This window comes from Muscardinus avellanarius (assembly GCF_963383645.1).
Source record: "Muscardinus avellanarius genome assembly, chromosome: 16".
NCBI lineage: Eukaryota > Metazoa > Chordata > Mammalia > Rodentia > Gliridae > Muscardinus > Muscardinus avellanarius.
The window spans coordinates 36,819,053-36,880,000 of record NC_137802.1 but is presented as its reverse complement, the minus strand read 5'-3'; the positions used below and the strand labels follow the sequence as shown (position 1 = coordinate 36,880,000).

Here is a 60,948-nt window from a genome sequence, read left to right as displayed (position 1 = left end):
ACTGGGGGTAGAACCCAGAGGCTTTCTACCTCCGGGCTATACTCCCAGACATTTTTTATATATTATTTGGAAACAGGGTCTCACTAAATTGCTGAAAGCCTAAGTAGCTGAGGCTGGCCTCGAACCTGCGCGATCCTTCCGTCTCTGCCTCCCGAGCGCGGGGATTACAAGCGTGCGCCACCACGCCCGGCTTCCCCCCTATATTTTGGAGCGGTCCTTTCCACGGCCTCAACACCCCTTTGCAACTCTTTACCAGAAAATGTCCCTCCGGCCTCCCAGGTCGCGGGGCCCAGGCCCGTCCGCTCCTCCGGGTCGTTACCTACGCACTTTTCCAGCTCCCTCTGAAGCAGGGCTGCGGAGCACCAACGGCCCGGGAGCCTCGGCCTGCGACCGACAGACGCGCGCGGAGGCGTGGGTGGCGCGGACCGCGCGGCGCCGTCTGGCCCACAATCCCTCGCGAGGGCGGGAAAGTTGAGGGGGGCAGGCAAGGGGGACGGACGGCGCGGAGGGTCCAGGGACCGGAACCCTAGAGTGTGCACATAGATTAACTCTGTTCTTTCGATACTGGGAACTGAACCCAGGGGCATTCTACCTCTGAGTTACACCCCGGCCCTATTTTGATTAATTAATTAATTAACTTTTTTGTGGTACTGAGGATGAAACCCAGGGCCATTCAACCTCTGAGCTACACCCCCCCAGCCCTATTTTTTATTCTTTTTACTTTGAAACAGGGTCTCACTGAGTTACAAAGGGCCTCACTAAGTAGCTGAGGCTGTCCTCGAACCAAGATCCTCCTGTCTCAGCCTCCGAAATTCTGGGATTACTAAATGCACCAGAACATCTGGCTCAAATTAATCCGTACATGGCTTTTCACACTCCAAAAAAAAAAAAAAAAAAAAAAGGGTAACTGGCCGGTGTTTCTCTCTTCCTGCCACTGTCCCCACTCAAGGAGATCAAGGTGACTGAGGTCACCTAACAGGCCAGCACAGAGAGGAAATGTGGCTTGCAGGGTTCGGTGGGCCCGGCCCTCCATCCTGAGGTCTCCAGCAACTTTTTACTGTAAGGACGTATGTTTGATGGAGAAACCTTAAGTGGCATGTGGAGGAATTGCAACAGAACAGATAAGAAGTGTGAAAATGTGTGTTTTTAAATTTTTTTGTACTGGAGGCTGAACTGGGGGTGGGCATCCTACTGCCAGCCACAGCCCTTAGGCCCCCCCTTTTTTGGTGGTACTGGGGTTCCTGGAAACCCTTCTAACTCTCGGGTACACTCCCAGACACCTATTTTTTTATATTTTTATTTGGAAATAGGGTCCCTTAAGCCACAGCCCTTAGGCCCCCCCTTTTTTGGTGGTACTGGGGTTCCTGGAAACCCTTCTAACTCTCGGGTACACTCCCAGACACCTATTTTTTTATATTTTTATTTGGAAATAGGGTCCCTTAAGCCAGCGAGGCTGGCTTCGAACCTGCGCGATCCTATCTCCGCCTCCAAAGCGCGGGGATTACAAACCTGCGCCACCACGCCCCGCTCCCTAGCTCTTTTTATTTCTTATTCGAGTATTCGAGGCCGAACTTTGAATCTACGACCCTCCAGTGTGGGCCTCCCCAGTTCCGGGGGTGCAGGTGCCCGCTGAAAGAATGAATACCCTTCCCGCGGTGCAAAGCCAAAGCCGCGGGCGACCAGGCCCAGGCCCCGCCCCTTCCGCCTGGCGTCTGACGTCAGCGCCCGGCCCGCGCGCGCGGAGCTCGGGCTTCGCAGGGGGCTGTGCGCAAGTGGGAACGCAGAGGTCAGGCTTCGAGATGCAGCGGGATTTAGTGAGTTTCCCGCTGTCCCCCGCAGTGCGGGTGAAGCTCGCCTCTGCAGGTTTCCAGACCGCGGAGGAACTCCTAGAAGTGAAACCCTCCGAACTCAGCAAAGGTAACGCCTGCGGCCGCCAGTCTCCGCTGTCCCGCAGGCAGGCAGGCTGCGGTCCTGACTCCACCGCACTCAGCCGCCTCCCCGGCGCCCACACACCCTCAGACGTTCCCGCGCCGCGCTTAAAAGTCAACTGGGCCAGGCGCGGGGGCGCACGCCCGCAATCCCAATTCTGAGACCGGAAGATCGCAGTTTCGAGGACAGCCTTAGCAACCTAGCAAGACCCCGTTTCAAAAGTTTATAAAAGAGAAAAGAGAAAAGTCTGGGAGTCTGGAGGTGTAGCTCGAGGGAGAATATCCCGAGTTCAATCCGTTGTACCATTTAAAGAAAAAAGTTGACTGAATAAAGGGTTGAGAACTGATTGGGGATTGAACCTGAGGCATTCTACCTCCGAGCTACACCCCCTAGCCCCATTTTCTATTCTTTTTATTTTATTGTTTGCGGTCCCGGGGATGGAACCATGGTGCATTCTACCTTCGAGCTACACCACCAGCCCTATTTTTTATTTTGAAACAGGGTCTCACCGAGTTGTAAAGGGCCTCACTAAGTAGCTGAGGCTGTCTGTGAACTGCGATCCTCCTGTTTGAGCCTCCCGAATAGTAGGATTACAAGCGTGCACCACCAAGCCCTGCTATGACATTTTGTTTTTTATTTATTATTATTATTATTATTATTATTATTATTATTACTTTGCGATTCTGGGGATAGAACCCAGAGGCATTCTACCTCCGTGCTATACCCCCAGCCCTATTTTATAATTTATTTGGAAACAGGGTCTCACTAAGTTGCTGAGAGCCTCACTAAGTAGCTGAGGCTGGCTTTGAACCCGTACGATCCTCCTGTCGCAGTCTCTTATTTGGGATTACAAGCATGCACCACCATGCCCAGCTCGACATTTTATTTTTTAATTAATTTATTTATTTTGTCGACTGGGGATGGAACCCAGGGGCATTCTACCTCCGAGATCCACCCCCAGCCCCATTTTTTTATTTATTTTGAAATGGGGTCTCACTAAATCGCAGAAGGCCTAAGTAGCTGAGGCTGTCTGTGAACCTGCCATCCTCCTGTCTCAGCCTCCCAAGGACTGGGATTACATGCATGTGTCAGCCGGGCGTGAAACCTTTATTTTGAAACTGTCTCAGTGAGACCCTGTTTCAAAATAAAGAATAAAAAATAGGGCAGGGGGTGTAGCTCGGAGGTTTTTGAACAGGATAGACCCTGTTTCAAAATAAAGAAAAAAATAGGGCTGGGGGTGGATCTCGGAGGTAGAATGCCCCTGGGTTCCATCCCTAGACACGCAAAAACAAACAAGCATGTGTCACCACACCTGGCTTTGTGAAGACATTTTATTAATTGCTTTCTCTGCCAATGCCTCCTGAATGCTTTGAGGATCATCAATGCTCAACTGAACCCTCCCTCTAGGTTATTATATCCAACATATAGTTGAAGGAACTGATCTCTAATCTTAGGGAGGTTAAGTAACTTGTTTTGTGGTGCTGGGGATTAAACCCAGGGGCATTCTACCTCCAGGCTACATTTATTTATTTATTGTAGTACTGGAGATGGAACCCAGGGGCAGTCTACCACCAAGCTACACCTCCAGCCCCATTTTGTATTCTTAGCTCTGAAATAGGGTCTCACTGAGTTGGAAAGGTCTTCACTACATAGCTGAGGCTGTCTGCTAACTGTGATCTTCCTGTCTCAGCCTCCCAAATATTGACATTACAAGCATGTGCCACCACACCCGGCTTATTTTTTAAATTTTGAAACAGGTTCTCACTAAGTTTCAGAGGGCCTCAATAAGTAGCTGATGCTGGCCAGGAACATCCTCCTGTCTTAGCCTCCCAAGTACTGGGATTACAAGTGTGCACTGCCATACCTGGCTGATAAGTAACTTTTCATGATAACTGGGCTAGGAAGTAGTGGAACCAGAATTGGAAAGCAAAGCCAGGCGTGGTGGCACACACTTATAATCCCAGCGCTTGGGAGGCTGAGACAGGAGGATTGCACAGGCTCGAAGCCAGCCTCAACTACTTAGTGAGGCTCTCAGCAACTTAGTGAGACCCTGTTTCCAAATAAAATATAAAATAGGGCTGGGGGTATAGTCTGGTGGTAGAAAGCCCCTGGGTTCCACCCACAATACCATATACACACACAAAACAAATTAAAGCAGAATTGGGAAGCAAACAGACTGTCTTAATTTTAGCTATTCCAAAATACAGGGAATTGGGGATTTAAATTTCAGAAATGAAGGATTTGGATAGGACTAAAGACATTGAGGGAGAAAGGGAATAGAATATTTCTTTAGAAAAAATCAGCGCATTTAGGGTGATATGGCAGGAGACAGAATATTCCCTTTGAACAGAAAGCATCAGAAAGAAGACATCTCTTATATATTTAACTGAAAAATCTAAAACCTTGTTCTCTAGAGTACTGCAGGTTTTATGATGGTGTGAACCATTGCATATTTTATTATTTATTTATTTATTTATTTTGTAATACTGGGGTTAAAACTGAGTTCTTCTACCTCTTTCTTTCTTTCTTTTTTTTTTTTTTTAATTGGTGATACTGGGAATTGAACCCAGGGGCATTCTACCTCTGAGCTACACCCCCAGCCCTATTTTTTATTCTTTTTTTTTGTGTGTGTGTGGGGGGGGGTCTGGAGATAGAACCCAGGGGCACTCTACCTCCGAGCTACACCCCCTGCCCTATTTTTTATTCTTTATTTTGAAACGGTCTCACTAAGTTATGGAGGGCCTCACTATGTAGCTGAAGCTGTCTTTGAACCACAATCCTCTGGTCTCAGCCTCCTTAATGCTGGGATATTCTTTATTTTGAAACAAGGTCTCACTGAGTTGCAAAGCCCCTCCTCACTAAGTAGCTGAGAGTAGCCATGAACTGTGATCCTTTTGTCTCAGCCTCCCAAATGCTGGGATTACAAGTGTGGGCCACTACGCCTGGCTCAACTTTTTCTTCTTCTTCTTCTTCTTTTTTTTTTTTTTTTTTTTTTTTTTTTTTTTGCAGTACTGGGGATGGAACCCAGGGGCCTTCCACCTCCAGGCTATACTCCCAGACCTATTTTATACTTTATTTGGAGACAGGGTCTCACTAAGTTACTGAGAGCCTCGCTAAGTAGCTGAGGCTGGCTTCGAACTTGCGTGACCCTCCTGTCTCAGCCTCCCAAGCGCTGGGATTACAAGCATGTGCCACCATGCCCAGGTCAACTTTTAAAATTTTAAAATCAATGTTTTCTTTTTCTTCTTTCACTTTCAGAAGTTGGAATATCTAAAGAGGAAGCCTTAGAAACTCTACAGATTATAAGAAGAGAATGTCTCACAAATAACCCAAGATACGCTGAGTCAGGCAAGAAGTGTACAGCACTGGAACTTCTTGAGCAGGAGCATACCCAAGCCTTCATAATCACCTTCTGTTCCGAATTAGATAATATTCTTGGGGGTGGAGTACCCTTAATGAAAACAACAGAAATTTGTGGTGCACCAGGTGTTGGAAAAACACAATTATGGTAAAATAATATGTTCCCTTAAGGGTGGGCTTCATAGCGTTTTATGTAAGTAATAGAATATTGTGTTGTTGGTTTGTAGTTCTGAGACCAAAACAGGTGTGTGTGTGTGTGTGTTTTGTACTGGAAATTGAACCAGAGGTGTTCTGTCTCTGGGATACATCCCCAATCCTTTTTATATTTTATTTATTTATTATTTTTTTGGTACTGGGAATGGAACCCGGGGGCATTCTACTTCCAAGCTACACCCCCAGCCCTATTTTATTTCTTTATTTTGAAACAGGTTCTAAGTTGTGGAGGGCCTCATTAAGTTGCTGGGGCAGGCATTGAACTGTGATCCTCCTGTTTCAGCCTCCCAAGTATGGGGATTACAAGCATGTGCCAACATGCCCAGCTTTTATATTTTATTTTGAAACAGCGTGTCACTAAGTTGCTGAGGCTTCCTGGAAACTGAGATACTTCTGTCTCATACTCCCAGGTACTGGGATTACAGAAGGGCACCACCATTCCTGCTGTGTGTGAGCTCTTAATTTTATGTGTATGCATCAAATTAAAATCAATTTACCAAGCCGGGTGTGGTGGTGCACCTCCAGGCTATACTCCCAGACCTTGTAATCCCAGTATTTGGGAGGCTGAGACGGGAGGATCGCAGTTCGCAGACAGCCTCAGCTACTTAGTGAGGTCCTTCGCAACTTAGTGAGACCCTGTTTCAAAATGAAGAATAAAAGCCGGGCGTGATGGCACATGCTTGTAATCCCTGCCCTTTGAAGGTTTGGGAGTGTAGCCTGGAGGTAGAAGGCCTCTGGGTTCCATCCCAGTAGCACCAAATAAATAAAAAAATAAAAATTCAAAATGAAGAATAAAAAATAGGGCAGGGGATGTAGCTCAGAGGTAGAATCCCTGGGTTCCATCCCCAGACCTGCAAAAAAAAAAAAAAAGAAGAAGAAAGAAAAAAATAGGGCTGGGGTGTAGGTCAGAGGTAGAATGCCTCTGGGTTCAATAATCCCCAGTTCTACACATACACACAAATGCATTTTCCAATATAGTGTCTCTAGGGTAAACAGGCAGTTTTCTACTGTGTGTGTGTGTGTGTGTGTGTGTGTGTGTGTGTGTGTGTGTGTGTGTAGTACCAGGGATTGAACCCAGGGCCGTTCTACTTCTGAGGTATCCTCCCAGCCCTATTTTATGTTTGTTTTTTTTAATTAAAAAAAATTTATTTTGGTGTGTGTGTGTGTGTTACTGGGAATGCATCCCAGGGGCTTTCTACCTCCAGGCTATACTTCCAGACTTATTTTATATTTTATTTGGAAACAGGGTCTCACTAGGTTGCTGAGAGCCTCACTAAGTAGCTGAGGCTGGCTTCGAACCCGTGCGATCCTCCTGTCTCAGCCTCCCAAGCTCGGGGATTACAAGCGTGTGCCACCACACCGCCTTATTGTACATGTTTCAATTTGGCAGCACATGTTGACCAGCTGTTAGACTTGTGGTACAGCATTTAGTTATAGGTCAAAGCTATAACTAGAAGTTATAGTTAAGATTTTTAAATATATTTTATATATTGTAACAAGCTCTTTTTATTATATATGTCTCAAAAATCTCTATTTATTGTATTTTTAAACATTGTAAAAAACCAAGTCTAACGTAACCAGGGAGCTTTGTATGGCCTCCTTTTCCAGTAAGTAAACATCTCTTAATTGTTATGTTTTTTTTTAAAACATTTATTAATAAACACGTTAGCCATAATGGTGAGAGACATGGGCCTTTTTTCTTCAGCCTCCTTCTTCTAACTGCTTAAGCTTTTTGTATGACAAAGTTTTCTAATGGGCTTTTAAAAAACATTTTTTATTGTTGTAATGTATCTACTAATGTGTTAAAATCCCCTTTTTCTTCTGTAGCCAATTTTATTATAGCTTAAAACAAGACAGGGGGTTTCTGAGGGCTCAAACATATTACCAAAAAATTTATCTTTTACAAAATCAGTTTCACCTGTTCCTACAGTCTTAATTCCGAGATCTTGTCCTGCGTCACCAAAACCATGTTTATAAAAAGTCAATAAAATCATTACTAAAAAAACAATAACTACCATCCAAAAACAAAGAGTACTCTGACCAAAAACCCCTCTTCCTCAGGACAGCTTCCTTAAAGCTTTTGCCATGTCATGTGTACAGGGTCACACAGACTCCAAGAGAAACAAGGTTGTGACAAACTGTGGTTTGTCTTCTCCCTAATCTAAGTATCAGTTAATTCACATGTGTCTAGAGCCCTGAAGTGTCAACCATTTCTGTTGCCTTGGGGAGTAAATTTGCATGTATAAAACTATTAGCGGGACTTGCCTGTCATTATTTGGAGTTTGAAAAACTGTTCTTTTGATTATCATGATAATGATTTGGTCATTTGATTTAATTCTTGGCAGTTTTCAATTGGCAGTTGATGTGCAGATACCAGAATGTTTTGGAGGAGTAGCAGGAGAAGCTGTTTTTATTGACACAGAGGGAAGTTTTATGGTTGATAGAGTGGTAGACCTTGCTACTGCCTGCATCCAGCACCTTCAGCTTATAGCAGGAACACACACAGGAGAGGGTGAGTTAACAAATTAGCCTATTTTTGTGTGTATAAAAAATTTGAGAGGAGCCGGGTATGGTGGCGCACACTTGTAATCCCAGCGTTTGGGAGGCTGAGACAGGAGAATCACATAGGTTCAAAGCCAACTTAGTAGTTGGCTACTTAGTGAAGTAGTTCAGCTACATAATGAAGCTCTCAGCAACTTAGTGAGACCCTGTTTCCAAATAAAGTATAAAAGTAGGTCTAGGCCGGGCTTGGTGGCGCACGCTTGTAATCCCCGCGCTTGGGAGGCGGAGACAGGAGGATCACGCAGGTTCAAAGCCAGCCACGCTGGCTTAAGAGACCCTGTTTACAAATAAAAAGTATAAAATAGGTCTGGGAGTGTAGCCTGGAGGTAGAAGGGTTTCTAGGAACCCCCATACCACAAAATAAAAATAAATAAATAAATAAATAATTAAATGAAAGTATGTCTGGGAGTATAGCCTGGAGGAAGAAAAGCCTCTGGGTTCTACCCCCAGTACCACACACACAAAAAAATCTTTTTGAGAGATTTCTTTGGTACTTGTTAGGGTGAAATAATTGGTTTTAAACAGTTTTGTTTTGTTTTGTACTGGGAATTAAACCCAGGGTCATTCTACACCCTTAGCGCTTTTTTATGTCTTTGTAACTATCTATTTACTTTTTTTTAGATTTGAAAGTTTGAAACAATTCTTTTTTTCTTTTAAATTTTTTATTGGTACATTATATTCAAACATCATATTGGGGTAAAAAACTTGTGTCTATTTACTTTTGGAACTGGGAATTGAACCAAGGGGCATTCTACACCCTTAGCGCTTTTTTATGTCTTTGTAACTATCTATTTACTTTTTTTTTAGATTTGAAAGTTTGAAACAATTCTTTTTTTCTTTTAAATTTTTTATTGGTACATTATATTCAAACATCATATTGGGGTAAAAAACTTGTGTCTATTTACTTTTGGAACTGGGAATTGAACCCAGGGGCATTTTACCTCTGAGCTATCCCCCAGCCCTTTTTATTTATTATTTTATTCTGAGGTAGGGTCTTGCTAAGTTGCTGAGGGTCTTGCTAAATGTCTGAGTTTGGCCTCAAACCTGTAATCCTCCTGATTTAGCCTACTAAGCACTGGGATTACAGGCCACCACTACAATCTGCTCCCCCCCCCCCCCCCCCGTACTGAGGATGGAACCCAGGGATGTTATACCCCAGAGCTACACCCCCAACCCTATTTTTTTATTCTTTATTTTGAAACATGGTCTCACTGAGTTGCAAAGGGCCTCACTTAGTAGCTAAGGCTGTCCATAAACCACTATCCTCCTATCTCAGTCTCTCAAATGCTGGGATTACAAGCGTGTGCCACCAAGCTGGCTTTTTATTCGTTATTTTGAAACAGGGTCTCACTAAGTAGCTGAGACTGGCCGCAAACCTGAGATTCTTATGTCTTAGTCTCACAAGTACTGGGATTACAAGTGCGCTGCAATCTGCTTTTATTTTTTATTTTGAAATAAGGTTTCATTAATTTACCAAGACTGGCCTCCCACTCATGATACTCCTGTCTCAGCCTACCAAGTACTAGGATTACAGGTATGTGCCATGCCTGGCTCTAAAACAGTTTTTTTTTTTTTTTAAACATAATTTAGTAAGGCATGGTTACGAATGCATGTAATCTCGGTACTTGGGAGGCTGAGACAAGAGGATCATAGGTCCATGGCCAGCCTCAGCTACCTTTTTATTTTTTCAGTACTGAGAATGGAACCCAGAAACATTCTACCTCCGAGCTACACTCCCAAACCTATTTTTTATTCTTTATTTTGAAATAGGGTCTCACTGAGTTGCAAAGGACCTAAATAGCTGAGTCTGGCCACGAATCGCGATCCTCCTGTCTCAGCCTCCCAAATGCTGGGATTACAAGTGTGCGCCACCACCCCTGGCAGCCTCAGCTACTTAAGTGAGGTCCTCTGCAACTTAGTTAGACCCTGTTTTAAAATAAAAATGGCCGGGCGTGGTGGCGCACGCTTGTAATCCCCGCGCTTGGGAGGCGGAGACATGCAGGTTCGAAGCCAGCCTCGCTGGCTTAAGAGACCCTGTTTCGAAATAAAAGTATAAAAAATAGGTCTGGGAGTGTAGCCCGGAGGTAGAAGGGCTTCCAGGAACCCCAGAACCACCAAAAGAAAAAAAAAGAAAAGAAAAATAAAATAAAAATGAAGAGTGCAGGGCGTGGTGGCGCACACTTGTAATCCCCACGCTTGGGAGGCAGACAGGAGGATCACGCTGGTTCAAAGTCAACCTCGCTGGCCTGAGACCCTGTTTCCAAATAAAAATATAAAATAGGTCTAGGAGTGTAGCCCGGAGGTAGAAGGGTTTCCAGGAATCCCAGTACCACCAAAAATAAGTAAATAAATAAAATAAAAATAAAATGAGGAATTAAAAAATAGGGCCGAGGATGTATCTCAGAGGTAGAATATACTTGGATTCAATCCCTAGTACCACCCAAAAAAAAAAAAAAAAAAAAAAGCCAGGTGTGGTGGTGCATCCCTGTATTCCCTATACTCTGAGAGGCTGAGACAGGAGAATTACAGGTTCAAGGACAGCCTCAGGAAGTAGTGAGATCCTCATCAACCTAGTGAGACCCTGTTTCAAAATAAGAAATAAAATTGGGTTGGGGGTGAAGGTAGAATGCCCCTGGTTTCCATCCCCAGTACTGCAAAAAAATATTGTATGTGTATGTGTATGTATGACAATAAATATTATATGGCAATAAAAAATATATATATGGCATTTTGTTATTAAAACATACTATCTTTCAGCTGGGTAGGTGGTGCATGCCTGTAATTCTACTACTTGGAAGGCTGATATGTGAGGATTGCTAGTTTGAAGCTTAGTTTCAGCAATTTAGCAAAACCCTGGTTGTTTTTTTTTTTTGGTATTGGGGTTCCTGGAAACCCTTTTACCTCCAGGCTACACTCCCAGACCTATTTTTACATTTTTATCTGGAAACAGGGTCTCTTAAGCCAGTGAGCACGGCTGGCTTCGAACCTGCGCGATCCTCCTGTCTCCGCCTCCCGAGCGTACAAGCTGGTGCCACCATGCCCGGTCAAAACCCTGAGAGTGTAGCTCAGAGGTAGAATGCCCCTGAGTTTAATCTCCAGTACTAAAAACATGTAATTAAAAAAAAGCCGAGAGTATAACTCAGGTAGAATGCCCCTGTGTTTAAAAGCTCAGTGCCAAAAAAGGGGAAGTATTGTTTTTCTACAGTTGTCAGCATATCAAAACAAGTAAAATTTATTATTTTAAGATTGTTTGAGCCTGGTGTGGTAGTATATAAGTGTAATCCTAGTACTTGGGAAGCTGAGACAGGAGGATCATAGATTTGAGAACAGCCTTAGCAATTTAACAAGGCCCTCAGCAACTTAGTGAAACCTTGTCTCAAAATAAAAAGTAAGCCTGGCATAGTGGCACATGCGTTTGTCCTAGTACTTGGGAGGCTGAGACAGGAGGATTGCAGGTTGGTAGTCATCTCAGCTCTTTAGTGCGGACCTGTTTCCAAATAAAAAAATAGGGCTGGGAATGTAGCTTAGAAGTAAAATGCTCCTGGGTTCAATCCCTAGCACCAAATCAAACCAAACCAAACAAAATGAAATAAAAAAGATCTGAGGTGTGGTGGCACACGCCTGTAATCCTAGTACTTGGAAGATTGGGACAATAGGATTCCAGTTTCAAGAACAGCCTCAGCAAGTAGTAAGACTCTCATCAACCTAGTGAGACCCTGTTTCAAAATAAAAAATAAGCCGGGCATGGTGGTGCACACTTGTAATCCTAGTATTTGGGAGGCTGACACAGGAGGAAGGTGGTTCATGGACAGCCTCAGCTACTTAGCGAGGCCCTTTGCAACTTAGTGAGACCCTGTTTCAAAATAAAGAATAAAAAAATAGGGCTGGGGGTGAGGCTTGGAGGAAAAATGCCCTGGGTTCCATCTCTAGTACCACAAATAAATAAGTAAATAAATAAATAAGTAAATGTTGGGCAAAAGTATAGCTCAGAGATAAAATGCCCCTGGGTTCAATCTCCAGTAAAACTTAGTTAATTAATTTATTAATTAATAAAAATTATAAAGTTGCCGGGCGTGGTGGCGCACGCTTGTAATCCCCGCGCTTGGGAGGCGGAGACAGGAGGATCGCGCAGGTTCGAAGCCAGCCGCGCTGGCGTAAGAGACCCTGTTTCAAAAAATATAAAATAGGTCTGGGAGCGTAGCCCGGAGGTAGAAGGGCTTCCAGGAACCCTAGTACCACCAAAAAAAAAATAAATAAATTAAATAAATAAATAAATAAATAAATAAATAAATAAATAAAGTAAAACCGGGCTGGGGATATAACTTGGAGATAGAACATCCCTGGGTTTCATTCTAATACCATAAAGAAAGGATTGTTTTGTCTGTTTATTTTTTCAGAACACCAAAAAGCTCTGGAGAATTTTACTCTTGAAAATATTCTTTCCCATATTTATTATTTTCGCTGTCATGATTACACAGAACTACTGGCACAAGTTTACCTCCTTCCAGATTTTCTTTCAGATCACTCAAAGGTATGGTTTGAAGTAGTGAAATATAACTAATCAAATGTCTTTAAGTTTTTTTGATAAGCATAAAAAATAAATAGTACAGTAGCATAAAATTAAAATAAAAATTAATTAAAATATTTTTTAGGCTGGGCATGGTGGTACATGCCTGTAATCCCAGTACTTGAGAGGCTGAGACAGGAGAATTCTAGGTTTAAGGCTACTCTCAGCAACTTTGCAAGCCCTTCAGTAATAGAACAGGACCATGTTTCTAAATAAAAAATAAGCCGGGGTGGTGGCGCACGCTTGTAATTAGCGCTTGGGAGGCCGAGACAAGAGGATCACACAGGTTTGAAGCCAGCCTTAGCTACTTAGTGAGGCTCTCAGCAACTTAGCAAGACCTTGTTTCCAAATATAAATATAAAATAGGTCTGGGATAGCTGGGTGTGGTGGCGCACGCTTGTAATCCCCGCGCTTGGGAGGCTGAGACAGGAGGATCCCACAGGTTCGAAGCCAGCCTCAGATATTTAGTGAGGCTCTCAGCAACTTAGTGAGACCCTGTTTCCAAAAAAAAAAAAGTTCTGGGAGTATAGCCCAGAGGTAGAAAGCCTCTGGGTTCCACCCTCAGTACCACCAAAAAAAACCAACCAACAAACAAAACTAAAAAGACTAAAAAATAGGGCTGGGGGTGTAGCTTGGAGGAATAATCCCTCTGGGTTCCACCCCAGTACTGCAAAATAAATAAATAATAAGTTTGGGAGTGTAACCCGGAGGTAGAAAGTCCCTGGGTTCCATCTCTACTACAGAAAAAAAAGAAGGAAAGAAAGAAAAGGAAGAAAGAAAGAAAGGAAGGAAGGAAGGAAGGAAGGAAGGAAGGAAGGAAGGAAGGAAGGGAGGGCTGGCCATCTCTAGTACAGGAAGGAAGGAAGGAAGGAAGGAAGGAAGGAAGGAAGGGAGGGAGGGAAGAAGGGGCGGGCTTGGGTATAGCTCAGAGGTACAATGCCCCTGGGTTCAATCCCTAGTACCGCAGAAAAAATAAATAAATAAAAAGGGCTGAAGGTATAGCTTGGTGGTAGAATGCCCGTGTTCAATCTCCAGTACCAAACAACAACAAAAAGGGCTGGGGGATATAGACCCAAGGCAGAATGCCACTTGATTCAATCCCTAGTAACACACACACACACACACACACACACACGGAAGAAATATCAGTAGACTTTATATGTGTGGGTTTAGTTTTGAGTTGATTTATTGATCTGTATATCTTTTTTTTTTTTTTTTTTTTTTTTGATGGTGGTACTGGGGATGGAACCCAGGGGCCTTCTACCTCCTGGCTACACTCCCAGACCTATTTTATATTTTATTTGGAAACAGGGTCTCTTAAACCAGCTGAGGCTGGCTTTGAACCTGGGTGATCCTCCTGTCTCAGCCTCCCAAGCGCGGGGATTACAAGCGTGCGCCACCACGCCCGGCTGATCTGTATATCTTTTTTATGTCAGTATCACACTATTTCTTTTTTTCTTTTCTTTCTTTCTTTTTCTTTTTTCCTTTGTTTTTTCTCTTTTTGGTGGTATTGGGGTCCCTGGAAGTCCTTCTACCTCCAGGCTACACTCCCAGACCTATTTTTATATTTTTATTTGGAAACAGGGTCTCTTAAGCCAGCAAGGCTGACTTTGAACCTGCGCAATCATCGTCTCCGCCTCCCAAGCACAGGGATTACAAGCCTGCGCCACCACGCCCGGCTCCCCCCCCCCACCTTTTAAATTTGGAAACAGGGTCTCACAAAGTTGCTAAGATCCTTGATAAGTTGCTGAGGCTGACTTCAAACCTTCGATCCTCTTGTCTCAGCCTTTCAGGTACTGGGATTACAGGTATAAACACCATGTCTGGACAAGTATTCTTTTTTTTTTTTTTTTTTTTTTTTTTGGTGGTACTGGGGGTAGAACCCAGAGGCTTTCTACCTCCGGGCTATACTCCCAGACCTATTTTATATTTTATTTGGAAACAGGGTCTCACTGAGTTGCTGAGAGCCTCACTAAGTAGCTGAGGCTGGCTTCGAACCTGCGCAATCCTCCTGTCTCAGCCTCCCAAATACAGGGATTACAAGCATGCGCCACCAAGCCCGGCTTTGGACAAGTATTCTTGTTTTTTGTTCCTGATCTTAGGGGTAAAGCTTTCAATCCGTCACCATTAAATAATTTGGTATTCATTACTTACAGATGATAAAATAGTGAATTTGCTTGCTGGCTAAAATTCATTTGTAACCTCCAAATGACTGCCAACAGCACCTTATAGTCATTTGCAGACATATTAGTTTAGGGTGCCATAACAGAAATACCATAGACTGGATGGCTTAAGCAACAGAAATTGTATTTTCTTAAAGTTTTTGAGACTAGAAGTCTAACATCAAGGTTCAGGCTTACTTGTTTTCTGGAAAGGGCTCTCTTTTTGGCTTGCAGAGAGCCACCTTTCTGCTTTTCTTCTTTGTCCTTACATGATAGAGGGAGAGAGAAGGGGCTGGGGAGAGAGAGAGAAAGAAAGCGAGACAGAGACTGAGCACATGCTCCATAGTGTCTCTTCTAAGAACACTAAATCTTTTGGATCAAGGCCGCACATTTTTTAGGTTCTGGCATCAGCTCTGAACTCTAATCAAAAGTCTCACCTTGGCCGGGCGTGGTGGCGCAGGCTTATAATCCCTGCATTTGGGACGTAGAGACAGGAGGATTATGCAGGTTCGAAGCCAGCCATGCTGGTTTAGGATACCTTGTTTTCAAATAAAAATACAAAATAGGTCTGGGAGTGTAGCCCGGAGGTAGAAGGGCTTCCAGGAATCCCAGTACCACCAAAAAAAAAAAAAAAAAAAGTCTCACCTAGCCGGGCATGGTGGCGCACGCTGGTAATCCCAGCATTCCAGAGGCAGAGACCTGAGGATTGTGGTTCAGTGGACAGTCTCAGCTACTTAGTGAGGCTCTTTACAACTCTGTGAGACCCTGTTTATAAAATAAAAAGACTAAAGCCGGGCATGGTGGTACATGCTTGTAATCCCTGCCCTTGGGAGGTGGAGACAGGAGGATTGCCAGGAGGACTGCACAAGTTCAAATAAAAAAATATGTAAAATAGGTCTGGGAGTGTAGCCTGGAGTTAGAAGGGTTTCCAGGAACCCCAGTACCACCCAAAAAATAAAAAAATCAAAAGACTAAAAAATAGGGTAGGAGGTGGAGCTCAGAGGTAGAATGTCTCTGTGTTCCATCCTTGCTACCACACACACACACAAAAAAAGTCTCACCAAAATGTTATCTGATCAAATATGGTGAAACTCTAGTTAAAATTCACCCTGAGGCAGAATTCCTCTCCACTATGAACCTGTGAAACCAGAAAGTTGTGTGCTTCCTGTTATGGGTTTGGGGGTGACTGTCCCCAGGACACAATTTTCCTCAAACCACAAAAAGATAAAAACAGTAAAAGATAAAAAGGGTGCGGGTTCTTGTCCTGCGTTAAGGATAAATACACATTAGCCCGGACTCCTGCTGAAGATTTAAAGAAGTTTATTATTAAAAAGATAGAAATACAGAAGACATAGGCCGGGCGTGGTGGCACACGCTTGTAATCCCCGTGCTTGGGAGGCTGAGACAGGAGGATCACACAGGTTCGAAGCCAGCCTCAGCTACTTAGTGAGGCTCTCAGCAACTTAGTGAGACCCTGTTTTCAAATAAAATATAAAATAGGTCTGGGAGTACAGCCCAGAGGTAGAAAGCCTCTGGGTTCCTCCCCCAATACCACCAAAAAAAAAATAAAAAAAAAATACAGAAGACAGTTACAGCCCCATTCCATTCAAGAGTGGCATGGTGGGGTGATTCTAAGGAATTCACCAAAGATACAACATGTGGACCAGACTTTTTATACACATGACCTCCATCTTGTTCACGTAATTCTGACTAGTAAACGACCCTGTAAGGTTCCTCCCCTTACTTTCCCTCCAAGGTGTACTTTCCCCACCTAGGTGTCTTTCTCGAAGGTCATGGCCAAGGTCAACCCCCTCTTCCCATCCTGGCTAGATTATCCAATTATTATGTAAACCTGTCTTTAGAATGAGGACGAGGAAGTCCTAGTTCCCTTCTCCTACAGGCTTGCTAATTACCTTTAGCTAGGTTAATTTACATTGGCATAGTTGCCTGCTTTTTTTTGGCAGAAACCAAGTCCTTTCACCAATTTTTGAAATATAATAATCAGAGCCTTCTCAAATCTTCCTAGGCCATTCCCAATACTGGTACACTTCCAAAATACAGTAGTGGGTGCTGGGAATGGTAGCTGTAATTCCCTTACTTGGGAGGCTAAGACAGGAGAATTGCAAGTTTGAGGCCAGCCTTGGCAACTTAGGGAGGCACTCAGCACTTAGCAAGATCCTGTTTCCAAAAAAACGTTAAAAAGGACTAGCTAGGGTTGCAGCTCAGAGGTACAACTCCCCTGAGTCCAATTCCCAGTACCCCCCTATACACACTACAGTGGTGGGACAGGCATCAGATATTTCCAATACAAAAGGAATAAATAAAAAGGAAGAAAGGGATAATGGTTTCTAAGTAAGTCCCAAATATAGCAAGGCAAATTTTATTAGATCCTAAGGCCCAAGAATATTCCTGTGAGCTTTGATGCTCTTCCTTCCAGACCTACTGGGGTTGCAGAGTCACCTTCTGATCTGTAGGGGTCCCACCCCATTAGCTCTTAGGAGGGTTCTCACTCTCTAAAACCACGTTGGAATAGCCTGGTCCCTAGGACTGCTGGTAAGAGTTGGACCCTTGATCTGTGATCTTTGGCATCATTATTCTCTTTTTCTTCAGAAATAGTGCACATTGAGCTGGGCGTGGTGGCCCATGCCTGTAATCCCTGTACTTGGGAGGCTGAGACAGAAGGATCACAGGTTCGAGGATAGCCTCAGCAAGTAGTGAGATTCTCATTGACCTAGCGAGACCCTGTTTCCAAATAAGAAATAAAATTGGGCTGGGACTGTAGCCCAAAGGTAGGATGCCTCTGGGTTGAAGCCTCAGTACCACCAAAAAAAAAAAAAAAATTAGTGCATATTTTGCATATTTACAGTTCATGTAGCTCTGTGATACTGTCTTGTGGAGTCCAAGAAGTCTAACAGTCTTCTTTCATTCTGTCCTGCTTTTTCTGTCCCATTTAATTTATTTATTTATTTATTTATTTTTGGGTGGTACTAAGGGTGGAACCCAGGGGCTTTCTACCTCCAGGCTATACTTCCACACCTATTTTCTATTTTATTTGGAAACAGGGTCTCACTAAGTTGCTGAGAGCCTCACTAAGTAGCTGAGGCTGGCTTCGAACCTGCGCGATCCTCCTGTCTCAGCCTCCCAAGTGCGGGGATTACAAGCGTGCGCCACCACGCCCGGCTTCTGTCCCATTTAATTTAAACTAGTACTGTATGTCTAAATTGAATTTCTGTTCTGCTGAAAAGGCTGAGGATATCAAGATATGAATTTTTTTTATCCAGCGACACCCTTGGTTTCCTCTCTTTAATAGGTTTCCTCATTTTTAGGAATATAGGTAGGCTGAATATTTTTCGGATCTTAAGGTTATGATTATTTTTTGTTTCCTAATTCCTTCTTCAACTCATCTGTGTCCTCTTACATTTTACTTTAAGCAGCCAGAAGAAACCAAGCCATTCTTTCCACACTTTGCTTAGAAATCTCAGTTAAATAGCCAGTTTTTCAGTTTTCTTGTCTCTTGCTCCCATCCTACCTCCCTCCATTTTTTAATTTTTCTTTTTCTTTCTTCTTCTCTTCTCTTCTCTTCTCTTCTCTTTTCTTTCTTTCTTTCTTTTTTTTTTTTTTTTAAGTACCAGGCTGCATCCCTAGCCCTATTTTGTATTCTTTTTTTTTTTTGCAGATCTGGGAATGGAACCCAGGGGCATTCAACCTCCGAGCTACACCCCCTGCCCTATTTTATTTATTTATTTATTTATTTATTTATTTATTTATTTATTTATTTATTTTTATGGTAGTACTGGGGTTTCTGGAAACCCTTCTACCTCAGGGCTACACTTCCAGATCTAGTTTTTTTTTTTTTAAATATTTTTTATTTGGAAACAGGGTCTCTTAAGCCAGCGAGACTGGCTTTGAACCTGCGCGATCCTCCTGTCTCTGCCTCCCAAGTGCAGGGATTACAAGCGTGTGCCACCACGCCCAGCATTATTCTTTATTTTGAAACAGGGTCTCACTAAGTTGCGGAGAGCCTCACTAAGTAGCTGAGGCTGTCTGCAAACCATGATCCTCCAGTCTCAGCCTCCCGAATGCTGGGATTACAAGCGTGTGCCACTATGCCTGGCTGGTATTTTTTATTTTATTTATTTATTTATTTATTTATTTATTTATTTATTTATTTATTTATCTGTGAGTCTGGGGATGAAACCCAGGGGCATTCAACCTCCGAGCCATACCCCCTGCTCTGTTTTTTATTCTTTATTTTGAAACAGGGTCTCACTAAGTTACGGAAGGCCTCACTATGTAGCTGAGGCTGTCTGCAAACCGTGATTCTCCAGTCTCAGCCTCCCGAATGCTGGGATTACAAGCATGCACCACCACGCCCGGCTTGAATTCTTTATTTTGAAGCAGGGCCTCACTAAGTTACAGATGGCCTAAGTAGCTGAGGCTGGCCGTGAACCTGAGATCTTCCTGTCTCAGCCTCCCAGGGGCATTCTACCTCTGAGTGACACCCTCAGCCCTATTTTTTATTCTTTATTTTGAAAGAGGGTCTCACTGAGTTGCAGAGGGCCTTACTAAGTAGCTGGTATTACAACCATGCCTGGGTCCCTGCCCTATTTTTTATTCTTTAATTTGAAACAGGGTCTCAATAAGTTAATGAGGGCCTCAGCTGGGGCTGTTTGTGAACCTTGATCCTCAGGTCTCAGCCTCAGCCTCAGGAATGCTGGGATGACAAACCTGCGCCACCGCATCCTTCTGGCTTCCAGAAGCCTTTCTTTTTTTGGTGGTACTGGGGTTCCTGGAAGCCCTTCTATCTCCGGGCTACACTCCCAGACCTATTTTTACATTTTTATTTGGAAACAGGGTCTCCTAAGCCAGCGCGCGCGGCTGGCTTCGAACCTGCGCGATCCTCCTGTCTCTGCCTCCCAAGCACGGGGATTACAAGCGTGCGCCACCACGCCCGGTTTAGCCTTTCTTTTTGTAATTCCAGCATTTGGGAGGCTGAGACAGGAGGATCGCAGTTCGTGGACAGCCTCAGCTACTTAGTGAGGTCCTTCCTCTGCAAGTTAGTGAGACCCTGTTTCAAAATAAAGAATAAAAAATAGGGCAGGGGGTGTAGCTCGGAGGTTGAATGCTCCTGGGTTCCATCCCCAGACCCGCAAAAAATAAAAAATAAAAATAAAAAAATAAAAACAAAGAAAGTTGGAAATAAGCCAGGAGTGGTGGCACAGGCTTGTCATCCCAGCATTTGGGAGTCTGAGACAGGAGGATTGGGCTTCATGGCCAGCCTCAGCTACTTAGTAAGGTCCTCCATAACTTAGTGAGACCCTGTTTCAAAATAAAGAATAAAAATTAGGGATGGAGGGTGTACCTCGGAGGTAGAATGCTCCTGGGTTTCATTCCCAGTACTGCAAAAAAGAAAAAAAAAAAGAAATTTGGAAGTAAATAAATACATCCCTGGATTTTAAGTGCTCTCTCTCTCTCTCTCTCTCTCTCTCTTTCTTTCTATTTTCCTTTCTTTCTTTCTGCAGTACTGGGGATAAAACCTAGGGGCATTCTACCTTCGAGCTACACCCCCAGCCCTATTTTTTATTCTTTATTTTGAAACAGGGTCTCATTGAATCGCAAATGACTTAAATAGCTGAGGCCGGCCGAGAACTAGTCTCCCAAATGCTGGGATTTGCAAGCATGTGCCACCATGCCTGGTGTGTTTTTACTTTCTTCTTAAATGGAATATGCTTTTTGAATGCCAATTTTATTATTTTACTATCAAATAATATAATTATCTCTTCTGTATTTAGGTTCGACTAGTGATTGTGGATGGCATTGCTTTTCCTTTCCGTCATGACCTGGATGATCTATCCCTTCGTACTCGATTATTGAATGGCCTAGCCCAGCAAATGATCAGCCTTGCAAATAATCACAGATTAGCTGTAAGTATTACTGGTCAAGAGGGTTTTATAGCTGGTGTGGTGGGGCACGCTTGTAATCCCAGCATTTGAGTGGCTGAGATAGGAGGATCACAGTTCCTGGATAGCCTCAGCTGCTTAGTGAGGCCCTTTGCAACTCAGTGAGATCCTGTTTCAAAATAAAGAATAGAAAATAGAGCTGGAGGTGTAGCTAGGAGATAGAATGCCCCTGGATTCCATCCCTAGACCTTCATAAAAAAAAAAAAAATTGTAGTCTTGCTTTTATTATAAAACACCTGGCTCAACTATACAAAATATTAACATCTACCTAGAGTAAAGTAGGTTTTGCCTGACTAAAAAGAATTAATATGGGCATGAAGATTTGTAGGTAGTTTTGGCTTGGTTTGTAAAAAGTGTTAATTCTAGAGCCGGTCGTGGTGGCGTATGCTTGTAATCCCAGCATTCTGGAGGCTGAAACCAGAGGATTGCGATTTGCGGATAGCTTCAGCTCCAAAGTGAGGCCCTCTGCAAGTCAGTGAGACCGGGTTTCAAAATAAAGAATAAAAATAGGGCAGGGGGTGTGGCTCGGAGGTCAAATGCCCCTGGGTTCCATCCCCAGACCCGCAAAAAAAAGTGTTAATTCTAGTTATAATGATTTGCTATGAAATAACAAGCATAATCAACATGTCATATGTGTATTCATGTGTGTATGTATATGATATATGTGTTTTACTGGGGATTGAACACAAGGCCTTCTACTTCTGAGCTATTTCTTTGCAGTTTTAGTTTTTGTATTTTTCTGCTATATTCTGAAAAGCACAATGCTCTGTGTTTGAATGATTTCTGACTTTTAATTGTAATTTAGCATTGTTATTACCTGTATCAAGGAAGATCCCCCAGCAGAGGGCACTAAAGACTAGTGGGTTACATAGATTCTTTGGCTTGTTTCTGTTTTTTTTTTTGTTTGTTTTTTGTTTTTTTTGTTTTTGTTTTTGAGACTGGTTTTCCACTGTGTTGCTCAGGCCAGACTGGAACTGCCTCAGTAAATAGACTACATGCATGTCCCACCATACCCAGCGTGCTTTGTTTTAACAAATAGCTTCATTTATTATTTTTTCTTTTTTTCTTTTTTTTTTTTTATAGTATTGAGGATTGAACCCAGGAGCATTCTACCTCTGAGCTATACCCCTAGCTCTATTATTTATTTATTATTTATTTATTTATTTATTTTTGGTGGTACTGGGGGTGGAACCCAGAGGCTTTCTACCTCCGGGCTATACTCCCAGACCTTTTTTTTTTTTAATTTTATTTGGAAATAGGGTCTCACTAAGTTGTTGAGAGCCTCACTAAGTAGCTGAGGTTGGCTTTAAGCCTGTGCGATCCTCCTGTCTCACCCTCCCAAGTGCTGGGATTATAAGCATGTACCACCATGCCTGGCTAAGATTTTTTTTTTTTTTTTTTTTTTGGTGGTACTGGGGGTGGAACCCAGGGGCTTTCTACCTCCAGGCTATACTCCCAGACCTTTTTTATATTTTATTTGGAAACAGGGTCTCACTAAGTTGCTGAAAGCCTCACTAAGTAGCTGAGGCTGCTTCAAACCCGTGCAATCCTCCTGTTTCAGCCTCCCAAGCGTGGGGATTACAAGCGTGGGCCACCACACCCAGCTTATTCTTTATTTTGAAACAGGGTCTCACTAAGTTGCAGAAGTCCTCACAAGTAGCTGAGGCTGGCTTCAAACCTGTGATCCTCCAGTCTCTGCCTCTAAAGTATTGGGTTTAGAGGTTGTGCCACCACACTCAGCTGCATTCCTCATACATTATGAGGCCAAAATGGATCTTACTGGATCATCACCTCCAATCTTGCAGAATTGTAGCCATCCATACATTTAACCTGTCACCTAAAACAACCTGAATACCTCCTTTCTCTGTAATCTCGAGCACTGAGATTACAGGCTTGGGCCACATCATTTCTGGCTAAAAATTATGATTGGAGGCTGAAGCAGGAGGATTTTAAGTTTCTGTTTTGTTTTGTTTTGTTTTGCGGTACTGGGGATGGAACCCAGGGGCATTCTACCTCTCAGCAACACCCCCCAGCCCTATTTTTAATTCTTTATTTTGAAACAGGGTCTCACTGAGTTGCAAAGGACCTCACTAAGTAGTTGAGGCTGGCTTCGAACCTACACAATCCTCCTGTCTCAGCCTCCCAAATGCTGGGATTACAAGCATGTGCCACCATGCCCAGCTAGGAGGATTGTAAGTTTGAGTCCAGCCTGGACAACTCAACAAAACCCTGTCTCAAAATAAAATTTTGAGCCAGGCCTGGTGGCGCACACTTGTAATCCCAGCATTTGGGAGGCTGAGACAGGAGAATCACAGTTAACAGACAGCCTCAGCTACTTAGTGAGGCCTTCTGCAACTTAGTGAGACCTTGTTTCAAAATAAGGAATAAAAAAAATAGAGCCGGGCGTGGTGGCGCACGCTTGTAATCCCTGCGCTTGGGAGGCTGAGACAGGAGGATCGCGCTGGTTCAAAGCCAGCCTCAGCTACTTAGTGAGGCTCTCAGCAACTTAGTGAGACCCTGTTTCCAAATAAAATATAAAATAGGTCTGGGAGTGTAGCCCGGAGGTAGAAAGCCTCTGGGTTCCACCTCCAGTACCACAAAAAAAAAAAAAAAAAAAAAAAAAAAATAGGACTGGGGGTGCCAGGTGTGGTGGCGAACGCTTGTAATCCGAGCATTGCAGAGGCTGAGACTGGAGGACCGTGGTTTACAGACAGCCTCAACTACTTAGTGAGGCCCTCCGCAACTTAGTGAGACTCTGTTTCAAAATAAAGAATAAAAACCAGGACAGAGGGTGTAGCTCGGAGGTAGAACGCCCCTGGGTTCCATCCCAGTACTGCAAAAATAAATAATAATAAACAAATAAAATAAAAATTTGACCAGGTGTGGTAACACACACTTGTAATCCCAGTACTTGGGAGGCTGAGACAGGAGGAGGATTGCAGATTCAAAGCTATCCTTGACATAGGTTTCAGCAACCTAGTTAGACCCTGTTTCCAAATTTAAAAATAAAATAGGTCTGAGGATATAGCTTGGAGATAGACTGTCTCTGGGTTCAATCCCTAGTACCAAAAAATAAAATAAAAATTTGAGGACAAGCATGGTGGCACACACTTGTAATCCTAGTACTCAGGAGGCTGAGACAGGAGGACTTCAGGTTCCCAGTCAGCTTTAGCTGCTTAGTAAGGACTTCTGCAACTTCGTGAGACCCTGTTTCAAAATAAAGAATAAAAACATAGGACTGGGCCGGGCGTGGTGGCGCACACTTGTAATCCCAGCATTCGGGAGGCTGAGACCTGGAGGATCATGATTCGTGGACAGCCTCAGCTACTTAGTGAGGCCCTCTGCAACTCAGTGAGACCCTGTTTCAAAATAAAGAATAAAAAGTAGGGCAGGGGGTGTAGCTCAGAGGTCAAATGCCCCAGGGTTCCATCCCCAGACCCGCAAAAAAAAAAAAGGACTGAGGATGTTGCTTAAAGGTAGAATGCCCCTGGGTTCAATCCCCAGTACCACCAAAAAAAATTTTTTTGAAAGGGCAGGATATGGAGTAGTGGTAGAATGCTTGCTGAGTATGTGCCGGGCCCTGGGTTCCATCCCTAGTACTGAAAAAAAATTTTTCCCCCTGGTCAATAGAATCATGTTTTCAGATAGCTATTTAACAGTTTTCTTTAACAAATATTATATTCAGGAATCACAGGACTATTGATAAATTTTGGAAATCACCTAACTTTCTAATATTTTGCTTTTTAGGTAATTTTAACCAATCAAATGACAACAAAGATTGATAAAAATCAGGCCTCGCTGGTTCCTGCACTAGGTGTGTAAACTAATAAGATGAATGTTTTAGTTTGGCATATTTTTCTGCTTTTTCATTTGACTCTTGAGTCCTGAAAATTCTGTGAAAACAGAGGTTGTATTTGCCCCATTCATTGATAAACCTTAGCATCAAGTACAGTTCCCTGAGATACTAATGTTTCACTTATTTAACTAACATTTATTGAGTAACTGCTATTGGGCAGGTACTTGAGGTATAAATATTGAAAGGATATCTCTGAGCCAGGATTGGTGGTACACACTTGTACCCCAGTACTTGGGAGGCTGAGACAGTGAGACAAGAGGACCACAGGTCTGAACCCAGTATCAGAAACTTAGCAAGGCCCTCTGCAACTTAGTGAGACCTTGTTTCCAAACAAGAAAAAAAAATTGGCTGAGAGTATACCTTGGAGGTAGAATGCTCTGGGTTCAATCTCCAGTATCAAAAAAAAAAAAAAAAAGAAGAAGAAGAAAAAAGAAAAGAAGAATGACTTTTGCCATCAAAACCTTATAGTCTTAGGAGAAAGGATGAATCCATTTAAATATACATTAATACTACATCAAATGTATTTATGAGCCCCTTCCTAACTTTATTTATGATTTTGTTAGAACACAATGCTTCAAGATTTATTTCTAAGTTGGGAGTGGTGGTACATGCCTGGATCCTAGTACTTGGGAAGTTAAGACAGGAAGATCACAGGTTTGAGGCCAGTATATAGTAATTTAGCAAGACTCTGTTTCAGCCGGGTGTGGTCGCGCACGCTTGTAATCCTAGCATTCGGGAGGCTGAAACCTGGAGGATCGCGGTTCGCGGACAGCCTCAGCTACTTAGTGAGGCCCTCTGCAACTCAGTGAGACCCAGTTTCAAAATAAAGAATAAAAACTAGGGAAGGGGGTGTGGCTCGGAGGTCGAATGCCCCTGGGTTCCATCCCCAGACCCGCAAAAAAAAAAAAAAAAAAAAAAAGACAAAAAAAGACTGTTTCAAAATAAAAACTAACATAGGAACTGGGTATGATGGTACATGCTTGTCATCACAGTACTTGGGAGGCTGAGACAAGAGGATCACAGGTTTGAGGCTAGCCTCAGCAAGTTAGTAAGCCCCTCCACAACTTACTGAGACCCTATTTCAAATTTAAAAAAATATAAAATAGGGCTTGGGGTGAGCTCAGAGGTAGAAGCCCCCTGGATTCCATTTCTAGTACCATAAAAAAAAAAAATCTGGATTAGGTGGTTTATGCTTGTAATCCCAGTACTTGGGAGGCTGAGAAAAGGGGATCACAGGTTCACAGCCAGTCTCAGCTACTTAGTGAGGCCCTCTGCAACTTAATGAGACCCTGTTTCTAAAATAAAGGATAAGCTGGGTGTGGTGGCGCACGCTTGTAATCCCTGTACTTGGGAGGCTGAGACAGGAGGATCGCACAGTTTCGAAGCCAGCCTCAGCTACTTAGTGAGGCTCTCAGCAACTTAATGAGACCCTGCTTCCAAAAAAAAAAAAAAAAAATATATATATATATATATATATATATATATATATATATATATATATATATATATAATAGGACTGGGAGTATAGCCCAGAGGTAGAAAGCCTCTGGGTTCTACCCCCATTACCACCAAAAATAAAAATAAATAAAATAAAGGATAAAAATAGGGCTTGGGGTATAGCTCAGAGGTAGAATGCCTCTGGCTTCAATCCCCAGTACAGTAGGTAGGTAGGTAGGTAGATATGTAGATATATATATATATATATATATATATATATAGATAGATAGATAGATAGATGGATACAGCAATCCTCCAGTCTCCACCTTCCAAATGCTGGAATTACAAGCATGTGCAACCACACCTGGCCAGCATGACAATATTTTAAAATAAAAAAATTCAAACTGGGTGTGGTGGCATACGCCTGTAATCCCAGTACTTAGGAGGCTGAGATGGGAGGATCACAGGTTCAAGGACAGTCTCAACAATTAGTGAGACTTGTAAACCTAGTGAGACTATTTCAAAATAAAAAAAGTAAGCCCGTCATGGTGGCGCACGCTTGTAATCCCAGCATTTGGGAGGCTGAGACAGGAGGATCGTGGTTCGTAGACATCCTCAGCTACTTAGTGAGGCTCTCCTCAATTTTGTGAGACCCTGTTTCAAAATAAAGAGTAAAAATAGGGCAGGGGGTGTAGCTCAGAGGCCAAATGCCCCTGGGTTCCATCCCCAGGAATTTTTACTTCTCTTCTGGAAGTCAGAAATATGTTAGTAGGTCTAATGAAATGAAAAACTGACAAATATACTGAATGATACTAACAAGTTCTCTAAAAGCTAATGATTTACGGTATTTTCCTCAAAAGTAAAACTCTTATATCATTTTAGGATGTTATTCATGTCCACGGTTTTTTGAAACCAAGTATACTTTATTTTGTAAAATAAGACTATATTTGGTCGAAGACATTTTTTTTTTTTTTTTTTTTTTGGTGGTACTGGGGTTCCTGGAAGCCCTTCTATCTCCGGGCTACACTCCCAGACCTATTTTTACATTTTTATTTGGAAACAGGGTCTCCTAAGCCAGCGCGCGCGGCTGGCTTCGAACCTGCGCGATCCTCCTGTCTCTGCCTCCCAAGCGTGGGGATTACAAGCGTGCGCCACCACGCCCGGCAAGGTCGAAGACATTTTAAAAAGTTTATAACCTAGTCAGTAAAGCAATATATACTTGTTATATTCTTTTCTTTCAGGGGAAAGTTGGGGACATGCTGCTACCATACGGCTAATTTTTCACTGGGACCAAAAGCAAAGGTCAGTATTAGAAACAAGTTAATAATTCTGAATATCAGGCTAATTGCAATGAACACTTAGCAGTTTCATAGAGCTAGCCTTAGATTAAGATTTGCAGTGACCCATAAACTAACACTTTTGTTGCCTGTCTGAAATCACTTAGAGCAAACATGGAAACATGTTGTTATCGTGCACATTTAGGGAATTCTTTAGAAGGTTTAAATGATGGGGTGTGTGCACCTGAAACTAGTAGGTGGCTAAGGAATGCCACCTTCTAAAGCTCTTTGAAATCATTTATTGGCCCTGTAGAAGGAGGTGGTACTCTGTGTTCCTGGAAGAGACTGAAAGAATAATAAAATCAGGACAAAAGGAAAACTTTTGAGGTTAGCTTTAGGACTAATTTATGTGAAAAATAGGATGGTTTTTCTTAGCTGCTTAATATAGTTCTTGTATGAAATTGTGTTTTCTTTTTCTTTTGTATTTTCCTATCCTGCTTTTTTATTACCCAGTTACTTACCTGCCTTTTCCAAGTATTGTTCTTTAAAATAAAGTCATGGCAGCATGAAGCCTTTGTGTTTGTTTTTAAAGTTGCTGAGCAATTGAATGAACCAGCTTTCCTTTTCTTTAAAATAGGCCATTGAAAGCTCTGAAGTCTTTTATTCTATACTTCAAAAAATGTCAGATTTATGCCAGCCTTTCTGCTTTGTGATTAATTGGTATAACCTACAGGACTTGGTACAGAAATGTTCTAATAAAGGAGGAAACTGAGGCAGTGTGGGACAACTAAAAGGGTCACCTAAATACATATTGGCCTTAATCAGTGATATTGGGATTTTTTTTTTCCAGTACTGGGGGTGGAACCCAGGGGCATTCTACTTCCGAGCTACACGCCCAGCCCTATTTTTTATTCTTTATTTTGAACAGAGTCTCACTGAGTTGCAAAGGGCCTCACTAAGTAGCAGCTGAGGCTGTCCTCAAACCATGATCCCCCGTCTCAGCCTCCCAAATGCTGAGATTGCAAGCATGAACCACCATGCCCAGCTTGATACTGGGATTTTTTAAAAATTATTTTTGTTAATCTGCATTTTGTTTTTGTCCTACAAACTGAAAATAACATGCATAACCAAGTTAGGTTTTATTGACCCTAAATTCATAGCAAAACTAATTACAGTTCTGCATAGCATACATCTCTGGCAACTAATTTATGCAATTTGTGCCTCCTTTTTTTTTTTTTTTTTGTGGTACTTCTTTCTTTGAGCTGCACCTCCAGTCCTATTTTTTTACTTTTTTTTTTTTTTTTGAAACAAGGTCTCACTAAGTTTCAAAGGGCTTCACTAAGTAGATGAGGCTGGCTGTGAACATGCAATCCTCCTGTCTCAGCCTCCCAAGTGTGCACCGCCATGCCTGGCTATTATTCTTTATTTTGAAACAGAGTCTCACAGAGTTGCGGAGGGCCTCACTAAGTAGCCGAGATTGTACGCTAAACATGATCCTCCTCTCAACTTCCAAATGCTAGGATTACAAGTGTGCACCACCACATCTTGAGCCCGGCATGGTGGCCTCACTAAGTAGCTTAGGCTAACCAGAACCCAGATCCTCCTGTCTCAGCCTTCCAAATGCTGGGATTACAAGCATGTGCCATCATGCGTGGCTTAAAAATAATTTTTTTCAGCAGCAAACTTTATTATAAAGACTTAATAATAGTTCTTTAGCTGAGCTAGAGGTTTTTGTTTTGTTTTGTTTTTTGATTTTTATTTTTATTTTTTGGTGATACTGGGAATGGAACACAGGCATTCTACACAGGTCCTCTTGTCTTAGCCTCCCAAATGCTGGGATTACAAGTGTGTGCCACCATGCCTGGCAGAGGGTTTTTTTTTTTTTTAACATATTGCTTATACTTTCCCAGATTTACTTACTTTTATTTATTTATTTTGGTGCTACTGGGGATGGAACCCTTCTACCTCTGGGCTATACTCCCAGACCTATTTTATATTTTTTATTTGGAAACAGGGTCTCTTTTTTTTTTTTTTTTTTTTTGGTGGTACTGGGGGTGGAACCCAGAGGCTTTCTACCTCCGGGCTATACTCCCAGACCTTTTTTATACTTTATTTGGAAACAGGGTCTCACTAGGTTGCTGAGACCCTCACTAAGTAGCTGAGGCTGGCTTCGAACCCGTGCAATCCTCCTGTCTCAGCCTCCCAAGTGCGGGAATTACAAGCCTGAGCTACCACGCCTGGCTGGAAACAGGGTCTCTTAAGCCAGCAAGCATGGCTTCGGACCTGTGCGATCCTTCTGTCTCTGCCTCCCAAGCATTGGGATTACTAGCCTGCACCACCACGCCCAGCTTACTTACATTTATTTATTTATTTATTTATTTATTTATTTATTTATTTATTATTTTGAGGTACTGGTGATGGAACCTGAGGCATTCTACTTCTAAGCTACACCCCCAGCCCTATATATATATATTTTATTCTTTATTTTGAAACAGGGTCTCACTTGAGTTGCAAAGAGCCTCACTTAGTAGCTGAGGCTGTCCACGAACTGTGATCCTCCGGTTTCCTGAATGCTGGTATTACAAATGTACTCTACCAGGCCTGGCTCAGATTTAGTTTATTTTGTAAAGTACATTCAACTACTTAAAAGTTATTAGGAATTACCTTAATATAGTAGTAGTCTACTCCAGATTATAACTGAATACTCACTAATTGAATATATATAAACTGGGCATGCCGGGCGTGGTGGTGCATGCTTGTAATCCCTGCGCTTGGGAGGCTGAGATAGAAGGATCGCACAGGTTCGAAGCCAGCCTCACCTACTTAGTGAGGCTCTCAGCAACTTAGTGAGACCCTGTTTCCAAATAAAATATAAAATATGTCTGGGATTATAGCCCAGAGGTAGGAAGCCTCTAGGTTCCACCCCCAGTACCACAAAAAATAAAAATAAAAATAAATTAAAAAAAAATAAACTGGGCATGGTGGCACATGCCTATAATCTCATTCCTTGGGAGGCTGAAACTGGAGGATTACAGGGTCGAGGACATCCTCAACATGTAGTGAGACTCTTATCAACCTAGCAAGACCCTGTTTCCAATCAAAAAATAAAATAGGAGCTGGGCATGATGATGTATGCTTGCAATCCCATTATTTGGGAGGCTGAGAAAGGATCGGAGGTTTAAGACTAGCCTCAGCAGTTTAGCAAGACCCTGTTTTGTTCTGTTTGTTTTGTTTTGTTTGTGGTACTGGAGATGGAACTCAGGGGCATTCTACCTCCAAGCTACACTGCCAGCCCTATTTAATTCTTTATTTTGAAACTGGGTCTCACTAAATTGCAAAGGGCCTAAGTAGCTGAGGCTGGCTACAACCTTCTATCTTCCTGTCTCAGCCTCCCAAGTATGGGGATTATAAGAGAGCACCACAATGCCTGGCTTGTGGTACTGGGGATTGAATCCAGAGGCATTCACCTCTGAGCTATACCCCCAGCCCTAATTTTTATTCTTTTTTTTTTTTTTTTCAGTACTGGGGATGGAACCCCAGTGGCATTCTACCTCCCAGCCCTATTTTGTATTCTTTATTTTGAAACAGGATCTCACTGAGTTTTAAAGGGCCTCACTAAGTAAGTAGCTGAGGCTGTCCAGGGACTGCAATTTTCCTGTCTCAGCCTCACACAAGCTGGGATTATAAGTGTGCACCACCAGCGCCGGGCGTGGTGGCGCACACTTGTAATCCCCGCGCTTGGGAGGCAGAGACAGGAGGATCGCGCAGGTTCGAAGCCAGCCGCGCGCGCTGGCTTAGGAGACCCTGTTTCCAAATAAAAATGTAAAAATAGGTCTGGGAGTGTAGCCCGGAGGTAGAAGGGCTTCCAGGAACCCCAGTACCACCAAAAAAAAAAATAAGTGTGCACCACCATTCCCGGCTCAATTTTATTTTTTGAAACTGAGTCTAAATTGTAGAGGTCCTTCCTAAGTTGCTGAGGTTAGCTTCAAACCTGTGCTTCTCCTTTTTCAGCCTCCCAAGTACGGGGACTCTGCCCCGCCATGCTTGGCCTAACCCAGGGGTATTCTACCTCCACGTTACACCCTAGCCTTTGTAAAAAACCAACTGAATATAATGTGAGGATTTGTCTCTGTATCTTCTCTTCTATTCCATTGGTATATGTGTTTATTTTTGTGTCAGTACCATACATTTTTCATTACTGTAGCTCTTTAGTTTAATTTGAAATTAGGTATTGTGATGCCTTCTTGCATGGTTCTTTTTTTTTTTTTTTTTGCGGGTCTGGGGATAGAGCCCAGGGGCATTTGACCTCTGAGCTACACCCCTTGCCCTGTTTTTTATTCTTTATTTTGAGACAGGATCTCACTAAGTTGCAGAGGGCCTAAGTAGCTGAGGCTGTCTGCGAACTGGGATCCTCCAGTCTCAGCCTCCCAAATGCTAGGATTACAAGAGTGCACCACCATGCCCGGCCCCTGCATGGTTCTTATTGTTCAAGATTGCTTTGGCCATTCTGGGTCTTTTGTTCTTCCCTATGAATTTTAGGACATTTTTCTAGCTTTGTAAAGAATGATGTTGGTATTTTAATAGGGATTGCATTGAATGTATAGATTGTTTTTGGTAATATGGCCATTTTGACAATACTTACAGATATCGCCAAGTCATAAAAGTTGCATGAAGCCAGGTGTGGTGACGCACGCTTGTAATCCCAGCTTTTGGGAGGCTGAGACCAGAGGATCGTGGTTCACAGACAGCCTCAGCTATTTAGTGAGGCCCTTTACAACTCAGTGAGACCCTGTTTCAAAATAAGGAATTAAAAAGTAGGGCAGGGGGTATAGCTTGGAGGTCAAATGCCCCTGGGTTCCATCCCCAGACCTTCAAAAAAAAAAAAAAAGTTGTATGAAATCTTTGTGTGTGTGATGGGGTGAGGGAGATTGTGTTCTTTTATTGTTGTTATTTGAGCACTGCAGCTTCATGAATGCTAATGCAATGGTCAAGCACTGAGCTACACTCTCACCTCAAAGCTGGCTGATATATGTGCTGTTTAAATTTTAGTTTATCTTGAGCTGGGTGTGGTGGCGTGCACTTGTTTTTTTTTTTTTTTTTTTTTTTGGCATGCACTTGTAATCCCAGCATTCGGGAGGCTGAGACTGGAGGATCGGGGTTCGCGGACAGCCTCAGCTATTTACTGAGGCTCTCTGCAACTCAGTAAGATCCGGTTTCAAATTAAAGAATAAAATATAGGGCAGGGGATGTAGCTCGGAGGTCAAATGCCCCTGGGTTTCATCCCCAGATCTAAAAAAAAAAAAAAAAAAAAATTAGTTTATCTTGAAAGATAGAAATATAAATTTATACTGGAGAAAAATAGTTATAAAAATGAATACTTCAGGCCAGGCATGATGGCGTATGCTTGTAATCCCAGCATTTGGGGAGGTGGAGACTGGGGGATCGCAGTTTGCAGACAGCTACTTAGCAAGGCCCTTCGCAACTCAGTGAGACCCTGTTTCAAAAATAAAAAGACTAAGCCGGGCGTGGTGGCGTATGCTTGTAATCTCCGTGCTTGGGAGGCTGAGACAGGAGGATCGCACAGGTTTGAAGCCAGCCTCAGCTACTTAGTGAGGCTCTCAGCAACTTAGTGAGACCCTGTTTCCAAATAAAATAGAAAAATAGGTCTGGGAGTATAACCCGGAGGTAGCAAGCCCCTGGGTTCTACTCCCAGTACCACCAAAAAAAAGTAAAAATAAAAATAAAAATAAATAAATAAATAAATAAATAAATAGATAGATAAAAAGACTTTAAAAATAGGGCTGGGTTGTAGCTCAGAGATAGAATGCCCCTGGGTTCCATCCCCAGTGCCACAAAAATAAATAAGTAATTAAGTAAGTAAGTAAGTAAATAAATAAATAAATAATAAAATACTAAAAAATAGGGAAAGGGGTGTAGCTCAGAGGTACAATGCCCCTGAGTTCCATCCTTAGTACTGAAAAAAATAAAAGAACACTTCATTTGAGTCATGAAATTAAAAGCCTTGAATATTAAAATTTATATTGGGAATTGAACTTAGATATACCATCATACTCTAGCCCCCTTCCTTTACTAGTAAAATCTGATTTTTAACCTTTGACTAATGATGGAATAACTTTCTAACAGTTCTTAAAAGAAATACTTTGTCTGTGTCCTTATATTATGTGGGTTTTCCTGTAATTTGCATATTCATGCTAATGTGAGGCCAAGATTGTTCAGAATTATACTACTCTTTGCCAAGAAGATCTGGTGGTAGAGTGGAGTAATATATCAACACCCCCACACAGTGTTTCATATGTGTGCTCAGCTTTAGAGCACAAATTGTGCTTCTGTCTTGTTTCTTCCTGACCCAAACTATGTAGTTCAGCCATATGTTAAGCTTCAACTGGGGCTATGAGCCAAGTGCTTCTTTGGTTTAGTTTCTTGTTTAAAAAAAATCTCTTGAGCTATAGACATGACATAAAATTGGTATTTATCTAGAAATTGAGGTAGATTCTCAACCTGAAAACTTCTCAGTTTGACTTTAAGATTTCTAATAAATGTATATGTCTATATATATATATATATATATATATATATATATATATAATTTTTTTGTGGTACTGGGGTTCTTGGAAGCCCTTCTACCTCTGGGCTACACTCCTAGACCTATTTTTTATTTTTGGAAACAGGGTCTCTTAAGCCAGCGTGGCTGGCTTCGAACCTGCGCGATCCTCCTGTCTCCGCCTCCCAAGCACGGGGATTACAAGCGTGCGCCACCATGCCCAGCTTGTCATATATATTTTTATGGTATTGGAGATTGAACACAGGGGCAGTCTACCTTTGAATAACACCCCAGCCCTTTATTTTTATGTATTTATTTATTTTTTTATATTTTGCTGGTCTGGGAATAGAACCCAGGGGCATTCTTCCTCTGAGCTACACCCCTAACCCTATTTTTTATTCTTTTTAAAAAATTAATTAATTTATTTTTACATGGAACCTATTGAGAGTGACATACATTCAGACTCTGCTTGGTACCCTCCCCACCACTTTTCCTTCCTCCTTCCCAACAATGAGTGTCCAGGTTAACCATGCTATATTTACATTTTTACACAAGTTCAGATGTAGCTCCTTTTTTAATCAACCTCAGCCTTCTTCCTCTCCTATCCTTCCATTCTAGCTTTGCTGAGGTTTCTTCTTCATTATCTGAAGTCCCTCTGGTATTCTAATACTCCCTAGTTTGAGCATATTAGAGAAAACATATGTCCCTTCTCTTTCTGTGCTTGGCTGATCTCAGTTAACATAATGTTCTCCAGGTCTTTCCATCTTCTTAAGAATGACATGATTTCGTTCTTCTTTATAGCTGAATAGAATTCCATTGTGTGTATTTCCCATAATTTTGCAATCCATTCATCAATTGATGGAGACCTGGATTGGTTCCATATTTTGCCTATTACTAATTGTGCTGCTGTGAACATGGGTATGCCTATATTATTGTAGTTCTCTGATTTCAACCCATTTGGACAAATACCCAGGAGAGGTATAGCCGGATCATATGGTGGCTCTATTCTCATTTTTTTAAGGAATCTCCACACTGATCTCCATAGTGGCTAAACTAGTTTGGACTCCCACCAACAGTATAAAAGAGTTCCTCTTGTTGGGCGTGGTGGTGCATGCTTATAATCCCAGCACTTGGGAGACTGAGACAGGAGGATCGCACAGGTTTGAAGCCAGCCTCAGCCAGTGAGGCTCTCAGCAACTTAGTGAGACCCTGTTTTCAAATAAAATAGAAAATAGGTCTGGGAGTATAGCCCAGCATTAGAAAAAGCCTCTGGGTTCCACCTCAGTACCGCAAATAAAATAAAACAAAATAAAATAAAATAAGTTCCTCTTTCCCCACATCCTTGCCAGCATTTGTTGTTATTTGATTTCTTTATGTTTGCCACTCTAATTGGGGTTAGATGGAATCTCAGTGTTATTCCTTATTTTGAAACAGGGTCTCCCTGAGTTGCAAAGGGCCTAACTAAGTAGCTGAACCTGTCTTTGAACCATGATCCTCCTATCTCAGCTTCCCAAATGCTGGGATTGCAATCATGCGCCACTACACCTGGCTCATTATTTAAACAGTCTCTCACTAAGTTGCTGACGCTGGCTTTGAATCTACAATTCTTCTGTCTCAGCCTCCCAAGTACTAGGATTAGAAGCATGAGCCACCATGCCCAGCTCAGTGAGACCCTATTTCAAAATAAGAAATAAAAATATATTGGGGGCGCCAGGTGTGGTGGCGCACGCTTGTAATTCCAGCATTTGGGAGGCTGAGACTGGAGGATAGCGGTTCGCGGACAGCCTCAGCTACTTAGTGAGACCCTCCGCAACTTAGTGAGACCCAGTTTCAAATTAAAGAATAAACAAAACTAGGGCAGGGGGTATAGCTCGGAGGTCAAATGCTCCCAGGTTCCATCCCCAGACCCACACACACAAAAAAAAAAAAAAAAAAAATTGGGGGAGCTAGGTGTGGTGGCACATGTTTGTAATTTCAGCATTCCTGATAGGACTCTGTTTCAACAATAAAAAGGCAAAAAAATAGGGCTGAGGGTGTAGCTCGGAGGTAGAATGCCCCTGGGTTCCATCCCCGGTAGAGTACCCCTGGGTTGAATCCCCAGTACAAAAAAAGTATATTATTTATTTATTTATTTTATTTTATTTTATTATTATTTTTTTTTTTTTGGTGTTACTGGGGATGGAACCCAGGGGCCTTCTACCTCTGGGCTATACTCCCAGACCTATTTTATTTTATTTTTTATTTTTATTTATTTATTTATTTTTGTGGTACTGGGAGTCGAACCCAGAGGCTTTTTACCTCTGGGCTATACTCCCAGACCTATTTTTATACTTTATTTGGAAACAGGGTTTCACTAAGTTGCTGAGAGCCTCACTAAGTAGCTGAGGCTGGCTTCGAACCTTTGCGATCCTCCTGTCTCAGCCTCCCAAGTGCGGATTACAAGCATGCGCCACCACACCCGGCTACAAAAATTTTTTTAAATCTTAATTCTTTTTAATAGTTTTCTCATAAAAGTTAAATGTACACATTTTGGACATATTAGTGATAACAAGTGACTTAGATGTTAATTTTTTAGGTTAGCTATTTTTGTGTGTGTGGTATGGGGGATTGAACCCACAGGCATTCTAAACTATACTCCCAGCCCAATTTTATATTGAAACAAGGTCTAGCTGAGTTGCTGAGAGCTTCTTTAAGTTGCTGAGGCTTGTCTTGAACCTGCAATCCTCATGTCTCAGCCTCTCAAGTACTGGGATTACAAGCATGTGCCACCCATGCCCAGTTCTGCTTTTTGTTTTATTGAACCAAAAAAGTGATTTTCTAAGGCTATATAGATACAGCTCAGTGGTAGAACACTTGCTTAGCATACAGTAAACAGTGTTAGGGATGTTAGCTTAGTGCTGGAATGCCTCTGGACTCATTCCCCAAAACTCCAAAAGAGAGGAAAAAGAAAAACCCTACTATCTACTTCTTTTTTTTTTTTTTTTTTTTTTTTTTGGTGGTGGTACTGGGGGTGGAACCCAGAGGCTTTCTACCTCCGGGCTATACTCCCAGACCTTTTTTTTTTTTTTTAATTTGGAAACAGGGTCTCACTAAGTTGCTGAGAGCCTCACTAAGTAGCTGAGGCTGGCTTCGAACCCGTGTGATCCTCCTGTCTCAGCCTCCCAAGCGCGGGGATTACAAGCGTGCGCCACCATGCCCGGCTACTATCTACTTCTTAACCCAGCTAGTCTTACATTAAATATTACTTAGCAGTTATCTATGTGTAAAGTTGCGATCATAGAGTATGTGACATTTTGGATTCTTCTGTTTTCATCCTGAAAGTACAAATCTAGAACAGAAAGCTAATGGACCTTGATCTCCAGTTGCTTTTCTTTTGAATTATGCTTGATGAGTGAGCGGGGCAGTGTTAACATTAGGCACATAACAAATCGTAACCAAAATGTACCTTTTTTAATTGGCTGACAACAAACCAATGTTCTATTGCGTGCAAATAAATGACCCTTATAAACCTGAAAGACTGATTTATTTCTAAGTTAGAATCTGCATTTTATTTAGTTATATCAGTTTTTTTTTTTTTTTTTTTTTTTTTTTTTTTGTGGGTCTGAGGATGGAACCCAGGGGCATTCAACCTCCAAGCTACAGGCTACACTCCCTGTCCTATTTTTATTCTTAGTTTTGAAACAGTACTTGGGAAACTTAGTTGCAGAGAGCCTAAGTAGCTGAGGCTGTCTGCAAACCATGATCCTCTGGTCTCAGCCTCCTGAATGCTGGAATTACAAGTGTCCACCACCATGCCCGGCTGTTTTTTTTAATGACAGTAAAGTAGACATATTATAAAATTTACAAGCCGGGCGTGGTGGCGCACGCTTGTAATCCCAGCATTTGGGAGGCTGAGACTGGAGGATCGCAGTTCGTGGACAGCCTCAGCTACTTAGTGAGGCCCTCCGCAACTTAGTGAGACCCTGTTTCAAAATAAAGAATAAAAAATAGGGCAGGGAGTGTAGCTCAAAGGTTGAATTCCCCTTTGTTCCAACCCCAGACCCACAAAAACAAACAAACAAAAATTACTATTTTACTTTTTTTTACTTAAAATATTTACTTTTTTGCTTTTTTTACTTAAAATATTTACTATTTTAATATTTTATTTTTCTTGAGGTACTGGGAATTGAACCCAGGGCTTTGTGCATGCTAGGCAAGCGAGCCATATCTCAAACCCCCCCCCCTTTTTTTTTTTTTGTTGCTGGTCTGGGGATGGAACCCAGGGGCATTTGACCTCCGAGCCACACCCCCTGCCCTGTTTTTATTCTTTATTTTGAAACTGGGTCTCACTAAGTTGCAGAGGGCCTCACTAAGTAACTGAGGCTATCTGCAAACCGTGATCCTCCTGTCTCAGCCTCTTGAATGCTGGGATTCCAAGCATGTGCCACCACGCCCGGCTTCAAACCCCTTTTTGGAGACAAGGTTTTCCAGGATGTTCTGAAACTTTTTTTTTTTTTTTTTGTCCCAGGGGCATTCTACCTCCAAGCTATACCCCCAGCCCTATTTTTTTTTTAATTCTTTATTTTGAGACAGGGTGTCATTGAGTTGTGGAGGGCCTCACTAAGTATCTGAGGCTGTCCAGGAACCATGATCCTTCTGTCTTAGCTTCCTGAATGCTGGAATTACAATCATGCGCCACCACTCCCGGTTCATCTCTAGAACTGTTTTTTGTTTTTTGGTTTTTGGTTTTTTTGTGGTACTGGGGATGGAACCCAGGGGCATTTTACCTCTGAGCTATACCCCTAGCCCTAATTTTTTAGTCTTTATTTTTGAATCAGGGTCTGAGTTACAAGGGGCTTCACTAAGTAACTGAGGCTGGCCATGAACCGTCCTCCTGTCTCTGCCTCCTGAATGCTGGGATTACAAGCGTGCGCCACCATGCCCAGCTAGCTCTGGAACTTTTGATCGTCCTGCTTTCCTCTCCTGAATAGCTAGGATTCCAAACATGGGCTCATTTTAATCTTTCTTAAATATATAGTTCATTGGCAATAAATATATTCATATTATACAATCATCAGCATCATCCATTTCCAGAACTTTTTCATTTGACAACCACCAGAGCATAGACACTTTCTGTCTCTATTAATGTGACTAGATTATTTCATATAATTGGAATCATGCAATATTTGTCCTATTGTGATTGACTTATTTCACTTAGCATAACATAGCATACCCTTATTTATTGTAAGGCTCATTTATGGTATATAGTATGTGTCAGAATTTCCCTTCTTTTGTGGGGGGCACTACTGGCGATTGAACCCAGGGGGGAGTCTACCTCTGAGCTATCATCCCCAGTCCTTTGGAGAAGGGTCTCACCGAGTTGCCCAGGCTGGCCTCCAACTTGTGATCCTGCTGCCTTAACCTCCTTCCCAAGTAGCTAGGATTACAGGTGTATACCACATGGCCAACTAACTATTTTTTGGTTGTAGTAAACTATAAATTTAAATTATGATTCCCTAATATGTGAGAGTTAGGGAGAAATGGGTCATAGGAGGAACTCTTGGAAGAGGATCAGTAACTTTTAACTCTGTTTACATTGTCTTTGGATATACAATATTTTTTTTATTTTTTAGGGAGTTTATTTACTCTTTTGTTGCCTGTGCCATTGAAATCATATCCAAGAAATCACTGCCAATTTCAATGTTGTGAGGTTTTATGACCCAGATTTTCTTCTAAAAGCTTATAGTATTAAGATTTATATTTAGGTCTTTTATCTATATTGAGTTAATATTTGTATATGTGTTAGGTAAGGGTCCAATTTTATTCTTTTTCATTTATTATTATTTTTCAACAATATTTAGTTAAAAGACTAGTATTTCCTCCACCAAAAGTTCATGGAAACCTTGTCAAAAATAACTTGACAATGTATGGAAGAATTTATCTCTAGGCTTTTATTTAGCTCCAATGGTTTATATATCTGCCTTTAGAACAGTACTGCACTGTTTCAATTATTGTAGCTTTATATGGTTTGAAATCAGAAAATATACATCTTCTAGCTTTGTTCTCCTTTGAGACTGTTTTGGGTATCTAGAGTCCATATTCCATATCAGGATAGATTTTTTCTGAAAAATAAATAAATAAATGTATGATAGTTTCACCTAAAAAAAAAAAAAGAAAAAAATAATCTCTGGTAAGAAAGAAAGCAAAAAGAAATATTGAAATGTTATCTTTAAGTCATCAAAAGTTTGGTACCAGACAAATGAAACTGTTATGTGAGATTATCAATGTTAATATTATATAAATTGCTATAATACTAGATGTCAACCAGTAAGCCAAGCGTGGGAAGGAGGGATGGGGAGGGAATGGGGTGGGGATCGTGGTAGGGGCTAACTGGACGAGATGTGCATGTATGTCTACAAAAGTATTTTCTTTATACCACTATGATGTATGAATACATTGCACCAATAAAAAATAAATTAAAAAAAATAAATTATGAAATCAATCACCTGAACTAAGTAATTAAGATTGCATGTTTGTCATGTTTATTGTTTTTCTTTTGCAGGTTGGCAACATTGTACAAATCACCAAGCCAGAAGGAATCCACAGTACTGTTTCAAATCACAGTCAGTATTATTTAATTATGGTTGGATTTTACTGTTATTAGGCAAAATTTATCTAAAGAGATCATTTACAGATTGCTTCTGTTAACTTCTGTAGGCAGCAAGCACATTTGAGAATAGCTTTTGGTACTTAAGAACATTCCTCAAATAGTGGTATATACAGAATATTGTAGTCACAGCCTGGCATGGTGGTGCTTGCTTATAATCCCAGCATTTGGGAGGCTAAGACAGGAGGATCTGGGTTCACGGACAGCCTCAGCTACTTAGTGAGGCCTTTTACAACTTAATGAGACCCTGTTTCAAAATAAAGAATAAGAAATAGGGCTAGGGGTGTAGCTCAGAGTAAGAATGCCCCTGGGTTCTATCCCCAGTACCGAAAAAAAAAAAATATTGTAGTCACAATTGGACTGGAATTTATTTTTAAGAATAGGAAAAGCTGGGCATGGTGGCACACATTTGTGATCTCAGTACTTGGGAGGCTGAGACAGGAGGATCACAGGTTGGGAGCCAGCCTCAGCAACTTAAAAGAGGCCACTGGCAACTTAGCAAGGCCCTCAGTAACTTACTGAGACTTTCTTTCCAAATAAGAAATGAAATTGGGCTGGGAGTGTAGCTCAGAGGTAGAATATCCCTGGGTTTAACCCCCAATAAGAGAGACATAGACATATACAAACCAGGAAAAGTAGTCTGGCATGGTGGCACACACTTGTAATCCCAGTACTTGGGAGACCAAGACAGGAGGATCTCAGGTTCACAGTAAACCTCAGCCCTCTGCAACTTTTATTGACCGTATTTCGAAATAAAAAATAAAATACAGCTGCAGATGTAACTCCAAGGTATAGAATGCCCTTGGATTCAATCTCTAGTACCACAAGGGGGAAAAAAAAAACACACACACATAGAAAAAAACTAAGTATGATGGTCCATGCCTGTAATTCCAGTACTTGGGAAACTTAGGAGGATTGCAAGTTAGAGGCTAGCCTCAGCAATTTAGTGAGTTCTAGCCACAAAATTAAGAAAGGCTAGGAGAGCAGCTTAGAGGTAGTATATTCCATGGCATATGTAATGTCAGAATAGTAAAGATTTTTTTTTTTTTTTTTTTTTTTTTTTTTTTTTTTTTTGCGGTACTGGGGATGGAACCCAGGGGGGCACAGGGTCTCACTTGAGTTGCAAAGGGCCTCACTAAGTAGCGGGAGCTGTCCAGGAACCATGATCCTCCTGTCTCAGCCTTCCAAATGCTGGGATTACAGGCATGTACCCCATGCCTGGCAGGATAGTAAAGATTTTTAAAGTCAAGGTTATTGGGGATTTTCAGAAAAGAAAAATATCAACATTACTTATTTTAGTCTATAGATGTTATAGACCTATCATAGCCACCAAATATAATGTACTTTAAAATGTTAATTTTCCTATGAATTTACATCATAGAAGTAATATTTTTGACTGAAATATGCATATTTATCAACAGTGTTGAGCTAAGTATATCTTAGAAACTAATTTTTATAAGGACAGAAACAGAAGCCGGGCGTGGTGGCGCATGCTTGTAATCCCCGTGCTTGGAAGGCTGAGACAGGAGGATCACACAGGTTTGAAGCCAGCCTCAGCTGCTTAGTGAGGTTCTCAGCAACTTAGTGAGACCCTGTTTCCAAATAAAGTATAAAATAGGTCTGGGAGTATAGCCCGGGGGTAGAAAGCCTCTGGGTTCCACCCCCAGTGCCACCAAAATAAATAAATAAATAAACAAACAAACAAACAAACAAACAAATAAATCTCTCTAAAAAAAGAAACAGAAATGGAAAGAGATTCTGCAAGAGAATTATCCTCTTATATTTTGCACTGTCCAGGTACATTTGCAATAGTCTAGTTGAAGAACATTATTTCGGAGGGTTATATTGTGTGTATGTGTATGTGCATGGATGCATGACATGCATGATATAGGGAACTGGGCCCAGAAGAGTTTTACCCCTTTTGATATTTAGGTCCTACAAAGTTACTACACAGTGACCTCTAACCTGCAGTCCTCCTGTCTTAGCCCCTCAAGTACTTGGATTACAAGTATGCACCACCTTGCCCAGTTATTCTGGAGTATTTAATTGCAGAATTTGTAAAGGATCTAAGAGAACAAACTACTACCTTTTTTTTTTTTTTTTTCCCAGTACTGGGGATGGAACCCAGGGGCATTCTACCTCTGAGCTACACTCCCAGCCCTATTTTTTTAAGTCTTATTTTATTTTGGTAGTATTGGGAGTAGAACCCAGGGGCTTTCTACCTCCAGGCTATAATCCCAGACCTATTTGATATTTTATTTGGAAACAGAGTCTAAGTTTCTGAGAGCCTCACTAAGTAGCTGAGGCTGGCTTCGAACCTGTGCCATCCTCCTATCTCCGCCTCCTGAATGCTGGGATTGCAATCGGGTGCCACCATGCCTGACTTTTTACTTCTTTCAAGAGAGCTACCATAGAGATTGTTAGGATTATTCTTAGAGAACATTTGTTTTTTGTTTTGGGGTGCTGGGCCTCACAACTGAGCTACATCTTTAGTCCTAGAAAAAATGTTTTTGTAATGCAGTGTTATTTCACTCTGTGTATACATGTATATATAAATAATAGGCATAAAAAGTCCAGTTCTGGATTGGATTATCCATGAGGTTTATTGTCATTATAGTAGTCAAGAACAAAGTAGAAGCCAGACGTTGTGGTGCACACTTGTAATCCCAGCACTCGGGAGGCTGAGACAGGACAATCACACAGGTTCGAAGCCAGCCTCAGCTACTGAATGAGGCTCTCAGCAATTTAGTGAAATCCTGTTTCCAAATCAAGTATAAAATAGGTGTGGGAGTATAGTCCAGAGGTAGAAAGCCCCTGAGTTACACCCCCAGTACCACCAAAAAAAAAAAAAAAGTAGTTTTCTTAAGTTACTTAAAAATATTTGGAGGCAGTTGGTGGTTGGTGCATGCTTGTAATCCCAGTACTTGTGAGGCTGAGACAGGAGGATTGCAGGTTTGAGAACAGCCTTAGCAAGTAGTGAGACTCTCATCAAGTTAGTGATACCCTGTTTGGAAATAAAAAATAGGGCTGGGAAGCCAGGCATGGTGGCGCACGCTTGTAATCCCAGCATTCGGGAGGCTGAGACAGGAGGATCATGGTTCGTAGACAGCCTCAGCTACTTAATGAGCCCTTAGAAACTCAGAGAGACCCTGTTTCAAAATGAAGAATAGCCAGCCGTGGTGGTGCACAGTTGTATGTAATCGTAGCACTCGGGAGGCTGAGACAGGAGGATAGCGGTTCATGGACAGCCTCAGCTACTTAGGCCGTTTGCAACTCAGTGAGGTCCTATTTCAAAATAAAGACTACAAAATAGGGCTGGGGGTATAGCTCAGAGGTAGAATGCCCCTGGGTTCCAACTCCAGTACTGCAAAATAAATAAGGAAAGGGGAAAAAAAGGAAAGGAAGGAAGGATGGATGGATAAAAGAAAGAAAAAAAATAAACTGGGTGTGGTGGTGCACTCTTGTAATCGCAGCATTTGGGAGGCTGAGACAGGAGGACCGTGGTTCATGGACAGCCTCAGCTACTTAGGCCCTTTGCAACTCATTGATACCCTGTTTCAAAATAAATTTTAAAAAATATGGCTAGGGGTGTAGCTGGGAGTTAGAATGCCCCTGGGTTCAATCCCCAGTGCTGCAAAGAAAAAGAAAGGAAGAGCTGGGCGTGGTGCCACACGCTTGTAATCCCAGCATTCAGGAGGCTGAGACCGGACCATCTTGGTTCGCGGAAGCCTCAGCCTACTTAGTGAGGCCCTCCGCAACTTAGTGAGACCCTGTTTCAAAATAAAGAATAAAAAATATGCCGGGCGTGGTGGCGCACGCTTGTAATCCCCGCGCTTGGGAGGCGGAGACAGGAGGATCGCGCAGGTTCGAAGCCAGCCGCGCGCTGGCTTAGGAGACCCTGTTTCCAAAATGAAAATGTAAAAATAGGTCTGGGAGTGTAGCCCCGAGGTAGAAGGGCTTCCAGGAACCCCAGTACCACCAAAAAAAAAAAAAAAAAAAATAGGGCAGGGGGTGTAGCTTGGAGGTCAAATGCCCCTGGGTTCCATCCCCAGAGCCAGAAAAAAAATTAAAAAAAGGAAGGAAGGAATATGGAGAAAGGAAGGAAGGAACAGGGTTAGGGGTGTAGCTCAGAGGTAGATTGCTCCTGGGTTCCATCCCCAGTACCGTAAAAAAATAAATAAATAAATAGGGCTGGGGGTGTAGCTCAGAGGTAGAATACCCCTGGGTTTCACCCCCAATATCACACACACATACACACAAAAATTGGTAGCCAGGCATGGTAGTACATGCCTGTAATACCACTTATTGGGAGGCTGAGACAAGGTGCAGGTTCGATGCAAGACTCAGCAATTTAGGGAGACCCTCAGCAACACAGACCATTTCAAGATAAGTGAAGAAGGCTGAGTGTGTAGCTCAGTGGTAGAATGTCCTAGATTCACTCATCAGTACCACAAAAGATAATTTTTTGTATGTGTGTGTGGTACCAAAGATTGAACTCAGGGCAATCTGCCACTGAGCTACAACCCCAGATGTATTTTTTATTCTTTATTTTGAAACAGGGTCTCATTAAGTTGCAGAGGGCCTCACAAGTTGCTGAGGCTGTCCGTGAACCTGGATCCTCCTGTCTTAGCCTCCCAAGTAGTAGGATTACAAGTATGCACCACTATGCCCAGCTGAAAAAAAATTCTGAAGACCTGTCTTCATTTTATTTATTTATTTATTTATTTATTTATTTATTGTGGTAATGGGATTGGAATGCAGGGGACTTCTGCCTTTGAGCTATATCCCCAGGCCTGTTTTTCATTTTTTATTTTGAAATAAGGTCTAAGTTGTGGATGGCCTCATTAAGACGCTGAGGCTGGCCACAAACCCAGATCCTCCTGTCTCAGCCTCCCAATTGCTGGGATTACAAGCATGCGCCACCATGCCTGGCCAGTCTTCATTCTAAATGTTCCTAAAGCATATTTGTGTATTTTTTCATTTGCAGCCTCAAGGATTTAGAGATGCTGTTCCCACAGAAAGTTCATTGAATTCCCGGAAGCGACCACGAGAACCAGAGGAAGAACAGTAACCTAAAAACGAATCTCAAAGTATACAAATATATTGATGTTGTGGAATTCAGTATATTCAAGTAGTCGTCTCTCTCTGTTTTTGTGGTACTGGGAATTGAACCTAGGGACATTCTATGTCAGAGCTAAACCCATAACCCTGTTTTATATTTTAAAATGAAGTCTCAGCTAGGGGTGGTGGCGCACGCTTGTAGTCCCAGTATTTGGGAGGCTGAGACAGGATGATCACAGTTCGCGGACAGCCTCAGCTACTTAGTGAGGCCCTTTGCAATTTAGTGAGACCTTGTTTCAAAGTAAAAAATAGGGCAGGGGTTGTAGTTTGGAGGTCGAATGCCCCTTGGTTCCATCCCCAGAACCATGTAAAAAGGAAAAAAAAAAATGAAATCTCACTAAATTGCTGAGACTGTCTTTGAAACTGGGATTTTCCTGTCTTAATCTCTTAAATCCTGGGATTATAGGGATGACCCACCACGTCCAGCTTTATTTGTTTTATAATGCTGAGGATTGAACCCAGGGCCATTCTACCCCTGAGCCTAAAACCCTAACCATTATTATTTTTCCTTTTGAAACAAGATCCTGCTAAATTGTTGAGTGTCTTGCTAATTGCTGAGGATGTCCTCAAACCTGTGATCTTCCTGTCTCTGCCTCTCAAATACTGGGATTACAGGCATGCAACTAGCTTGACTCATTACCTTAAAATTACAGAAACACACACTGTAGCTTGAATGAACCAGAATTATATGAAATGAAAGGGAAATATACTTAAGGAACTAAGAGAATTAAACATAATTCTCTGAAAATATGTTGGTTTTTTTGGGGGGGGGAGTCAGGGGATGGAACCCAGGAGCATTCTACCTCCGAGCTACACCCTCTGCCCTATTTTATATTCTTTTTTTTTTTAATTTATTTTTTGTGTGGTACTAGGGGTGGAACACAGGGGCTTTTCTACCTCTGGGATGTACTTCCAGACCTATTTTATACTTTATTTGGAAACAGGGACTCACTGAGTTATTGAGAGCCTCGCAATAGCTGAGGCTGGCTTTGAACCTGTGTGATCCTCCTGTCTCAGCCTCCCAAGCTCTGGGATTACAAGTGTGCGCCACCACGCCCGGCTCTATATTCTTTATTTTGAAACAGGATCTCATGAAGTTACAGAGGGCCTCACTAAGTAGCTGAGGCTGGCCATGAACCTTGGTCCTCCTTTCTCAGCCTCCCAAATGCTGGGATTATATGCATGTGCCACCCTGCCTGGCTTGAAAAAAAAATTTTTTTGTGTGTGGTACTGTGGGTAGAACCCAGAGGCTTTCTACCTCCGGGCTATACTCCCAGACCTATTTTATATTTTATTTGGAAACAGGGTCTCATTAAGTTGCTGAGAGCCTAAGTGGTTGAGGCTGACTTTGAACCTGTGTGATTCTCCTGTCTCAGCCTTCCAAGCACAGGATTACAAGCGTGCGCCACTACATCTGGCTTGAAAAATGTTTTTTAAAGCAGTATTTTGCAATTACATTTTTTTGTGTTTTCAGTAACATTCAGTAAGGTGATTTAAGTATTACATTTTCCAAATGTGGAAAGTTAGTCTATATGGTCATCTGAATTTATCATTCAGACTAATAAATTTTATGATCAATTGCCTAGAAAATCCCAGAAATAAATTTTTTTTTTTTTTTTGGCTTGTCTGGGGATGAAACTCAGGGGCTTTCGATCTCCGAGCTACACTTCCTGCCCTATTTTTTATTTTTTTATTTTGAAACCGGGTCTCACTGAGTTGCAGAGGGCCTCACTAAGTAGTTGAGGCTGTCTGCAAACTGCTATCCTCTGGTCTCAGCCTCCTGAATGCTGGGATTACAAGTGTGCGCCACCATGCCTGGCTATAAATTTTTTTTATAGTTTTTATTTGTTCTCTGTTTTTTTTTTTTTCCGGGTCTGGGGATGGAACCTGGGGGCATTCGACCTCTGAGCTACACCACCTGCCCTATTTTTTTTTTTTTTTTGCAGGTCTGGGGATGGAACCCAGGGGCATTTGACCTCCAAGCTACACCCCCAGCCCTATTTTTTATTCTTTATTTTGAAACAGGGTCTCACTGAATTGCAGAGGGCCTCACTAAGTAGCTGAGGCTGTCCACGAACTGCGATCCTCCAGGTCTCAGCCTCCCGAATGCTGGGATTACAAGCGTGCGCCACCATGCCCGGCTTTTATTCTTTATTTTGAAACAGGGTCTCACTGAGTTGTGGAAGGCCTTACTAAGTAGCTGAGTAGCTGAGGCTGTCCACGAAACACGATCCTCCAGTCTCAGTCTCCTGAATACTGGGATTACAAGCACGTGGCACCATGACCAGCTATTTGTTCTCTTTAAAGGTAGCTTTGGAAGGCTGTGCGTGGTGGTAAACACTTGTAATTCCAGCATTCAAGAGATGAGACCGGATTGCGGTTATCGGAAGCCTCAGCTACTTAGCAAGGCCCTTTGCAACTCAGTGAGACCCTGTTTCAAAAATAAAAAGAGCCAAGCTGGGTGTGGTGGCTCACAGTTGTAATTCCAGCATTTGGGAGGCTGAGACCGGAGGATTGCAGTTCGTGGACAGCCTCAGCTACTTAGGCCCTCTGCAACTTAGTGAGACCCTGTTTCAAAATAAAAAAAAATAGGGCAGCGGGTATAGCTCAGAGGTCGAATGCCCCTGGGTTCCATCTCCAGACCTGCTAAATAAATATAGCCGGGTGTGGTCGTGCATACTTGTAATCTCAGCATTTGGGAGTCTGAGACCAGAGGATCATGGTTCGCAGACATCCTCAGCTACTTAATGAGGCCCTGTTTCAAAAAAAAAAAAAAAAAAATAGGGCTGGGGGTATAGCTCGGAAGTCGAATGCCCCTGGGTTCCACCCCCAGACCCGCAAAAAAAATAAATAAATAAATAAAATAAATAAATAAATAAATAAAAATAAAAAGACTAGGCCGGGCATGGTAGGGTACGCTTGGAATCCCAACATTGGGGAGGTGGAAACTAGAGGATTGTGGTTTGTCGATAGCCTCAGCTACTTAGCGAGGCCCTTTGCAACTTAGTAAGACCTTGTTTCCAAAAATAAAAAAAAGACTAAAAAATGGGGCCGGGGGTGTATCTTGGAGGTAAAATGCCCCTGAGTTCCATCCCCAGTACTGCAAAAATAAATAAATAAAATAAATATAAAAGACGAAAAAAATAGGGCTGGGGGTGTAGCTCAGAGGTAGAATGCCCCCAGGTTCCATACTGCCAAAAAAAAAAAAAAAGTAGCTTTGATAATTACTTAAAATGATCAGTTTTTATTATTGTAAAGAGGAAACTATAACCAGGTGTGGTGGCAGATGCTTGTACTCCCAGTATTGGGAGGTGAAGACCAGAAGATCTCAGGTTAGTGGCCAGCCATTGCTACTTAGTGAAGACTTTGTTTCAAAAAAGGAATGAAAAATAGGACTGAGGGTGGAGCTTGGAGGTGAATGCCCCTGGGTTCAATTCCTATTAAGGGGGGAAAAAAGCATCAGTAGTATATCAGTATGTTTACTTTTATGAGTAGGATGAAAATTTTACATGACCAAGCTGATTTAAAAATCATAAAGTCAGCCGGGCGTGGTGGCCCACGCTTGTAATCCCCGTGCTTGGGAGGCTGAGACAGGAGGATCGTGCAGGCTCGAAGTCAGCCTCTCTGCTGGCTTAAGAGACCCTGTTTCCAAATAAAATATAAAATAGGTTTGGGAGTGTAGCCTGGAGGTAGAAGGCCCCTGGGTTCCATCCCCAGTACCACCAAAAAAAAAAAAAAAAAACACAAAGTCATTTGTTTAAATTTTGTTGTTATAATGTTAAAGTGAGATATTATAGTTGTTACATTATCTAGAAATTGTTTTGAAACATATTCTCCAAAATAGACTTGATAGAGCTGGCCTGTGGTGGCGCACACTCATAATCCCCAAATTTGGGAGGCTGAGGCAGGAGGATCGCATTTGAAGCCAGCCTCAGCTACTTAGTGAGGCTCTCAGCAACTTAGCGAGACCCTGTTTCCAAATAAAATATAAAAAAGGTCTGGGAGTATAGCCCAGAGGTAGAAAGCCTCTGGGTTCCACCCCCAGTAGCACAAAAACAAAAAACAAAAACAAAATAGACTGATAAAGACTATTGCTCTGCGTGTGTGTGTGTGTGTGTGTGTGTGTGTGTGTGTGTGTGTGTTATTGGAGATCGAATTCAGAGGCTCTCTACCATTGAGCGATACCTCTAGCCCTCTCCACTTTTTTTTTCTTGTTACTGAGGATGGAACACAAGGGCATTCTACATCGAGCTACACCCCCAGCCCTATATTTTATTTATTTTTTCTGGTACTAGAGATGGAACCCAGGGGCATTCTACCTCTGAGCGACACCCCCGGCCCTAATTTTTTATTTTTTATTTTTGAAGCAGGGTCTCACTGACTTGCAAAGAGCCTCGCTAAGTAGCTGAGGCTGTCTGCAAACCTTGATCCTCTGGTGTTTTAGTGTCATTTCCATGACATATTAACGGTGTTTCAATGTCATTCCCATGTTTTACTATGCCTTGGTGACAATTAATACAACAAAGGCCGTTTTATATAGTCTAGAGTTACTCATTCTGGTGAGAATAAATACTAGAAATTTAAATTTTCTCTGTTTTGGGAAATCCTTTCTATTCTCATACACTTGGAAAATAAGTTTGCTTCCAAGTAAGTTATTTAAGATATAAATGCAATAAAGTATAAAATTAAAAGCTCATATAGCCAGGCTTAGTGGCATATGACTGTAATCCTAGTACTTGGGAGGCTGAGACAGGAGGAGCACAGGTTCGAGGACAGCCTCAGCAATTCAGTTAGACTTTTTTTTTTTTTTTTTTGAAGGTCTGGGGATAGAACCCAGGGGCATTCGACCTCTGAGCTATACCCCCTGCCCTAATTTTTATTTTTTATTTTGAAACAGGGTCTCACAGTTGCAGAGGGCCCTAAGTAGCTGAGGCTGTCCACGAACCACAATTCTCTGGTATCAGCCTCCAGATTACAAACTGGGATCACAAGCATGGGCCACCACGCCTGGCTCTTCAGTGAGACTTTCTCTCTTTTTTGGTGGTACTGGGGGTGGAACCCAGGGGCTTTTCTACCTCTTGGCTATCCTCCCAGACCTATTTTATATTTTATTTGGAAACAGGGTGGTGGCACACGCTTGTAATCCCAGCATTCAGGAGGCAGAGACTGGAGGATTGTTTTTAGGCAGCCTCAGCATATACGGAGGCCCGTCGCAACTCAGTGAGACCCTGTTTCAAAAAATAAAAATACTAAAAAATAGAAATAGGGTGTAGCTCGGAGGTACAATGCCCCTGGGGTTCCATCCCGAGTACTGAAAAAAAGAAAAAGAATAGTTAATTGAGGGTTAAATAAGAGGGTCTAGAAGCTGGGTGTGGTGGTGCACACTTGTAATTCCAGCATTTGGGAGGCTGAGAAAGAAGGATTGCGGTTCACCGACAGCCTGAGTTACTAAGTGAGCCCTTTTGCAACTCAGAGAGACCCTGTTTCAAAATAAAAAGAATAAAAAATAGGGCAGGCTGGGCATGGTGGCGCACGCTTGTAATCCCAGCTGTAATCCCAGCATTTGGGAGGTGGAAACCTGAGGATCGTGGTTCACAGACAGCCTCAGCTAATTAGCGAGGCCCTTCGCAACTCAGTGAGACCCTGTTTCAAAAATAAAGAGACTAGCCGGGCATGGTGGCGCACGCTTGTAATCTCAGCATTTGGGAGGCTGAGACCTGGGGTTCGCGGACAGCCCCAGCTACTTAGTGAGGTCATCTGCAACTCAGTGAGACCCGGTTTCAAAATAAAGAATAAAAAATAGGGCAGGGGGTGTAGCTCGGAGGTCAAATGCCCCTGGGTTCCATCCCCAGACCCACAAAATAAAATAAAATAAAATAAAACAAATAAAGAGACTAAAAAACAGAGCTGAGGGTGTAGCTCGGATGTAGAATGTCACTGAGTTCAATCCCCTAGTATCACAAAAACAAAAAACCTCGTGTAACTTAACTTAGGGGTTTGTTTTATTTATTTTTAGGATAAAGGCTTAGTATTTCAAATGCATTTATTAGGGTGGGCATGGTGGCACATGCTTGTAATCCCAGTACTTGGGAGATTGAGACAGGAGGATCTTGGTCTGTGGACAGTTTCAGCTACTTAGTGAGGCCCTTTGCAACTCACTAAAAGTTTAGACCCTGTTTCAAAAAATAAAAAATAGGGCTGGGGGTATAGCTCGAAAGTAGAATGCCCCTGGTTTCATCTCTATTACCAAAAAAGGGGGGGGGCTGAGGGTGTAGCTTGGAGGTAGAATGCCCCTAGTTCAATCTCCAGTACCACACCACACACACACACACACAAACACACACGAGACTGGAAAAAGAAACAGGGTCTCTCGGATGCTGAGAGCCTTGCTAAATTGCTAAGGCTATCCTCAAACCTGTAATGATTTTTTTGTTTTAGCTTCCCAAATACTGGGATTACAGGTGTGCACCTATAGTTTATAAATTTATATATGTATAACACATTCTTGTTTCTTTAACCTGTTTTTTAATTCTGAGGGTTGAACCCAGAGACATTTTATCTCAAAGCTACACTCACATCCCTAGTTCTCTGTTTTATTTTGAAACAGGGTCTTGCTAAACTGCTGAGGCTGGCCTGGAACATGTTATCCTTCTCTTAGCCTCCTAAATACTGGGATTACAGGCGTACACCACCATGCCCATCTGTTTTCTGGGGGGAAAAAAAAAATTTTTTTTTCTTTTTTTTTTTTTTTTTCACTACTGAGGATCAAACCCAGGGCATTCTACCTCCGAGCTACACTTCCAGCCCTATTTTTTATTCTTTATTTTGAAACTAGGTCTTACTGATTTGCAAAGGGCCTCACTAAATAGCTGAGGCTGGACATGAACTGCGATCCTCCTGTCTCAGCCTCCCAAATGCTGGAATTATGAGTGTGACACCATGCCCAGTTCTTATTCTTTACTTTACTTTTTTTTTTTTTTTTTTTTTGTGGTACTGGGGTTTCTGGAAGCCCTTCTAACTCCAGGCTACACTCCCAGACCTATTTTATATTATTTTTATTTGGAAACAGGGTCTCTTAAGCCAGCACGGCTGGCTTCGAACCTGCGCGATCCTCCTGTCTTTGCCTCTCAAGCGCAGGGATTACAAGCGTGCACCACCACGCCCGGTTTATTTTGATACTGAGTTGCAAAAGGCCTCACTAAGTAGTGTTTCCTGAACTTTTTATGGACTATTATTGTTTATCAAGTTTAGGTCCATTGGTTGGACCTAAATATTTTCCAGATGTTCTACTAATTCAGATTTTAATCCAAATTAATTTTAATTCCAGCTGAATCATCAGAAAGCAATGTCAGTTGGGACACTTTTATTTTCTCATGTCATAACCCTATTTATAAATAACAGGACTAAATGTTTAATCTTGTTGGTCTAAATTTTATATTTTCTACTTTTGTAGAGACATTATTAAATTATCATTTTAAATGATCAATATTGGAAATATTGAAAAGAGTAACATTCATACATTTTAATTTTTAAGATCAGTAATGCCAACGTTTTCATTGTTAAAATACTTCATGTCAGTTTTGAGATACAAAGTTGAAATATTCTATTGCTTTAAAAAAAACACTGAGTTGCAGAACAGAGGCTGGCTGTTCATAATATGTATTTTTAGTTAACATCAGTGCCTAAATTTACTGTTACTGTTAAAATTTACAGAACATTTTGCTCTTTCAGAACTGATTTTGGCATAAAATATGTTGACAAGATTTCATGTATTTTTTACTTCAGTATATTCCTTTGCCTGCTTTTTGTTTTAGTTCACCATTGACATAGATCTTTTTATGTTTCAATTATCCAATTGACTCCTGTTCTGTGTAGTAAGATGTAAGGTTTTTAGATACACATTACTCTGACTGATTTTATAGGTTGCTTATTTTATGAGAATGTAAATCATTCAAAAGGACTTGAGAATTCACAGAAATTATATCCTACTTACTTTTTTTTTTTTTTAACGGGTCTGGGGATGGAACTCAGGGGCATTCTACCTCCGAGCTACACCCCCTGCCCTATTTTTTATTCTTTATTTTGAAACAGGGTCTCACTGAGTTGCAGAGGGCCTCACTACGTAGCTGAGGCTGTCTGCGAACCGTGATCCTCCGGTCTCAGCCTCCCAAATGCTGGGATTACAAGCGTGCGCCACCATGCCCGGCTTTCTACTTACTTTCAAAATAAAAATACTACGGGATTAAATAGAAAGGCCAAGTGGCAATATAAAGAGAATTTGTAATCAAGAAGTCATACAAATCAGGACTCAAAAGGAAAGCATACTCAATTATATAACTTACTGGTCTAATATAGGAAGTATACTCGTTCTTTTTATTGTTGGTTTTGTTTTTTAATATTTATTTTGGGGGCCGGGCATGGTGGCTCACGCTTGTAATTCCAGCATTTGGGAGGCTGAGACCAGAGGATCGTGTTTTGCAGACAACCTCAGCTAATTAGGGAGGCCCTTCACAACTCAGGGAGACCCTGTTTCAAAAAATATAAAGGCTAAAAAATAGAACAGGGGGTGCAGCTCAGGAGTGGAATGCCCCTGGGTTCCAACCCCAGTACTGCAAAACAAAAAAAAAAAAATTATTTTGGTGTTGGGGATTGAACCCAGGGGCATTCTACTGCCAAGCTGTACCGCAGCCCATTTATTTATTTATTTTTTATTGTGAAGCATAGAGGCTCAATAAGTTGCTGAGGCTGTCCTCAAATCCTTCATCTCAGCCTCTCAAATAGTAGTATTGCAGGCATGGACTGCTATGCTCAGCTAGTGTAATCGTTCTTAAAAAGAATAAGTGGCCGTACATGGTGGTACATACTCATAATTCCAGTACTTAGGAGGCTGAAACAGGAGGAGCACAAGTTAGAAGCCAGCCTCGGCAACTTAGTGAAACTCTCAGCAATTTAGGGAGACCCTGTTTCCAAATAAAAAATAAAACAGGTCTGGGGATGTAGCCTGGAGGTAGAAGGCCCCTGGGTTCCATCCCCAGTAATAAATACACACATGCACAGACAGACACAGGCACACATGCACACAGATTAAATGCTTTCTTGTCTTTATTTTTTGTTTGTTATTTTTTCTACGAAATATTTTACAAATCTTAAATTTAAAAAGCACTGGATTTTAAAAAATGATTATTTATTATTTGTGGTACTAGGGATGGAACCCAGGGGCATTCTACCTCCAAGCTACACCCCCAGCCCTATTTTTTATTCTTTATTTTGAAACAGTGTCTCACTAAGTTGCAGGGGGCCTAAGTAGAAGCTGAGGCTGTTTGCGAACTGTGATCCTCTGGTCTCAGCCTTTCGAATGCTGGGATTATAAGCGTGTGCCACCATGCCCAGCTATTTTTATCCTTTATTTTGAAACAGGATCTCAGTAAGTTGTGGAGGGCTTCACTAAGTAACTGAGCCTGGCTGTGAGCCCGTGATCCTCCTGTCTCAGCCTTCCAAATGCTGGGATTACAAGTGTGTGCCACCATGCCCAGCTCCATAAATGTTAACCAAAGTAGGATACACAGATAGGTAGGCCAGAGTGTGCAGGTCCGCAGGAAGGTAGGCAGAGGGGAGGTATTGGAAAGAAACTGAGCCTGAGTTGAGCCAAGAAACACCTGTCTTTAAAAAGTTAAGCCTTACTCTTTAGCACAAATGAAAACACTGCAAACATTTATCTGGGATTACATCCCCAGCCCTATTTTTTTTAATTCTTTATTTTGAAACAGAGTCTGTCTCACTGAGTTGCAAAGGGTCTCACTAAGTAGTAGCTGAGGCTGTACACGAACCTCGATCCTCCTGCTTCAGCCTTCCAAATGCCGGGATTACAAGCGTGCGCTACCACGCCTGGTTTATGCATTTAACATTTTGACAGATGTTGCCAATTGTCCCCTTGAGAGATTATCAGTTAGTTCATACCTCCATCAGTGATATTTGAGAGTGCCTGTTTTTCCATACTTGTGACAGCACAGTATTATGTTCTTTGTTTTTTGCTAATTTGATTTTTTTTTTAATGGCATCTCATCACTGGGTGTGTTGGTTCATTCCTGTAATCTCAGTACTTAGGAGGCTGAGACAGGAGGATCAAAAGTTTGAAGCTACTTAGGCCCTCCACAACTTAGTGAAACCCTGTTTCAAAAATAAAGAACAAGCCGGGCCTGGTGGTGCACACTTGTAATCCCAGCATTTGGGAGGCTGAGACCATAGGATCACAGTTCACGGACAGCCTTACTTAGCCACTTAGTGAAGTCCTTTGCAACTCAGTGAAACCCTGTTTCAAAATAAGAGTAAAAACTAGGGTTGGGGGTGTAGCTCTGAGGTAGAATGCCCCTGGGTTCCATCCCCAGTAACCCATATATATATATATATATACTTGCTGGGTGTGGTGGTGCACGCTCATAATCCCAGCATTCGGGAGGCTGAGACTGGAGGATCACGGTTCACAGACAGCCTCAGCTACTTAGTGAGGCCCTCTGCAACTCAGTGAGACCCTCTTTCAAAATAAAGAATAAAAAAATAGGTCTGGGGTGTGTAGCTTGAAGGTAGAATGCCCTGGGTTCAACCCCCAGTACCCAAAACAAACAAACAAACAAACAAACAAACAAACTGAATGGTGGTATAGCTTGGAAGTAGAATGCCCCTGGTGTTCTAACTCTGAGCTGTACCCTCAGCTGATTTAAATTTTTAATTAATTTATTTATTCTTTTGCGGGTCTGGGGATGGAACCCAGCGACATTCAACCTCTGAGCTACACCCCCTGCCCTATTTTTTATTCTTTATTTTGAAACAGGTTCTCACTAAATTGCAGAGGGCCTCACTAGGTAGCTGAAGCTGTCTGTGAACCACAATTCAGAGGCTGTTACCAGAGGGTCTCAACCTCCCGAATGCTGGGATTACAAACGTGCACCACCACGCCCAACCTTCTGGTTTTTATATGCTGGCCTCAAACTTGCAATCTTCCTGTTTTAGCCTCCCAAATTCTGTGATTTTGTTACAATGTCTGGCTCAGAACACCTGAGTTATTATGTAAGAAGTCTGACTCTCAGTACAATGTAGTGGCACTTGCCTGTAATCCCAGTACTTGGGAGGCTGAGACAAAAGGATTACAGATTTGAAGCCAGGCGTTGTGGCGCATGCTTGTAATCCCAGCATTCAGGAGGCTGAGACCAGAGGATCGCAGTTCACAGACAGCCTCAGCTATTTAGTGAGGCCCTCTGCAACTCAGTGAGACCCGGTTTCAAAAAAAAAAAAAAAAAAAAAAAAGGGCAGGGGATGGAGGAGGTCAAATGCCCCTGGGTTTCATCCCCAGACCTGCAAAAAAAAAAAAAAAGGATTACAGATTTGAGGTCAGCATGCTGTAATTTAGGGAGACCCTGATTCAAAATTAAAAGGGCTGAGCATAGTGGGGTAGTAGCTCAAAGACAGAACACCACAGGGTTCAATCCCAAGTATCATACCAAAAAAAGAAAAAAAAGAACTAGGTCTGGGATTGTAGCTCAAAGGGAGAGAGTGTAAAAAAAAAAAAAAAAAAAAAAGTATAGTGCAAGTAAATCACTAACTGCTACCTGGCTGTAACTTCCTGAGACCGCCCCCAAGGAGAACCACTCAACCTAAGGACCTCAGAAACACAGTAAAATGTTTTTTGTTCTAGCCACTGAGGTTTGGGTTAGAATATATATACTCCCCCTCCCACCAGTAGGTAACTGGTAAAGCCACTGAGAGCTTCTCTGGGTGGGATGCCAGGTCTTACCAACTGGCATCTTCAGATGCCTTCTTAGAATTTCAGATCTAGCTGGGCATGGCGCACGCTCATAATCTCAGCATTCGGGAGGCTGAGACCGGAGGATCGCGGTTTGCGGACAGCCTCAGTTACCTAGTGAGGCCCTCTGCAACTCAGTGAGACCCTGTTTCATAATAAAGAATAAAAAAAATTGGGCAGGGGGTGTAGCTCAGAGGTCAAATGCCTCTGGGTTCCATCCCCAGACCCACCAAAAAAATTAAAAAAAGATAATAAAATAAAAACAATTTCAGATCTCCTGGAGTGCTTGGTCTTTTAGCTTCTTCTGTTCATCTTTCTTTCCACTGACACCATTCTTTTCTGTACTCTCACGATCTATTGCACAACCAATTCCACCTTTCATCTCTCTTCTTCAGTTCATCCTGCAGTGATCTGAAAAAAATATTTGTACATTAATTTTTTTTTTGCAGTACCAAGAATTGAACTGAGGGGCATTCTACCCCCAAGCACACCCCAGTTCTATTTTTAACTCTTTATTTTGAAACAGGGTCTAAGTTGTGGAGGGCCTCACTAAGTAGCTGAGATGGGCCACAAATCTGCAACCCTCATGTCTCAGCCTCCCAAATACTGGGAACAAGTGTGTGCCACCACACCCCCTTGCACATTAAATTTTCTTTTTTCTTTTTGTTTTTGTGGTACTGGGGATGGAACCCAGGGACATTCTACCTTCAAGGTTACCCCCAGCCCTATATTTTTTTTATTCTTTGTTTGTTCGTTGGTGGTACTGGGAGTGGAACCCTGAGGCTTTCTACCTCTGGGCTATACTCCCAGACCTATTTTATATATATTTTTTGGAAACAGGGTCTCACTAAGTTGCTGAGAGCTTCACTCAGTAGCTGAGGCTGGCTTCGAATCTGTGTAATCCTCCTGTCTCAGCCTCCCAAGTGCAGGGATTACAAGCGTGCAATATATATATATATATATATATATATATATTTTTTTTTTTTTTTTTTTTTTTTTCCCCCAGAACTGTGAATGAAGCTCAGGGTCACTCTAGTTCTGAGCTATACCCCAAGCCCTATTTTTTATCCTTTATTTGTTTTTTTTTTTTTTTTTTTTTTTTTTTTGCGGGTCTGGAGATGGAACCCAGGCGGATTTGACCTCTGAGCTACACTCCCTGCCCTATTTTTTTTTTTTTTTTTGGTGGCATTGGGGACGGAACCCAGGGGCCTTCTAACTCTGGGCTATACTCCCAGACCTATTTTATATTTTATTTGGAAACAGGGTCTCACTAAGTTGCTGAGAGCCTCACTAAAGTAGCTGAGGTTGGCTTTGAACCTGTGCGATCCTCCTGTCTCAGCCTCCCAAGCAGGGGGGGGGGATTACAGGCGTGCGCCACCACTCCAGGCTCCCCTGCCCTATTTTTAATTCCTTATTTTGAAACAGGGTCTGATTTGTGGAAGCCCTCACTAAGTAGCTGAAGCTGTCTCCGAACCACAATCCTCTGGTCCCAGCCTCGCGAATGCTGGGAATTATAAGCGTGCACCACCACGCCTGGCTTATTCTTTATTTCGAAACAGGGTCTCACTGAGTTGCAAAGGGCCTCACTAAGTAGTAGCTGAGGCTGTTCTTGAACCATGATCCTCCTGTCTCCCAAATGCTGGGATTACAAGCCTGCGCCACCACACCCGGCAGCATTACACACACACACACACACACACACACACACACACACACACACACACACTTTTTTGGTGGTACTGGGGTTCCTGGGCTACACTTCCAGACCTATTTTTATATTTTTATTTGGAAACAGGGTCTCTTATACCAGCGAGGCTGGCTTCGAACCTGCGTGATCCTCCTGTCTCCGCCTTCCAAGCATGGGGATTACAGGTGTGCGCCACCACGCCTGGCCAGTATTAAATTTTCTTAAAACACAATTTTTATCATTTTCTTCCAACTCAATATTTTTGGCAATGCTGTAAAAAATAATTACTGTTCTCTCTCCCTAATCTATTCTTGAACTTTTTTTTTATTGATGTTGCTTATGGGCTTTATACCTTAGAATAATGAAATAATTGGTGTATATTTCTGGGCATACAAATTTTCAGAATTTCATGACAATTTAAAAGGATATTTAAAAATAATTTTATGTGGGAAGGACCTAAGTTTTTTATATGCATATTTTAAATTTGTTTCCTTTGTGCAAATAACTGCAATATATTGTATTTCTCCTTAGGTATGTAGAGGGTCATCAAATCTTAATCCTTAGTTTGCAGAATTTCTAAGAACCATGTGTGCTATATTGGTGCCAGATATGTCATTTATAGATCACTCTTTCATAAAGCTGCAAACCACTTCATATGCCCTCAGATCATTTCCTTCCTGGAAAGGATGCATTGTGTCAGCATGGTTACCATGTGTGGTAATTGATAATGTCTGTGCCACATGGCTTACTTCTGCCCTTGTCGGACACAGCTATTCTACCACCTATGATTACCATATGTTACAGCACCCTAGGTTAATGGAATCATTTCCATCTTCCCTTCTAGCCACAAATGTCATTATGGCTCAATTCCATTAGCTCAGCTAAGAATACAGTATGCAGTACTATCTAGCATAGAAAACACCTTCATAAAGAATTTCATATTTAGTTTCCTGTTTCTATTTTATTTTTTAAAAGTAGCTGTTTTTTTAAGTGAATGCTCTAGAGTGATGAATGGGCATCTGCTGACTAGAATAGGACATGCTTAATAGCATTTTTGAGTTCTTATATGTACTTAAGAAAGTACTAAAGATAATTAAAGTTAGATGATAATGGTAAATATTACTACCATTGAACCACTTTTTGGTTTTTGTAAAGTGAAAACTAGTAGCAAAAGGTTGACATAAGCTTTTTTCATATAGTCAATTTAGAAGAGTTATTCATTAAAGAAGGAATACACCATGTTAGCCATTTATAGTACCATCATCAAATTACCATCAATCCCTACCTTCTTCCTCCTTTGTAAGGGTGTCATAGTAAATCCAAAACAATTTTGGTTGCTTAAAGAATTATGTTAAGCTGGGTGTGGTGGTGCATGCTTGTAATCCTAACATTTGGGAGGCTGAGACAGGAGGATGTTGTTCAAGGACAGCCTCAGCTACTTAAGCTCTTTGCAACTCAGTGAGACTCTGTTTCAAAATAAAGAATTTAAAAAATAGGGCTGGGGTATAGCTTGGAGGTAGAATGACTCTGGGTTCCATCCCCAGTCCTTAAAAAAAAAAAAAAAAAAAAAAACTATGTTAAAGCCGGACTTGGTGGTGCACGCTTTTAATCCAGCATTCAGGAGGCCGAGACAGGAGGATCAGGGTTCACAGTAGCCGCAGTTAGTGAGACAGCCTCAGTTACTTAGTGAGGCTCTCTGCAACTTAGTGAGACTTGTTTCAAAATAAAGAATAAAAACAAGACTATGTTAGATAAAAATTATTAATAGTTAAAACATTAAAAGTTTAAAACACATTTTGATGACTTTGTTGC

General features: G+C 42.0%; 1 protein-coding gene across 1 annotated transcript; it reads left to right on the top strand.

Moving 5' to 3' along the window:
• Positions 1-1,796: 1,796 nt before the first annotated feature.
• On the top strand, positions 1,797-45,602 carry RAD51C (RAD51 paralog C; the record flags this gene model as incomplete). Its single annotated transcript, XM_080713482.1, has 9 exons — positions 1,797-1,917; positions 5,188-5,437; positions 7,848-8,014; positions 12,462-12,595; positions 20,586-20,717; positions 24,501-24,567; positions 27,288-27,348; positions 40,427-40,487; positions 45,519-45,602. The coding sequence occupies exons 1-9, from the start codon at positions 1,800-1,802 to the stop codon at positions 45,600-45,602; spliced, it is 1,074 nt and encodes a 357-aa protein (XP_080569608.1). The 5' UTR covers positions 1,797-1,799.
• Positions 45,603-60,948: the final 15,346 nt, after the last annotated feature.